The sequence below is a fragment of the Apium graveolens genome, chromosome 6 (genome assembly GCF_009905375.1).
Source record: "Apium graveolens cultivar Ventura chromosome 6, ASM990537v1, whole genome shotgun sequence".
Classification (NCBI taxonomy): Eukaryota; Viridiplantae; Streptophyta; class Magnoliopsida; order Apiales; family Apiaceae; genus Apium; species Apium graveolens.
Window position 1 is genome coordinate 94,109,688 of NC_133652.1, and position 72,089 is coordinate 94,181,776.

Sequence of the window (72,089 nt, forward strand, 5' to 3'; positions counted from 1 at the left end):
TATTTAAACACTTAAATAGATAAAGCCCGTAATAAAAACAAAACAAGTCTTTTATTAATATCAATAAAATCAAAACAGATTAAATAAAAGTTATTCCTAAATCCTAATACATGATTGGACTTAGGACATATTCCTTTCACTACTCACATAAGTGTATCAATGTAGGGTTGCCAGTGGAGCCGATCGCCAATTGATGCTGAAAGGTCCATCTATGTGGGCTACGATAATAAAGTTTCAGTTGAAGCTGTTGGAATATTTTGATTATTATTAAAAACTGGTGTTTATTTGAATTTACTTAAGACATTTGTTGTATCGTCTTTTAGACGGAATCTTATTTTTATTTTTTGTTTGGACAAATATGGCTACTAATAACTTCGGTGTGCGTGCTGCTCCTTCCGACACCGCGTCTGGACCCTTCTCACAGTTGTGGTGTAGCTGTCAACATCGGAGGGTGGTTTGAACCCTGCGGCGCCTCTGGTGTGAGAGTAAGAACTCGTTTTGGGGAAGATGAAGATAAATAGGAATGCAAGGTGGTTGTGTGTGTATATTTGTGTGTAAGAGAGCGTAACCCCTAAACCTCTTCCTCTTGGGGTATATATAGCCCAAAGGTCGGGTTTAGGGGTTGGTACCTTTAGATCAAGTGCGTTCGTTGCTGAAGGTGGAGGACGTCTGGCTCGGATGGATTTCCTACACGTGTCCAGGTAAGGACCAGCTTTAGGATGCACCAAAGGTGTGCTAATGCATGTCATGTTTATCTCAGTTGTTGGTTGTTGATAGCTGTCATTGTCACGTGCCCATATGCCCCTTCATGATGTGCTGTAGTGTATACTTGTGTCTGAGTTGGGCTGGGCCTGGGCCCTCCTCGAGCCTGGCTCTCCTGATGGCAGGGTTAAATTCTAGCTGAGATGTGATCTTCTCCTAGGTTAAGCTTGGACCCGGCTATCCATGTGAGCCTGGCTCAATCCATTTACTTGTTCCGGGTTAGGGGGTATTGGCTCTCCAACTGAGCTTGCCTCACTCTAGAGTTGGGTTGGATGCTAGCCAGGTTGCTCATACCCTATCAACTACACTTGTTCTTTTGGAAATAATAAAGCGTGTTTCTCTTTAAATTTAAATATGGTGCCACCGGTTCTTTAATTTATAATCTTTATATGTTTGATATTGTTGTTTTTAATAATAAAATTTTGCACTCAGGTGCAAGAGGTACAAAGCATAAGTTAACTGAGAACTATGCTATGTTGTGGCACAAGCGATTTGGTCGTATCTTTAAATTGAGGATTCAGAGGCTTGTAAATGATAAAATTCTTGATCCCTTAGATTTAAGTGACTTTCAAGTTTGCGTAGAATGTATTAAGGGAAAACAAACTCGAGAAAGTTAGGTGCCAATAGAGCTACAAGTGTCTTGGAACTGATTCATACCGATATATGAGGATTATTCCCTATGGCCTCTTGGAACGGTCAACGGTATTTTATCAAGCTCATAGATGATTACTCTAGGTATAGTTACCTATACTTGATACATGAGAAGTCACAAGCTTTGGACTTATTTAAAGAATATAAAGTTGAAGTTGAGCTTCAGCTAAATAGTAGTATTAAAGCTATCAGATCTGATTGTGATGGTGAATACTACGGTAGATATGATGGATCAGTTGAACACCGTTTAAGACCCTTTGCTAAATTCCTAAAGGAGTGTAGAATTGTCCCTCAGTACACTATATCATGAAAACCAAATATGAATGGTGTTGCTGAGAGGTAAAACTGTACTCTTATAGATATGCTGAGAAGTATGATAAGTCATTCATCCTTTCTTGAGTCACTTTGGGGAGATGTACTAAAGACTGCAATTTATATTCTTAACCTGGTTTTAACTAAAGCAGTGGTCGAAACCCCTTACAAACTTTGGATTGAGAAAACACTTAGTATTAAGCATCTACATCTTTGGGACTGTCCAACCGAGGAAGGCCATATAGGCCAAAGGAAAATAAACTGGACTCTAGGACAGTCAGTTGCTATTTTTTTGGGTATCCAGAACGTACTCGTGGATTTAAGTTTAATGACCCCGCTACTAGATCCGTCTTTAAGACTGATAATGCAAGGATTTTTGAGGATGTTGATTTTGGGAGGGAAGATATAGGTAAAAGTATTGTCTTTGAAGAAGATAGTCATGATACTATTTATGACTCTGCTAAGAGCAATGATCAGATTATGGTACCTATCACTGTTCAAGGACCTCTGGTTCAAGAAAACACTGAAATTCCCCATAAGGAGCCAATTGAGAAAACTCAAAAATCTCATTAATCACAAGAAGTTCCACTAAGGAGATCCACTATAGAGCAAAAGAGCACAATTATGGATAATTATGTTATTTTCATACAAGAACATGAAGATGGAATTGGAATTGTGGAAGATGATCCTGTAAATCTTCAACAAGCCATGCAGAGTCCTAATTCACAAAAGTGGATTAATGCCATGAATGAAGAGATTCAATCTATGAAAGACAATGATATTTGGAATCTTGTCGAGTTCTCTAAAGGCTCAAAACATATTGGTTGTAAATGAGTATTTGAAACCAAAAGGGATTCGAGTGGTAACAACGAAAAATATAAGACTCGTCTAGTCGCTAAAGGATTCTGATAAGTGGATTTTATATCTACTTGGAACGCTTCATTTCAGGCTTAAGTTGGTGTTTTAGACTCAATTTGTTGGTATTTTTGATGTGTTTTTGTGTTTGTGCATTTCAGGCATCAGTTAAATGAAGAAAGAATCTTTTCAAAGAAATATGCTGAAAATAGATCAGAATTGTAAGACTAGGCCATTCTAAAGTTGTAGAGAAGCTCGTTAGCTTCGTGTGGGCAGTTGAATCGCCTAATTCTGAGGAGCAGAACTCAAGATATGGCCAAAAGAAGAATTGTTAGAAATTTTCCAGAATGTCAGCGCAGCCGCCAGAACCAGCATGCCCGGCTGCTGAAAACACTATTCCAGCACGGCCGCACCCTGTAGCAGCGCGCCCGTGCCATGTAGCAGCGCGCCCCCACCCAATAAAAAGACATTTTTAACAACAAGGAGACCTGGGAGCACAATAAGAAGACCTAGAGAGCACGAGATGGCTACGGAGAATAATACTTTTATTTTCATTAATATAGTTGATACTTGGATGCTTCTTTTAATTTGTTTTTGAACCCTAGTACTCTTATATTTTTTATTATCATGCTTTCATTTGAACTCATGGTGACGATGAGTTCGGTTATGAACTAATCGTTATCATGGGGTTCTAGCGGATTTATTTATGGATTTCTTTAGTTAAATTGTTTCGATAACTTAGTGTGTGGTGATTGTATAATAACCTAGTATTGGTTGTGCTTATTCGTCTTATGTGCGTAGCTAACATATAATATAGCGTGTTAATCTCTATTGAAGCGACAGTGAATATAGAGATTTAGAACTTGCCATGCTAGCATAGGTTCATGTATTTATATGCATGATTCATAGGTAATTTTAACCATCTTACTTGCCCTATGTAATCACGATATATAACTTATTCATTAAACCTTTATGTTGTCAAATTTTATAGACATATAAGGTCTCAACATAATTGGTGTCTATTCAGCTTCTATCTCTTTTATGGATGTCTGGTAGTAGGGTATCCGTGCAACAAAAGTTGGCGTTTACTAGTTTCGTGTTATCTGATTAGTTGTCATCACCATTGCATGCTAAGGTTAAGAACAATGACTTTGAATGAAGTAGTAATAAAGTTAGAATCCCATGTTTGTCTCATATAAGTAATTCAACCTCAATTCCCTTAGTTAATGCTATTTAGTACAATTTCTTAGTTTAATGAAAACCCAATTTGTCAATTGTCTTAGCATTGAATGATAGCCATACCATTGTTGCATAAGTGCATAAATTGAACTTAACCTAAACCAGTCTATGTAGGAACGAATCTGATCTATATCTTATACTACTTGTGAACGCGTATACTTGTGTGAATTTTAGCGTGTGTTTTCGCCCTAACAAGTTTTTGGCGCCACTGCCGGGGACTCAGTGTTGTTAATTTTTAGTTTATGTACTTGTCATCCGTGATTTTTAAAGTTCAGTGACTCAGATATTTTACTTACATGGGTATTTGTTTTGTTTCAGGTACTCTAGAGCGTGTGTATGTGAACGCGTTCTCAATCTCATGTCTTTGTTGAGGAAAAAGTTGAAGAAGAAGTTTTTGTTGCAATGGGAGAACCAACAGCTAATCCGAAGGCTTTGATGAATTATTCTCAACCGAAGATCAATGACATTCAGTCTGACATTCAGTCTAGCTTTGTCAGACCAGCCATCTCGGCTAATACTTTTAAAATCAAGTCTAGCACGATTCAATGGGTGCAGAATTCAATCCAGTTTGGGGGTTCTCCAAGGGAAGATCCCAATATGCACATTAGGGATTTCATTGAGATCTGCGACACCTTCAAGTTCAACGGTGTTTCTGAAGATGCTGTGAAGCTGAGACTATTCTCATTCTCTCTGAGGGACAAGGCTAAGAGCTGGTTACACTCTCTACCAGCTGGTTCGATTACTACTTGGGAAGATCTTGCTCAAAAGTTTCTCATTAAATTCTTCCATATGACAAAGACAGCTGCAATCAGGAATGCTCTTACTCAATTTGCGCAGCAATCAGGAGAATCTTTATATGAAGCTTGGGAGCACTACAAGGAGATGCTTAGGAAGTGTCCTCATCATGGAATGCCTGATTGGATGATCATCAATTGTTTTTATAATGGTTTGGGAGCACAGTCCAGACCCATGCTCGATGTAGCATTAGGTGGAGCCCTATGGGCTAAGAGCTACGATGAAGCTTATGATCTAATTGAACTTATGGCTGCTAATGAATATCATCAGTATCCAACCCAAATATTGCCACGGAGCAAGGTAACATAAATTCTTGAAGTGGATATAGCTACAGCTATCACTGCTCAACTAAAGACGTTGTCTATGAAGATAAGTGGATACAGCTACGGCTATCACTGCTCAACTAAAGGCGTTGTCTATGAAGATCGATTCGCTGGCTAACTATGAAGTTCATCAGAGGATGAGTGTTTGTGAGCGTTGTGCAGGTTCACATGTGACGGAGCAATGCGCTATATCTAGTGAATCAGCTCAGTTTATGAGCAACTTTCGGAGATCGCAGCAACCAGTTCCAAACACTTATCATCTTAACAACTGGAATCATCCTAACTTCAGCTGGAGCAACAATCAGAATGCGGTACAACAGTCTTATCAGCAGTTTGGATCCAATCAATTCAATCCTCCTGGTTTTCAGCAAAAGTATGCACCAATACAACAACTCCAACTTCAACACTACCCGCATGGAAGTGTCAGTCAATCTTCTAATGAAAAATCCGAATTGGAGGAGTTAAGGCTTATGTGCAAAAACCAGGCTCTTATATGCCAAAGCCAGGCTGTTTCCATCAACACTCTGGAGGACCAAATAGGGAAAATTGCTAACACCTTATTGAATCGACCACCAAGAATGCTTCCTAGTGATATAGAAGCCAATCCAGGCAAAAGGGAAGTTGAAGAATAGGTGAACATCATCACCTTGAGGTCTGGAAAGGTCGCAAGCCCCAAAATTCAGCAAGACGAAGAGCCTGAAAAATTTCAAGTTTCAGAAAATGAAGTTGTGGCTAAAGAAGAAGTGTTGAAGGATGCCGAGGTGAACCAAGAAAGAAAATTATGGAACACACTCCTCCTGAGGGTAATACAGGGGAGAAGCAAGTCTATCCTCCACCTCATTTTCCTAAAAGGCTGCAGAAGCAGAAGTTGGATAAGCAATTTGCTAAGTTTCTGGAGGTGTTCAAGAAACTTCACTTCAACATACCCTTCGATGAAGCTCTTAAACAGATTGTTAGTCCCTTAATAATATAGCAAGAATTACAGAAGGGGGGTTGAATGGAATTCTTGAACCTTTTTCTCAAAATAAAAATGTTCAACTCGAATATAGATATACGTGTTTTGATTAGCACAATGCGGAATAGAAGCTTAATTGAATCAAAACATAAGTAATTAAAAACAAGAGTCTTTAAAAACTTTCTGGTGGATTTAAACAATTCCACCAGAGATATATATTATATATCGAGAGGACTCTGTATGCAAGAATGCTCACAGCTGCTTACAAATTGAACTACTGAGAATACAGGGAAATGCTAATAATTCTGCTTACAAAGATTTTTTTGTTTGTGTGTTTCTCAGCCCTCTTTTTCTATTTGCTACATTCTTGGTTTATATATCACCAAAATTACAAAGTCAAAAAGACTGAACAAATATAAGAACTATCAGTCTTAAGCTTTGCTGCTTTTCGTCCTCTATTACCCGGTTAATGGGCTTCCACAGTAGATTTGTATACATCTCGTCAGCTATGCTCAGCTTTCACTGTTCAACTGTTGTTTGAATACTTTATTAGTTGAGTACATGATCATCCGCCGGGTTGTTGATCATCTATCGGTTGCTTTGTAGGTTATCCGTCGGGTAGCAATCAAGCATATGACTTCATTTCACTTATACAGAATTACAAGACATCATTTATGTACAATTAATCAACCTATTCTGCATATCTAGTTAAAGTCAACATGACTTATATGCTACTACAGATTCTATAAAAAGGTGTATACATAACTGTGCTACAGACTTATTATTACATAAGCTACTCACTCGATGGATAATAGGTTAACATCCGTCGGGACTATAATGAGTTATCCGTCGGGACTATAATTCTTATCCGTCGAGTGCTACATAATTTCACTAAGTAAAATCTACTTAGATGTTTTGTTTATGGAATCATCAAGTACACAACATATGCACAACAATCTCCCCCAATTTATGTCTACTGGAACTGTAGTCATAAATTAAGAGGTACTAGATGATAACAAAACATCCTAAACATACATCTTTAAAGATAAGTAGATAAAACTGAAAGTGCTTCAAATAATCAAAATGTACAAGGTTTGGCTCACAGTCAATTCAAGATGCTCCTCTAGCCTGAGCAGATTTTTTTAGTTTCTTGAAGGTCTGGATCTTCTTCCAAGCTTTCTGTTATTTTCCTCAATCTGATTTTGGAGCTGCCTGTGGAATTCTAGTTCATCAGATTCTAAGAGATCTAGCTTTTCTTGCATTTCCAAGAGAGTCTCATTGCTAGAGATACTCAATTGGTATTCTAATCTGAAGAATCTTCTCACACCCTTGTCATCCATGAACTCCATCAGCCAGTAAGGCCTTAGATGCACTCTTCTCCCTGTATATGGGATGATTAGAGTCTTTGGGAGTGCATCTTTAGCTCTAACACTTCTTAGTTCTTCAATCTTCTTCAATACTAGTCTTCTTGCATTTACATTGAACCCAAAGTTTTTCTTGAAGGATGAATAAACTTTAAGCAGCACAGCTTGGCTCTCTTGAAGAATCCTGTGAAGTGGCCACTGAATCTCCCTTCCTCCTTTGTACTTGAACACTAACCTTTCAGGTAGGTTCCTGTATGCATCAATTCCCCTCACTTCATCCAGTTCATCCAGATAAAGATTTAGATCTGAAAATTCTTTGATGTCACACAAGTACAAGTAGTCTCCCCTGTTGACTTTGGGTTGAGCTTTAACTACTGATTTGGATTTGAGAGGTGATAGCTTCACTTTCTTGACTGCCCTTGACTTTGTCCTTTTTGGCTTGCTAAGGATTGGTAAACTAAAGTCAGGAATTGGTATATTATCCCAGTCTATTGGCTCATCCTTTCGCACAATAGGTTCACCATAAATATTCCTGTAGGGATCCACCACCCTTATGTCTTCAAATATCACAGAGGGCTTTGATGCTTGAGTTGTAGCTGGTGTGGATTCCTTAGGAAATTGATCTTCCAATTCCTTGTCAACAATATCCAGTTTCCTTTTTGTTCTTCTAGCCAATTCTTTCTTCCTTGGGGATTTCTTCTGTTCTTCAATTTTCTTCTTTGATTCAACAGCTTCAGATGGTTGAGAGGAAATTTGTTGAGATGAATTCACAGCCTGTAGTTTGGCCAAGATAGCAATATGCTCTTTCTTTTGTTTAGACTTCTTTGTATCTAGAGCAGCTTGCCTCTTTTCCTGCTTTAATCTGGCTTTTTCTTCTTTCTTTACTTGAGCAAATTGTGGATGTCCAGCTACCACACAAATCTCCTTTCCATTTCTGAATATCTTAGCAATTCTCCTTTTTGAAGCTGAATCAGCTGGATCTTTATAGAAGACAATAGATCTTGACAGAAGCTTCTTTTCATCAGGCTTGGGAGTCTCATACACAGTGTCCAAAGGGTTCTTCAAAGATGATTTTGGATAATTTGCCCTTGGTTTGAGAATTGTTTCATCCTTTGGAGACTTGATGCAGGAAGATTGTCCTCTTTCCAGATAATTCATCCTCATCTCATTCACACTTATTTGCTTGACTTGAGAGTGATGGATGGCTGACTTAACTGGCTCCTTGACTAGTTCAAACTTTTTCTGTATCTCCTCATCAATCTTATTCCAGTTGATCAAACTCAACTTTCCTTTTTCAGCAACTTTCAAATTTGCTGTTGCTGCTCTAATTAAATCTATACCATCTGCAACTGTTGGCTTGGAGACAGTAATTGAAGGTATAATTACTTTGCTAATTTGTACTTGAAGTTTCTCCCCCTCAGTTGGTCCTTTATCCCCCTTACTTGATTCTCTCTCCCCCTTTTTGTTATCATCAAGTTGAGGAGTTTGGCCTTGTGCTTTAGCCAGTTGCATGAGAAGATTTGTCTGAGTCTGTTGATTTTGAAAAAGGATAGCCACTGAATTCTCAATAACTTGAACTCTGTCTTCCAGCTTGGCCAGCTTCTTTTCAGAATCTGGTTCTCTCCTCAATCTTAGTAATAGATCTTGCATGGTACCATATGGCATTACTGAATCCAGCTTCTCAGAATTGTAGGTCTTCAAGTCAGCTATATCTCTTTTTAGTTCATCCACACTCAAATTCTGTCTTAATTGCTGGATCTTCATGAGATGTAGAGAGTCTAGGTGAGCTTGAAGAATAGCCTTGGTACCAGCATCTGAAGTTTCCTGAAGGGCCTTTTGAATAGTCATCACTTGCTTGACCAAAGATACACCAAATTATCCTGGTGTAGATTCCTTTGTCCATGCCCATTCAGGTAAATTTGAAATAGAACTTGGGCCTTCATCTCCCCCTAAGTTCATGCTTCCATCCAAAAAAACAGAGTCATCATCATTAGAATTTACTCCAAATTCTTCAGATGGCTCACCAGCTTGAGAAGGCATCCTATTGACAACAGCTTTATCTCTTTGAAGAGATTCTGAGGTGTGTACTAAGTTCAAAATCTGTTCTGCCTCCACATTGCCCTGAGCAGCCAACAATTGATAAGCTGACACAGGATGAGTAAAAGTGTCAGCATCCAAGGAAATGTTATCAATGACAGCTTTGTAATATTGCTGAAATTGTCTTTCCTTTTCAGCATCATCCACAATCATTGACTCACTAGCAATGGCTGGATCCACCCTTATTTCTCCTGTACCTTCCTTTCTCTCATAATCTATCTTTTGTTGCATCAAGGTCTCACCCTGGCTCCCCACCCTCACACCCTCACCTTCACCTACTAAGGTGGGACTCCTCTCACTCACTTTTGCCTGGGAGCAACCCAGCCTCTCACTCAATACACTCTCCTCTCTCAGTCCTAAGAGTGACTGTACAACCACTAAATCTTCTGCACTTGAAATAATTGAGGTTTGAAGTTGTGCAGAGATACTCGATGGATAAGTGACATCCGTCGAGTGAGTGGTAATGCTATCCGATGGATAACTGATGTTAGACTTATCCATCGGGATACAATCACTACTCGATGGATGAGCAATATCCATCGAGAGAGTAGAAATGAATGAGGTGGGAAGAGAAACTATTGTTGACTCTGTGTTGATTGAAGATATTGGGGGCACAGATGTCATAATAGAATCTGAAAGAATTGGCAAGTGAGCCAACAAATCATCTAAAAGATGATGCTCACTTGCACTAGATTTTGGATTCCCCAACAGAGTTAAAGAAGGGGAATCAGGAATTGAAGTGTTTATCATATCCACTTCCAGAGAGTTTGTTGGTGAGTATGGTGTTTCAGATGCTTCTATTATTAGAGATTTTGGTTGTGACTCCATATTTATTGGAGCCACATCAAACTGAATTTGAGAAAGTGCAGGGACTGTGTCTTTAGCACCAGTTTGCACTGTGTGTGTGCCCTGTGCATCCCCAGAGGTTTTGGATTTCTTCTTTCTTGTGTAAGTTTGGGGTGAGCTTGTGTCCCTAACCCTTTTGACCTGTGCTCTTGGATGTGAGCTTTGTTCAATAACTACATCCTTTTGGGAGGATGCAGCTAGAAGTGAGCTTTTATCCTTTTTAAGCACTGCAGTTTGTTGGGAAACTGCAGTGTGGCTAGGCTGGGATTCACTCAACTCTCCAACCTTATCCTTGGGGTTTCTTTGATGTTCACCCCGTCCCTCACCTAACTGACCCTCCTTCACACTCCCCTCTTTGGTTTTGATGGATTTTGCAACTGGTACCTTTTGAGAGATACCAGAGGGGGTTTTCTTTGATTTGGATTTAGAAATAACGGTAGTTTTGGCAGCTTTGGTAGGCAACTGTTTGGTCATTGTCACAGTTGCCATAGCTACTCCTGAACTCAAAGAGATTGAGGAGGATGGAATAGTAGTACGAATGGATGAACTTACCTCACTTACCTGAGGTGTCTGCATTACAGGAAAATAGAACATTGGCACATCCCTATGATGGTTGGCTTTCTTCAGATCTGCAATGAGTCTTCTCTCTTGAACCCAACAATCCAATTTGTTGTTTGGGTTCTCAAGCACAATCTCTTGATAAAGATGGTTAACCAATAGCATGAAAAATCTAGCATAATACACATTCTTTCCTCTTTTAGCTAACTCACCTAGTTTAAAGCCTAACTTAATCAAGACAAGGTCACTGAAGTTATAAAATTTATCTGTAACTAGCATGTATAGCATGTTAGGCATGGAAATGTTCACAGAATCAAAATTACTAATCTTTCTAGAGAAAACTTTAGTCACAACATCACACAAGAAACTCCACTCCTTCCTAAGATCCAATCTCCTAATATCACTTAGTTTAGTAGTAGGAAGTGCATAATGCATGGAATTAAGCATATTGATAATATCAGTGTCATTGTGTGGTGAAGTCACATTATTATCAGGAATTTTGAAACATGCTTTTATCACATCACTATTGATACAGAATTCATTACCTTTGATGGTTAGAGTGATGGTCTTGTCAGTAGAGTTGTAGATTGCAGTGGTCCACATCTCTTCAACAACTTCACAGAAGATTGTGGGTGATTCCAGCATGGCGTAATTTAGCTTGCAGTTCTTCACAAAGTCCATCATCTTGTGATAGTCCTCTGATTGCTGAATACCCGTATTGACCAATGCAGTGAAATTGTTCTTCTCATAAATGAACCCAGTTTGAGACATAATCTTTACTACATGTGCCATTGTTAGAGAATGAAAGCTTGAAGAGAAAGAGAATATTTGCTTGAGAGAGAATGAAATAAAAGCAGTTGAATTTGAGAATGATAAAAGAAAATAATTGGAATGAAATAAGCTTTTATACTATCTCAAAAACAACGGATAAAAATAATAAAGAAAAGTAAATTAACCAATAGAAATTGCCCAAGATAGCCATTTTAAAAAATAAACTATAAAAATTCCACCCATTATCCGTCGTGTAATGCTTACAAACTGTAAGTATACTCGATGGATAATGTCCAGGGAATTACCGGCTGAGATTTAGACAATTCGACGGATGAGGATAAACTGATATCCATCGAGTCATAAAGTATTCCAGAAAAGTGATTGACTTTTATTAGCAAATAGTATATCGACGGATGACTGAACTCGATGGATAAGGGTCATCCGTCGAGATGTAAATTTTGACTTAGCCAAAAACTCATCCAAGACTTAAAAATCAACTAAATTTCTGGCTACATAACAACTTGCAAAATAACTCAGATAAATTTAAGCGTAATTAAGCATACCTAACTCACTTACCAACCTTGAAAAGGTGGATTCATCCAGTGGCTTGGTAAAGATATCTGCAAGTTGCTTCTCACTTGGAACAAAATGTAATTCCACAGTACCATTCATCACATGTTCCCTTATGAAATGGTACTTGATGTCTATGTGCTTTGTCCTTGAATGTTGCACTGGATTTTCAGTGATGGCAATTGCACTTGTGTTATCACAGAAAATAGGAATCCTTTCAACTTACAAACCATAGTCTAGCAATTGATTTTTCGTCCACAAAATATGTGCACAGCAACTGCCAGCAGCAATATATTCAGCTTCAGCTGTAGAAGTAGAAACTGAATTTTGCTTTTTACTGAAACAGGACACAAGCTTGTTTCCTAGAAATTGACAAGTTCCTGTTGTGCTCTTTCTATCAATTCTGCAACCTGCATAATCTGCATCTGAATAACCAGTTAGATCAAAACCAGAATCTCTAGGGTACCAAATGCCAAGTTTTGGTGTTCCCTTGAGATATCTGAAAATTCTCTTAATAGCTATCAAGTGAGATTCTCTAGGGTCAGCCTGAAATCTAGCACATAAACATGTAACAAACATTATATCTGGCCTACTAGCTGTTAAGTACAGAAGTGAGCCAACCATGCCTCTATAACTTGAAATATCCACAGACTTTTCAGTAGTGTTTAATTCAAGCTTAGTTGCAGTGGCCATGGGAGTTTTTGCAGATGTGCAATCCATTAGATCAAACTTCTTTAAAAGATCAAAAATATATTTAGTTTGACTAATGAATATTCCATCACTAACTTGTTTAACTTGTAAACCAAGAAAGTAAGTTAGTTCTCCCATCATACTCATTTCATACTTACTTTGCATCAATTTGGCAAACTTTTTACAAAGTTTCTCATCTGTAGAGCCAAAAATAATATCATCTACATAAATTTGAAGAAGTATGCTAGAGCCATTAACATTTCTAAAAAATAAAGTTTTATCTACAGTACCTCTTGTGAAGTGATTTTCCAAAAGAAACTTTGATAAAGTGTCATACCAGGCTCTAGGTGCTTGCTTCAGTCCATAAAGTGTTTTCAGAAGATAATAGACATATTCTGGAAAATTTGGATCTTCAAAGCCAGGAGGTTGACTGACATATACTTCTTCCTCCAAATCTCCATTCAGAAAGACACTTTTGACATCCATTTGATAGACCTTGAAATTGGCATGTGCTGCATAGGCTAAGAAGATTCTGATGGCTTCAAGTCTTGCAACAGGAGCAAAAGTTTCATCAAAATCTATTCCTTCTTGCTGACAATAACCCTTAGCAACCAATCTAGCTTTATTCCTAATTACTATGCCATTTTCATCCATCTTGTTTCTGAATACCCACTTGGTGTCTATTGGATTCTTTCCTTTAGGCTTGGGTACCAGCTTCCATACTTTATTCCTTTCAAATTGGTTTAGCTCCTCCTGCATAGCTAAAATCCAATCAGGATCTAACAAAGCTTCTTCTACCTTCTTTGGTTCTTCCTTTGACAGAATGCTGTTGTATAGACATTCTTCCTGAGTTGCTCTCCTTATTTGAACTCTAGAAGAAACATCACCAATTATAAGTTCAAAGGGGTGATCATTTGTCCATTTCCTTTGTTGAGGTAGATTAGCTCTAGATGAAGAGACCTCAAGATTGTCTTGATGTGTGACTGAGTTTTGATTTCTAGAAACCCCCCCTGAGTTTGTGGATCTTTGATTTGAGAAAGGGGTACTTCCTATAGGTGATCTACCTTGACTTCCTGCTCCTTTTGATAACTCGACGGATGGTGAATTTTGAGTACCGACGAATGAGGCAGTTTGTCTTCCGACGGATAACATAGATTACCTCCCGACGGATAAAGCATTATGCAACTCGACAGATGTAGAGTTTTGTGCTTCATTGGTAGTGGATTTATCTGTATTATCCTTAGACACTATTTCTTGATCACTTTTATCATCACTTTCATCACTAACCATCTCCACATTGTCAAATTTGAGGCTCTCATGGTAATCTCCATCTTTTAGTCCTTCAATCTTTTTATCATCAAACACAACATGTATAGATTCCACAACAATGTTGGTTCTTAGATTGTAGACTCTATATGCTTTACCAACAGCATATCCAACAAAAATTCCTTCATCTGCTTTAGCATCAAACTTCCCATTTTGATCAGTTTGATTTCTCAGAATATAGCATTTACAGCCAAAGACATGAAGAAAGTTTAGAGTTGGCTTCTTATTCTTGAACAATTGATAAGGAGTCATGCATCTTGCTTGATTAATCAGAGAAATGTTTTGAGTGTAGGATGCAGTATTTACAGCTTCAGCCCAGAAATATGTTGGTAATTTTGATTCTTCAAGCATCATCCTTGCAGCTTCAATAAGTGATCTGTTCTTCCTTTCCACTACTCCATTCTGTTGTGGAGTCCTTGCTGCTGAAAACTCATGCAAGATCCCAATTTCCTCACAAAATGCTCTCATGACATAGTTCTTGAACTCAGTTCCATTGTCACTCTTGATTCTTCTAACTTTGAAATCAGGATGATGGTTAACTTGCCTTATGTGATTGATGATGATTTCACTAGCCTCATCTTTAGACTTTAGGAAATATGACCAAGAGAACTTTGAGAAATCATCTACAATTACTAGACAAAATCTTTTCCTTGAAATTAACAATACATTGACTGGTCCAAACAAATCCATGTGAAGCAGTTACAGAGGCTCTTCAATTGCTGAATCAAGTTTCTTCCTGAATGATGCTTTGATCTGCTTCCCTTTTTGGCAGGCATCACACAGTCCATCCTTTGAAAACTCCACTAGAGGAATGCCTCTTACTAGTTCTTTCTTTACCAGCTCATTCATGGTTTTGAAGTTCAAATGGGATAGCTTCTTGTGCCATAGCCAACTTTCATCTTGACTTGCTTTACTGAGAAGACAAGTTACAAATTCTGCTTTAGTTGAGTTGAAGTCAGCTAGGTACACATTTCCTCTTCTCACACCAGTGAGAACCACTTTGTTGTTTTGATTATTAGTCACAACACAGGCTTCTTAATTGAAGGATACTGAGTTGCCTTTGTCACAAAGCTTGCTGATACTCAACAGATTGTGTTTGAGACCATCCACTAAGGCAACCTCTTCAATGATGACATTGTCCTTTGAAATCAAGCCATATCCCACAGTATAACCTTTGATGTCATCTCCAAAAGTAATACTTGGGCCAGCTCTCTCCTTAAACTCTGTGAGCAGGGTAGAATAACCAGTCATGTGTCTTGAACAGCCACTATTCAAGTACCAAAGATTCTTTCTGTTTCCCTGCACACATAAAAATCAAATCAAGTTGATTTTGGTACCCAAGTTTCCTTGGGTCCTGCCTTGTTAGCTTTCTTCATCTGTTTCTTAGGTCTTATCTCATTTGACTTAGGAATTTCAGATTCTTCCTTAGTCAATTGGGTTGTACCTTTGAAACCACTAAATGCAACAGAATTATCATGCATGTTATGGCTAACAGGAAATGGCATGCTTGGTGTAAACATGTTATTCCAGTAAGGCATGTTAAATGGCATTTGAGGCAAACTGTATGCAGTATAATATGGATTAGGTGCAAATGGCATATTAGCAAACTGTGCATTCATATTCTGAGTAGGCATAGCATTAACAGGTATGGGAGGCATGGCATTTATGTTAGGAAATTAAGACTGAACAGACATGGGAGTAGGCATGGCAGATTTGCAATTAACAGACAAATGATTTACACTACCACACTTGACACAGATTTTTCTAAGAGCATATTTATCAGGTGTGTAGTTATTATGTTTGTTAATCCCTACTTTACCATTCCTATTGTTTTTCCTTTTAGTCTCTGTTTTTACCTCAATTTTCTCAAGTCTATCACTTAACTGTTTGACAGTCATGTGACCAACATTAGCCTTTTTCCCTTTCTTAGCTTGACTTGACTCTCCTGAAACAAAATTCTTGGAAACAGACCCATACTTCTCATTTAGCTTGATTAGTTTGGCTTTGCTAATGGGCTTGCTTACAGCCGACGGATGAGGATTTTCATCATTCGACGGATAACACTTTTTGTTATCCGACGGATAGTCCTCATCATCCGTCGAGTCTACATCTGTCAGCAAACCATCTATAAAAATAGGTTCTAGTTTCTCTTTATTCTTTTTCCAGGCTTCATCACAAAAAGACTCAATTCCTTGAACTTTGGTGATTTGAGCATGAACATCCCTGGATGTTTTCCATGCTTTAATCACCTTTTGTTCACGCTCGAGCTGCTTTTTTAAAATTTCTTCCTTTTTCAAGGACTCAGTTAATTCCTCCTTGGCAATCTTACACTCAATTTTTAGTTTCTCAAACTCAACAAACTGAGACTCAAGCACATTATTCCTCTCACTTAAAAACAAGTTGTTTTCTTTGATTTTAGCATTTTCTTTAGTGAGAGACTTAAGTGTAACACGCAAATGATACAATTCTGTAGACATGTCATTTATGGTATCATTACACCCAGCTTTAGATAAATGTGCAAGGTTTGTAGTCATTACCTGATTGCTTGAGGAACTTGTCTCTGTTTCATCAGACTTGGCCATTAGGGCTAGATTGACATAGCTGACATCTTCATCTTCATCCAAACCATCTGCTGCCCAGTCATTCTCTTGTGTAATAAAAGCCCTTTCCTTTTGTTTGAGTAGATCAAAGTATTTTTGCTTATAATCCACATACTCAAACCTTTTCTTACTGGAATCTGACTTTCTACACTCATTTGCAAAATGCCCTGCCAAGCCACATTTGAAACATTTGAATTTTGACTTATCCACCATGTTTCTATTTGGCTTGGCTGCTCCAAAGTTCTTTTTGAACTTGAGCTCGGCAAATCTCCTGGAAAGAAATGATAGGTGCTCATCAATGTCCTTCATGTCATCTTGGTTCAATGAATCTTCACTTTCTGCTGCAAGCCCCTTGCCCTTATTCTCACAGACCTTTGAAGTTGATTCTACAGCTTCCATCTTCACTTCCTTCTCCTTTTCCAAATCAGCAACTAGTGCAATGGATCCTTCTTTCTTCTTTCCCCTCTCCATCCTTTCATCCTGCTCTATCTCAAGCTCATAGGTCTTCAGGATGCCATACAGTCTCTCCAAAGTAAACTCTTTATAATCTTGTGAGTTTCTCAATGAGAATGTAATTGGTTTCCATTCCTTTGGAAGAGATCTAAGGAATTTCAGATTAGAGTCTTTAGTCTGATAGACTCTTCCATACAACTTAAGAGCATTTAGTAGTTTTTGGAATCTACTAAAAATGTCAGTGACTGACTCACTTTCCTCATTGTAAAAATGCCCATATTGCTGAATCAAGAGCTGCATCTTGTTTTCTCTAACTTGCTCAGTTCCATCACAGATTATCTGTATAGTATCCCAAACTTCCTTGGCAGTTTTGCAGTTGATAATGTTGTCAAACATGTCTGCATCAACTCCATTGAACAGAATGTTCATGGCCTTTTTATCCTTCCTGACTTGTTCAATGTCAGGATCAGACCATTCGTGCCTAGGCTTGGGAACTGATGGCTCGTTTCCTATTGCAGCTCTCATTGGAACATGAGGGCCTCTTTCTATGCAGTTCACATAGGTCTCATCTTGAGAAAGTATATGAAGATGCATCTTTACCTTCCAATGAAGGTAATTATCTTTATCAAGAAAAGGAATCTTGACTTCAACATCTTTCTTGTTCATCTTGTTGAATTGTTTTGATCTTTAAACTCTTTGTAGATTAAGAGCTTGCTCTGATACCAATTGTTAGTCCCTTAACAATATAGCAAGAATTACAGAAGGGGGGTTGAATGGAATTCTTGAACCTTTTTCTCAAAATAAAAATGTTCAACTCGAATATAGATATACGTGTTTTGATTAGCACAATGCGGAATAGAAGCTTAATTGAATCTAAACATAAGTAATTAAAAACAAGAGTCTTTAAAAACTTTCTGGTGGATTTAAACAATTCCACCAGAGATATATATTATATATCGAGAGGACTCTGTGTGCAAGAATGCTCACAGCTGCTTACAAATTGAACTACTGAGAATACAGGGAAATGATAATAATTCTGCTTACAAAGATTTCTCTGTTTGTGTGTTTCTCAGCTCTCTTTTTCTATTTGCTACATTCTAGGTTTATATATCACCGAAATTAAAAAGTCAAAAAGACTGAACAAATATAAGAACTATCAGTCTTAAGCTTTGCTACTTTTCATCCTCTATTACCCGGTTAATGGGCTTCCACAGTAGATTTGTATACTTCTCGTCGGCTGTGCTCAGCTTTCACTATTCAACTGCTGTTTGAATACTTTATTAGTTGAGTACATGATCATCCTCCGGGTTGTTGATCATCCATCGGTTGCTTTGTAGGTTATCCGTCGGGTAGCAATCAAGCATATGACTTCATTTCACTTATACAGAATTACAAGACATCATTTATGTACAATTAATCAACCTATTCTGCATATCTAGTTAAAGTCAACATGACTTATATGCTACTACAGATTCTATAAAAAAGGTGTATACATAACTGTGCTACAGACTTATTATTATATAAGCTACTCACTCGATGGATAATAGGTTAACATCCGTTGGGACTATAATGAGTTATCCGTCGGGACTATAATTCTTATCCGTCGAGTGCTACATAATTTCACTAAGTAAAATCTACTTAGATGTTTTATTTATGGAATCATCAAGTACACAACATATGCACAACACAGATGCCTAGCTATGCGAAGTTTATGAATGGTATTTTATCTCGGAAAGTGAAGCTCGATGACTTAGACACCGCTGCTCTAACGGAAGAGTACTGTTCTGCAACAAAAGTTGCCTCCAAAGCTTAAAGATCCTGGAAGTTTCACTATTCCTTGCACTATTGGAAACTTGTCGTTCGGCAAATGTTTATGTGATTTGGGAGCTAGCATCAATCTGATGCCCTTTTCTATCTTCAAGAAGCTTGGTCTTCCTGATCCGAAACCAACATACATGTCATTGTAACTAGCTAATCGTTCCATCGCTTATCCACGAGGTATAGTGGAGGATGTCTTGGTCAAGGTGGATAAACTCATCATCCCTGCTGACTTTGTAATTCTTGATTTCAAGGAAGATAAGAAGATTCTCATCATCTTGGGAAGACCATTCTTAGCTACAGGTCGGACTATGATCGATGTGCAAAAAGGAGAGCTTACGATGAAGGTTCATGATCAGAAGGTCACTTTTAATGTGTTCAAGGCAATAAAGTTACCCACAGCTAAAGAGGAGTGCTTTAAAGTAGAGTGGGTCGACTCTGTCATGAATTTAGAGCCTGAGCAATTGCCAAAGTCAGATACCTTAGAGAGATCCTTAATAGGGGAATCAGTTATTGAAGATGAAGAATGAGCAGAGCAAATGCAGGTTTTGAATGCACCTCCGTGGAAGAGGAAATTGGATATGCCATTCGATTCTCTTGGGTTAACAGAGCTGAAATTTTTTTAAGAGCATTTTGAACCATCTATTGAAGAAGCTCCCATACTTGAGCTCAACCGACTGCTAGATCACTTGAGTTATTCATTCTTAGGTGCACCCCATGATAAGGGGTTAGGATATATTTTTGATGATGTAGAGAGTGGGTGGACGGATCTTCCCGTGCCTATAGAGGGTTCTTCTCATGTGCAGTAGGTAGTTGATAGGACTGGTGTTGGTGATGAGCAGTACAGGCGAGTGACTAGCCGTATGGAGGCCATGCACGATATTCATCGTCGTTTTGCTGCAGATTTGACACAGGCTTTGGACACTATTTTCCGAGCCACTGGTATGGAGGTTGATTCGCCACCTGATTTTCCACCCGAGGAGGGTGATCTTTCCGACGACGAGGTATGCCTGAAATCCTTATTATTACCTTCATTGAGGACATTGAAAATTTTAAGTTTGGGGGTGATAATGTAAGGATTAGTTTGTGTATGTCCATATAGTTCATATAGATTCATGTTGCATGTTTAGTTGTATTTCATTCATATTTTTGCATAATTGTTCATATAGGACATGTTTGTTTGTGTTTTTATGTGAGTTCATATAGTTGCATTTGCATGCATATAACATGATCCCTTAGGTTGAGCTATTTCTTATTGATAAGTTGATGTTAATTTGAGTGTGGTGATGCCGAATAGAGGGTTGTTTAAGTCTAATGAATTGATTTGCTTGCCAGGAAAAAAAATCACAAAGTCTTATATGGTTGCTTTTGATCTAGATCATGATCATACTTTTTTGTTGTTGAGATTTAATCACTTGGTTATATTTAGAGTTTGTGATATTCTTGTAATGACGTAAAAATACTGATTTTTAAACGGGAGAAAAGCAGGATTTCATTGCTAGTTGTGAATAAGGCTAGGCGTCAAATGGTTAGTAGCCGGCTCATAATTTATGAGTAGTCTAGGGTTGAATGAGATGGAACGAAATGCACTCATTCAGAAATTGTTGAAAAAAAAGAAAGAAAGAAAAGAAAAAGTTTGTGTTTATGCATAATTGATCAAGAGTGGGCTCTTTAATACTCGAGTTACTAAGTTCTAAGGGACTTTGTGCCTAGTGACCTAAGGCTTTGATAGTCTAGGATCCGCTAACCTAACGCTCACTACAGGGGTATTATTGCATAAGTCTTTTGGGACCTCATTCATTGCACGGTCAAATAAGCATCTTTGTTATGTGTTCAATAATAGCATGAATCCTTGTATAACTCTAGTAGAAAGGAGGTGTTGTGAGTCATTATGCGTTTAATGTCTATTCTAGTTATAAATTTTTGATTGGTTTTGATGATAGATAAGTTATGATTATTGATCTAGTGTCGAGAGTATATCTGTTAAACATCCACATACGCACATTTCTGGTTTGTGAGTTGGTTTGTGGGATTTATTCGAGCTCTGTTTTGAGTCATTGCATTCTTAGAGGCATTGGCTTATTCATTTGGTTATGGTTATTCCGAGGGATCGCTTGCATTATCATTTAGTTGTATTCACGTAGTTGCATTCATGTATTAGGTTTGTTCTATAGATTTGAGTCTGTTTATGCTTGAGGACAAACATCGATTCAAGTTTGGGGGTGTGATAACTGGATTTTATATCTACTTGGAACGCTTCATTTCAGGATTAAGTTGATGTTTTGGACTCAAGTTGTTGGTATTTTTGATGTGTTTTTGTGTTTGTGCATTTCAGGCATCACTTAAATGAAGAAAGAAGATTTTCAAAGAAATATGCTGAAAAGAGATCAGAATTGGAAGCCTAGGCCATTCTAAAGTTGTAGATAATCTCGTTAACTTCGCGTGGGCAGTTGAATCGCCTAATTTTGACGAGCAGAACTTAATTCTAGTAATGAAGTTAGAATCTCATGTTTGTCTCATATAAGTAATTCAACCTCAATTCTCTTAGTTAATGCTATTTAGTATAATCTCTTAGTTTAATGAAAACCCATTTTGTTAATTGTTTTAGCATTGAATGATAGGCATACCATTGTTGCATAAGTGCATAAATTGAACTTAACATAAACCAGTCTCTGTGGGAACGAATCTAATCTATATCTTATACTACTTGCGAACGCGTATATTTGCATGAATTTTAGCGCGTATTTTTGCCCTTACGGATTCACTCAAAAGAAAGGTAACGACTACAATGAGACTTTCTCTCTGATTTCCACGAAAGACTCATTTATAATTTTTATGGCACTTATGGATCATTATGAACTAGAGTTACATCAGATGGACGTAAAGACGGCGTTTCTCAATGAAAATATTGGCGAGACAATTTATATGGTGCAACCAGAAAACTTTATCATTGGAGATCCGAAGACTATGGTTTGTAAATTAAAGAAGTCCATCTATGTTCTCAGGCAGGCTTCTCGTGAATGGTATCACAAATTTCACCATGTTATCACATCATATGGTTTTGAAGTGAACTTGGTGGAACATTATGTATATCACAAGTTCAATGAGAACAAATATATCTTTCTTCTCTTATACGTTGATGACATCTCACTTGCTACTAATGATATAAGCTTATTGCACGATATCAAGAAATTTCTCACTAGTCAATTTGAGATGAAGGACCTTGATAATGCCTCTTTTGTATTAGGAATTCAGATACATCGAGATCGCTCTCAAGGTATTCTTGGATTGTCACAAAAGAGCTATATTGAAAAAATCCCTGAAAAGTATGGCATGAAAGATTGTGCACTAATGGATACACCCGTGTCTAAGGGAGACAAATTTATCCTCAAACAGTGTCCCAAAAATGAGCTTGAGATAAGGGAAATGCAAAGGATACCATATGCATCGACAGTGGGAAGCCTAATGTATGCTCAAGTTTGTACTTGTCCTTGAAGGGTTTCGAGCACATAAACGCAACGGAAACAGTAATTAAAAAACGTGAAAAACCAGAATTTTCGAAACCCACCACAGGATCTATGTGAAAAACAGATATTTAATTCGTAGATCGGATTGTTTACATTAAGAAGCTTTACAAATTGGTTGAATAATCTCTCGCGATCTACGCTCTATCGGTATCCACATGAATGCTTGAACACAAGGATTGGGCGTGTACTAGCACAAACTCGTTTCTTCTTTCTCTCTCCACCTTCTTTCTTAGTGGTTAGGGTTTTAGTAAAAGTCTTACACACAAAATTAGCTACACAAGAGATATTATATAGAGAGTAGAAAAAAAATATAACTTTTAACTAATCAAGAGTTATTATTAATTCGAAATTCCTATTTGTATAATAATTAAGTCAAACTTAATTATTTAACAACTGAATTTCATAATTGATATTAGTAAATTTGAATATCATTATTTATCTAATTAATTAAGTCATACTTAATTAATATTATAAAAAATTTGAACTACTTTAATTTAATTTAAATCCAATTTAAATTAAATAATCATTCAAGCATTTTATGTGTGTGACCCTATAGGTTATTATTACGTTGGCAATAAATATTAAATCTAATTTAAAATTGTAAACAATGAGCGGCATCTAGTAATATATCATTTCTACCCAAGTAATAATAATCGAATCGGTGATCGATTAAACCTTTCGTGAATAATGTACAATGTAATATAATCCTTTTGACCAAATATTATAGATTAAACTAGAGACATGTAATGTGTCATCCTCATCATAGTTTAATCCAAGTTTCCTTGATCAATGAATAGACTATCATATAAAATCAACATTTGAGCGTGGCCACGCATTTCATAGTCTAGCTCACACAAGAGGCTAAAAATATCACTCCTAAAATAGGAGGGTTAAATCCCATCTAGATCATTCATATTTCACATACGATTCATAATATATCCAATGTCCACTTTTATCATTACTCGGTCAAGGATAACTTTTAATGGAATCAATGTATATTAATTCTCGTATAGAAATATAATGAGTTCAGGTCTAAGGACCATTAAATCATTATCACTGTGAGAATTATTATGACACAACAGACATGTAGAATCTCACATCGGGTCTGTCCAGCACCATGTACATTTACATCTGCCTGTGTTTTTGACTTTAGTATCACTATACCTATGATCAATGAGATGTGATTATCAATCAACAAACACACTAGTCTTAATGCATTACTATTGTCCCTTAATAATAAAACACGACTAGGGACCTTTAGGAATATTGATATTATTCTCATAATCTCATTTCTAAGTCACGTACTTAGAGATATAGAATTCAAATCATATTCCAAGAACATTTATTAATCTATCATTTATCACTGTAAATTAAGACATAATAAATTATAAAGGGAATAACCGATAGAACATAAACATTAATAATCAAATGTCTTAAACAAAAATATTATAGTGTTATCTCTAGAGCACAAACACTAACAGTCCTGACATAACATTTATTGTTGAAATGTTGGGAATATTTTAGTAATCCTGGAATGGAGCAATGGAAAGCAGTAAAATGAGTCTTACGGTATTTGAAGAAAACAAAAGACTATATGCTGACATATAGAAATCATATCATTTAGAAATTATTGGATATTCAGATTCTGACTTTGGAGGATGCAAAGATGAAGGAAATCTACTTCGGGCTATGTTTATCTACTGGGTGATGGAGCGATTTCATGGAGGTCTGCCAAACAAACGATCATAGTGTCATCCACCATGGCTACAGAATATATAACATATTTTGTCGCATTTAATCAAGCTTTATGGCTGTGAAACTTTGTCACTGGTTTGCGTGTCCTTGACGGTATTGAAAGACCATTAACGATATTTTATGATAATAAATCAGCAGTGGAGTATTCAAACAATAGGAGTACTACAAAAGCAAAACATATAGATATTAAGTTCCTAGTTGTTGAAGAAAAGATTCAGAGTAGATAGATTTCGATAGAACACATTTGGACTAACTCCATGATTGCGGATTCCGCTCACTAAAGCGTTATACCTAAGATTTTTCACGAGCATACTGCTCATATGGGTGTTACCTTATGTGATACTTTGGTTTAGTGGGAGTTTGTATTTTGGTGTTTTATGTAATAAATATTGAGTTGTTTATATTCAGCAGAATACATTTGATGAAATTTTGTTAATGTCACTTTACTTTTGTTCTATTTTCTTATTGTGGTTTAACATTGAGTTGAGAAAATTGGAATCAATCTCGTTAGAGATTGACCAATGACTAGTTGGAAATAGAAATTACACAGATCATTTTGTTTGTAATTTCCATGTCACTTATCCATGCATTCATTCATCTCGTTGAATATATTTGTATAGTGACCACGTGAGGTTTAGTCACGTAAAGTTTGTGGTAAATGTCGCCAGAATCTGATGCATATATAGTAGACGGACCGAATTGCTTTTGGTAAAATCTAAGGACGATAATGGCATAAAGTTGCGTACTAAAATTTTGTATAATTAATTATGGATCCATATGAATCCAAAGTGAGAGATTGTTATTATTATTTTAATAATAATTATTATTTTATGGACTGCATATAAATATATCAATTATTTAGCTATTTATTTTATCGGGTTAAATTAAGTGATTAAATAAAAAACTCAATTAGATTTTAATTTGTTGTATGAACCTAATAAGTGGATAAACCTAAATAAATTATAATGAAATATTTAATTAAGTGGTATAAAAAGGTTTATAATCCTCAATAAATGGGAAATTTAATTAGGTGGTATAAAAAAGTTTATAGTACTTGATAAAGGTTTATAGTCCTTAATATATAAGCATGTGTTACATGCTTATCTTCTACCAGAGTTATTAAAAAATCCTAAAAAGTACTTAAAACACGATAATCAAGAACATTATTCAGAATCAGATACAATCACAATTATTACATTATGAATATAAGTACGCTTGTACTTTCGATTTAGTCTCGTCAAATTAAATATGAATTCTACCAGTTTTATGGTGTAAAAATATATTTTCAAAATTGGGTCGGAAATGGTCTGTCACCCTCGGCTCTCTATAGTGGACTCCACTAACAACATTTGTCCTTTGTATCTGTATGTATACAATAAAGTAGAACCCACACTTCTGCAGCTGCATGACAGCCAGCCGTGATAATTGTAATTAAAAAAATTGTGTTATTTTAACTGATTTTCAAATACTCTTTTTGTCCTGTTGATTTCGATATATTTATTATTTATATGTATTTTAAAATTTTTATAAAATATAATTTCATATTTATTTATTTATTTTTTAATAAAAATTTATACATAAAATCTTTATGCATAAAAAATATAATTAAATTATACTTTAAATTCAGAAAGCTGCTAAAAAGTGATATACAGAATTTACTTGAACCAACTTAGTAGTAAATTTTACACAGTTCAATGTGATATTAATATGATAAATAATTGGGGCATCAGTTACTTCATTGCACTGTCCTTTATTACTGGCAAAACATCTGACACCGTTAATTTACAATAAGGATGTATGTAAACCTTTTATCTTTTTTTTTACAATAAAGATGTGATTTTTATTGCAAGAAACAAAGAAAGGGTGGAGTTTGTGACCAGGAATATCAATTGGCTCTGAGATTTGTGCAGATGAGTTTCAAGAAGCAACTTATGTGAAAATTGAAGCTGCCAAGCCAAACAACTTCTTATCCTTATTCCTTAACTACATATAGCTGCTTGGAGAGTGCTGTTATCTCAGTTTCTGGCTCTGTTGGTGGTGAGATTCGCAGCCACTTCTCTTGTTTTAAGTATTTTTCTGGACAATATGTAGTTTTATGCTTTTCATTTTTTACCCTTTTGTTTATCTTTCTTATTCCATAGAAATTTATGTTATGGGTTTTTGGTAATTTGGTTTATAGCTAAGAGAATAGTAGTATATTATAGGTCATGTTTAGTAATTTTATGTTTATATATGTATATTTCTGAATTTTGTTTATCAGGGCTATAGAGATGCATAATCCATTTGAATTGATTTATCTATCAGTGGCCGCTTTATAGTTCACTGGCTGCTGACAGTGTTACCAACTATCCAAAATGGTAGTCCTATAATGAACCCTGTCTGGCTGTGGCTAAGGGCTAATTTTATCATTTCTTTTACCTGGTTTCATAATTAATTAGGGATGAGCGTGGTTCGGTTTGGTTCCGTTTCGACCGAAAACCAAACTGTAACCAATTCTTTCGGTTCGAAATTTAAAAACCAAAACAGAACCAAACACCGTTGGTGTGGTTTAGGTTTTTAGTTATGGGACGGTGTGGTTTCGGTTTTAAAACCAAATTAAATTAAATATACTTTTTCCAGATTAACAAATAGCTACTGAGTACGGACATTAGAAACTAGATTGGCAAATAGTCAGAATGGGGGATAAAAACACAGAGCAAGCAACCCAGACAATTACTTATGCTATAGAATACCATTTAAAAACAATCTGAGTTACTGAGACTGGGTATGAAGTGTAAACTTGAACAATCTCATACCAGATGAATTACAGCAGTATATAATTCTATAAAATAATGAATAACAACCAGCAAGTTGTCCTTGGTTAATTCAGTAGTCAAAGCTGAAACAACAACAGAATTGTTTAACTCTAAAGCAGATAGCACCACGAAAATTATAAATCAAAATTAAAATATTATTAATCTTATTTAAATATATATATATATTAATATATATATATATATAATTAATTTAATTCGGTTCAGTTCGTTTTGTATTCAGGTTAAAAAATATTAAAACCAAACCGCAACCATATTATCGGTTCGGTTTTTATTCGGTTTGGTTATTAATTGGTTCGGTTTTTAATGGTGCGGTTTTGTTCAGTTTTGTTCGGTTTCGGTTTTTGGTTTGGTTTTGCTCATAAGAGATAAGACTTTAGTGGTGCAATGACCCAACAAAAAATTATGATTTTTTCACAAATACTGTATATTTAGCTAAATTGTTGAAAGTATTTTGATTTTCTGAGAATGATAAGGTTTGGTGATATATAGTGTAGTATATAAGATGAGGCAAATGGTAATGCCCTCTCCTCCTCTCGATCTTCATCTTCTGTTTAAGAAGAAGGTTTAGAAGAAGCCTAAGGATCAAAGTTTCATATTTACAATTTCTAGGAATATTGATGGAGCTGCAGGTAGTGATGATGGACTTGACGGTATTAAACCTGTAGAAACTATTCAAAGTAATATTTTGTTTTTCAGTGAGTCTGCCTAAGTGAAACATTTAACTATCAATGAACGGCAAATGAAGTAGATTAGCGGAAAGTATTTCAACAATTAATGTAGTTATTGCATTTAAAATGAGTGTCTTGTTCAGTTCTTAATATATTGGAAGTATATTTAGTAGACTTAATATCTAATTAATTATGTCATAGACATCTGTCCTCAGGAAATCAATTAGAAGAGCTTGATGGGTCCTGATACAGGGAGATGTAGAAGGACTGATGGAAAACTGTGGAGGTGCCGTAAAGATGTGGTTCCTGGTAACAAGTACTGTGAGGGGCACATGCACAGAGGCCGTCCAAGAAAGCGTGTGCAAGCTTCTGAAGTTACTTTACAGTCTAATTTACAAACGGGAACTTGTTCCAATTCTCATACACCCACAAGTACTTGTTCGGTAAAGACCAGTCAAAAGATCAAGTCTCATAACCTTTCTGATACAAGTGCCAAGTTTTCCACTCCCATCCCCGAGAGTCATCAAAACAAGAATCCATCTCCCAGTAGAAGCAAAGATTTAACTAACACTGCAACTACTATCACCACTTCTCTTGCCGATGATAAAAGTAAACTGACCAACACTTGTGTAAAGAATGATGAATGTTCCAGGTCATTTACCATCAATGCCTGCATTACAATTATAATAGTATCAGTGATAGTGTATATATGAATATGTTCCTATGATTACCACCACTAAATTGCAAAAACCTGACACTGTTTTTGTTTGCAGCCGAGAAAGTAGTGACCGCCTTGATGGTGGGGATTCTGGCGCTGATCACATAAAAGTTAAAAACAAGGAAGACAGCACAAATGGTGACAAGCATGGTTGTTTGGTGGCTCCAGAGCCTAACAGCTCCGTGAAGAATATTGTTTATGATGATACTGGTAAGCCTGAAATTTAAAGAGTATTTATATTCTAATGTTGCAGTAGCTTTGGAAAAATATTGAATATTTTCAAAATGAACTTAGATACCATCCATCACGGAGAGATTAAAATTTCGTCTAAAGCACCTTAGTTAATGTGTATATTAATATTTTCTACATTATAACTTGCTACCAATACTTGCATGTCTGGCCTAGGTCTATAGCTATAATAAATTAATTCCGGAACCAATTCAACTTTTGACTTGTTTCAGAATGTGATTTGAAGTTGCCATATTTTTCTTTTTTACTTCCTGTCCCAGTTGTAGTCAACAGTAACGCAGTCTGCAAAAATGGTGGTATCACAGTGGAGGAGCCACAAAGATGCAAGAGAACCGATGGCAAAAGATGGCGGTGTAGCAAAGAAGCTATGCCACAGAAGAAGTATTGTGGTAGCCACATAAATAGAGGGACAAAAAGATGCAGGTCATCGTCTGAAATTGCAATTGCTGCAACTCTTGTTACACTGAAAAATGATCATACCAACTTGAATACAGATCTTTCCATCTTACATGCTAAATGTCCAACTACAGTTATCGATGTAGAAAGTTCAACTAGTGGCAGCAAGTGATGCCACTATTCTCATGGGAACAGACGGAAGTACCAGTGTCTTCCCCTTTTGGCTATATTTCCTCGACGTAGGCCTGGGTCACAAGTTCTGTTGCAAATGTTGTTTTAATTGGACGGAGTGGAGAACTTTTTGGTGCAATATAGTATTAGCACGTGACTTCTTGGCTGTAACGGTGTGTGTGACTTGGCATTCTGAAGGGTCTAAAAGAAGATGCTATTAGAATCTTGCAAAGGCAAATTCGTAAAAAGGCTTAACTTAAAGCTCAACTCTCTGAGCTTGTAAACTATATGCTGAGCTACTTGAACCATAACTGTATGCTCTATGCTGTTCTGTCAAACAGTCACCTGAGACTTTTGTACTAGTACGATCACTTGGGCATCAAACTCAGTATCTTACATTTTGGAGTGGACTTCACATAATTGCATGATTATTGATGCTACATACCTGCATGTATATAATTATTTTCGTGAATGCTAGGGGTCGGTTACATACTACAACAATTTTTATTTTTATAATCCATCTTTTATTAATTCAACCATATATACCTAAATATTTTTTAAAATATTATTTTTGATATATTTTTTATAAAACCATCTTTTTTTAATAATCATATAATACTAGATTGATTCAATATACAACTAGCCTGAAGCTTGACAAATTCGGAAGTTGATCTTGAACAAATTGACTCTAGCGTCTAGGTATCAAAAGACCAAGGGATTTACTTGAAGTACAGAAAGCCTACACAATTGCAAAAACCACAAAATTGTATTTTACAAACATGGGTGAAATTGGAGCTGCCTCAATACTCTCGTCCTCTTCAACATTCTAGTAGCACAGGAATGTAAGACAGAAATATGATAATATCTGTAGACAGAGAAAGTAACGGAGTACAAAATACTTTCGTCTGAGCTGAAATATAAGCATCTTTTTCATTGTAGACAAACCATTAGGAGAAGTCATCGTAACCAAACAGAATGCCTGATATTCATTTTAAATCAGTAGATTACAATTAAAGTCAAGTTAAATCTGTGCTGATTGCTAAGAGTCACTCAGAACCGAAATTTGTTACACTGAGCAGCTACCACTGGGATCAGCATTCTTGACTATCCAAGGGTGTTTGATGATCTTCTGAAGAGAGAGCCTTTTAGAAGAGTCCCTCACTAGAAGCTACAGAATGTTTACAGTAGCATTATTGGCAAGGGAACAGTAAATTTTCATTCATCACTATCCTTCTCATTAACAAACAAATGAATCTAGCTGATGAAAAAACGTACCCGGCTAATGAGATCTTTTGCTTCTGTAGACACACGAGGTGAGGGAGGGAACATAAGATCGATCTTCATAATCCTGTTTACGATGTTTATATCTAATAAGATCCAACTAATAATATAAACGCACAATACGAACCAATATATGATAGATATGTACCTTCTAAATGTGTCTTTCTGTGTCTCTGCTTCAAAAGGAGGATTGCCATACAAAAACTCATAACATAGGACACCTAATGTCCAGTTATCAACTGCATAATCATGGGCTCTGTTCTCAACCATCTCTGGTGCTAAATAGTCCAATGTTCCACACATGGTGTTTCTCTTGCTTTTTGACTGTACAGACCATCCAAAATCTGCAATCTTTAGTCGACCCTGTATTTGTCATAAGAGTATTACAAACTCTTCAAGTTATACATCAGTGAGGAAAATAATAACATTGAGATCTTGACCATTCTAATAAAACTATATATTTCTTTTGAAGAAGCTTTTATGGCAAATTCAAGAAAGTCATGTAATCTGGCAAGGATAATTAACCCGTACCATAAGTGGAGCTAGTTACGGAAACATCAACTCTGTTCTTGGGGAGTGGGGCATAGTGTGTACATTTTAACCTCTCACCATACCCTACTTCCGAGTGAGAAAATACTGGGAAAGTCATACCATTTACTTTCCATATAAAAAGAAAGTAAAAATAGATAGGTGCGACTTGTGAGTATGTTAGTTGCCAGTCAACATAAATCAAATTAGATTAGATGAGATTAATTTGTAACTTCTCCAATCAGATGGTATACATTAGAATTCACAGTTGAAGATATCTGTGCAACATACCTCGTGATCTAGTAGCAAATTTTCTGGCTTGATATCCCTATGAATCACATCCTTCTGATGACAATATGCCAATGCTTGAGTAAGGCTTGCAATATACTACAATTACACAACCACCAAAGGTAAAAATAACACTTGATTAAAAGCATTTTCAACCTAAAACTGAACCAACAAAAAGGTCGTGCACAAAACTCAAAAGCCCTAGTAAAAAACATCACAATATTTACAAAGTAGAGAAGTAAGATAACATCAAGCGTCTAGAAACACTTAAATTAAACTCTGCTAAAAATTTCGAAACATACAACATCACAAAACTTAATATAATACCTAAAATGTGTCTCCAAGCAAGTGAATACAAACAATCACTTAAATCAAACGTTGCTCCAACTCCACAATGAACAAGTTAAAATCATTTCAATACAAGAATCATCAACACAATACATAACATCCATCTGAGCAAGTGACTAAACTATCATATGAACCTAACTTGGTAACAAACTAAATTTCGAATGATCAACAAAATACCTAAATGTATCCAAACAGAACATACATAACAGTCGAATCAAACTTTGCTACACAAAACTTAAATTCACCTCGAACACAACAATCATCAAAACAATAATACCTAAAATGTGTCCTGCAAGAAACTAAAATGTAGAAACATATACATAGAGAAGGGGAGGGAGGGGGAGAGAGAGAGGGGAAATTACAGTGGCAGCCTGTTTCTCAGAGAGAGAGCCAGTTCTACGAAGCTCGCCATAAAGTTCACCTCGATGAGCATACTCCAAAATCAAACAAATCCTCTCATCATCATGAAACCAACCGTAAAGTCGAAGAACATTAGGATGATTAAGACTCATCTGAATCTCCATCTCTCTCTTAAGCTGATGACTCAACCTGTACTTTTCAACCTGCTGCTTGAAAATCACCTTCAACGCCACTATATACTTGCTCTATCAACAATCACAATCACAAACCCTAATTAAAATTCCAATTCACTAAAAAAAACAGAAAAAAAGTGTTTAAATAAATATACCTTAATTTCACGGGCGAGATAGACGCGGCCGAATTTACCTTTACCGAGAGGCTTGCCGATCTCGAAATCGTCCATCGACCATTTGCGTGACGGAGATGAAGATTGTTGGTTGTGGTTTTGAGTACTTTCCGAAAAGCTCATTTCAATTTTTTCAAAATCAGGGATGACAGACTTGAGTTGAGAGGGACTTGTTATTTTTGAATCTGACTAAACCGCCTTAAAACACATCCTTTTTTAAAAAAAATAATTGTTTTCGATTTTGATGTGTCATTTTTTTCCTAAATAATTTCTTTTTTACTAAATTAAATATTTTTTTGTTATACTTACAAGTTCTAATTACTAAATTTTTGTTAACCCGAATTTCAGGGTGGGCCGAGGCATGTGCTCGGTCTGAGTGTAGCTCCGCCGCCACAGATGTATGCCTATCTCTCGAGTTACGTTGCAAATTTTATTTCAATTTGACCAAGTGAGGAGCTATATGCTAGTAGTAGTTAAATGATAATCTTCGCTGCATATTCTCTTGAATTGTACGGATGTTCTTAAGCCCATGTAGCTTGAATTGAACATTATAAATTCCGAGCAACATTGTATATTAAAGTGACTCGCTTGTATTATACCTCGCAATATATAATCAATAATTGAAATGAATAGACACCGTTTCAAAATAAAATGTCTTGGTTTACAGAAAAGCCACATGCCTCTACAATCTTTACATAGTTGGATGCATTTCAATTGATTAGTTGATTCTTTCCATAGCACAAATAATTTGATGTTCGCTTTTCACTTTGTTCTGCACTCTGTGTTTACAACCATAAGCCACTGATAATGCTGTCATATTTACATCGTTTCATATTTCACGTACATGCATACAAAAGCTTAAGTCCTATACAAGGCTAAAGCTACTATGAGCAAAAATTTGCCCATTAACTGTAAAATGCATCTTTTCGCCCATTACCATGTTTGCTTCATTGCTTTTGCACGAATAATACCTGTAATTATTTTATAACTTTATCAATGCTCTTAGTTAGATCCGTAGGTCTTGTTCCATTGTTCGAGCTCTTCCCACTTGCTTTTCTGAAGGCTAGGTCTTATAACAGTCATGGCACTCTCAAAATCTGAGTACTTTAGGCTTCTCACCTGATCAATTAAAATCACAGGAATTTTTTTTTGAATGCTGAGAAATCGAGTTCTACAACGTAGCATATAATGATGATAGATGACAATTGACGCGGTCTCAGATGAGCATGATGCAATACTTCCACTTAAGGAAGAAAAAAGGGGAAATCAAATGCATATCTACTATAATATGATTGAAAAGCAGCAAAATAAAATAAAATAGCAAAAATATTTTTAAAAAAATATTTAAAAAGCAATCAAAAGGAATACCTGGTTTGCTTTGATAGTAAGAATCTTTGATCCAAGCTCTCTGATTGGCATCATCGCAGCTTCCTGACATAAGGCTTGCAAATCACTTCCGGAATACCCTACAACAGAGCAATAACGACCAAAATAAAGCACGTGACATGCATTTGGCTAAACAAATTCAATAATTTACTACTATTGTGCTAGTCATGCAATCCATGTGGTGCACGTACGATTAAGATGTGATAAATGAAGATTCAACAAATCATGTTCTTTCTTTGATAATTGCAACACAATACGTAGTTCATTTCAAAACCATCTTACCTTCTGTCTCTCTGACAAGTCTCTCTAGGTCTCCACCTGATGCAAGAAACAAGAGCAACATTTAATAGAATTCTAGTACAGACTAGCAGAGGATTTAAAGGCAAACTTCCAATAAGGTGTCCTCTAGAGGCAAACCTCAATAGAAGCAATAATAATTATGATACCTAGAGAAAAGATCTGCACTTAAAAATATTATTTGCACACTACACTGACAAACCCAACCTATGTACTAAGAATACTCGAGAAAGGAAAACATGATCAATGGTGACTTAAGGTAATCCTATACATAGACATTGACAGTTTTATTACATCATCACGAACACTGCAAGATGAATATTTACAATGGTAAAACTTAAAAGCAACACTAAATCTGCACATCAACTTTTCATGAACATAGAACCCTTGGTTATTGCTTTCACTTTATTTTTTAACTCGCGGCTGCAAAAGGAGAAAGGGGAGGGGGTCTTCAAGTTTTTATTATAATCTCTTTAATGGCCTACTTCATCTTCATAATCTCCTTAAATTAAATACATCAAACTTGTATTATTCAATGATTGCCAGCACAACAAAAGGTCTAGTAGATAATATGGACTGATTATGGCTGCATGTCATTCTCTAGTGCAAAATAGAAATTTCATGATGATAGATTCAATATAATGTAGACATGCATGCAGCACAACTTACCGGGCAAAGAAAATGCTTGACCTTTCAGCTTGTGTTTGAAAAGAATTCTTCGAACATTTGCATCAGGCAAAGGAATGTAGATTCTTTTTACCTGGTTGAAGAATAAATACTTTTAAACAGGGTCAGAAACTGATTGCAAAAAAAAATCATTTCAACTTAACTGTAAAATGAGTGTAATATATACTTTGTAACAAGGTCCAAATCATTTAAGTGACTGTAGCAAGTACTAGGCAATAAATTGTTCATATATCCACCTCAAATGCTACACAAACATTGACATACTTACCAATCTCCTCAGCACTGCATCATCCAATTCCTGAGGTTTATTAGTTGCACCTGCACATAGGTTAACAAACTTTACTCTGACAAAAGGTAATGTACTGATAAATTAAATGAGTTCATTGTTAAATGCTGAAATCCCTAATACATGGAATGCTGCTGCATTCACATGCCTAGGTAAAAGGCCACATAGTTCCTTCTGCGAACTAATTTCCTTTATAATGAGAACAAATCCAAAGAATACTGACAAAATAAGTGGGTAAAAGGAATGATAGAAAAAGCAAAAACTAGTTAAGGAGAGTATGCTTTTAGGAGTTAAAGGAAGAAAACACAAAAATATCCGCTAAGAAGCTGTGCTTAAAACCATCTGACAGTTGACATCTTTTTTTCTTTTGATAGTTTCTGACAATTTACATCTAATGATTCGCATCTGGAACATAATAAATTGAGATACTGAATATCATGACATCAACATTAGGACGAGGCATTACTAATCGAATATGAACCTTACCAATAACAATTACTAGATCATCAGAATTTGAGGTCACCCCATCAAATTGAACTAAAAACTCCGACTTCAGTCTTCTGCTTGCTTCATTCTCACTGGATGTTCTTGTTGACATAATACTATCAATCTGTTAGGGTAAATATACAATCTTGTGTAAGTGAGAAAGCACATATATAGAATCAGGGGCAAGATATACAGTCAGAATTCAGCAGCAGACTGACACAAATAAAAGGCAATTAGGATCAGAGTAATATGGAAGGAACATAATACTATTAACCTGTCAAAGTTTCAAAACTTTCTAACAACACACTATTGACATCTTTGGCTAAACACAAATGAACAGAACCAGGGGTAATCATAATTTGGTAGCAGCAGAGGGCAGACTTATTGAGACACAGAAAAAGGATCAAAGTAACATGGAGGGAACAAGTAGTAGCAAAGAAAATCCAAGGACAGAGGTGAGCAGTGTACTGCTAAAAGCAACCACAATCAAACTTAGAGGCAGTTCCGTACTTCATCAATAAATATGACAGATGGCTTCTTGGAAATCGCAACCATGAAAAGTGTCCGAACAAGCTTTTCACCCTCTCCCACCTGTTCAAGTTCGGAAATTAGAATATTACATATCTAAAAAACAAAAGGGGCAATAGAACATGCCCATGCAATAACTGTAGTAAGGCCAAAGACATACCCACTTTGAAGTAAGTGATGATGCAGAAACATTGAAAAAGGTAGCTTCTGATTCTGATGCAACTGCCTTGGCCAACATGGTCTTCCCAGTACCGGGTGGACCAAAGAGAAGCAAACCTAACCAATAGAAACAGGAGTAAGCGACTAATTTATTCTCCAAGAACTAATGTAGAGATATGAAACTTTAAAATCGTTGAGATACCACCTCTGGATGTCCTACGAAGGCCAGTAAATATGTCTTTTCTCTTCGTAGGTAGGACCACCATTTCCAGTAAAGTTTGCTTAGCCTTTTCAAGACCAGCTGTCAACAACAAATGCCATGTAATGTAGAAGTAAATAATTTAATACACGGTAACAATAGAATTTATTTAAAAGGCTGTAGTTTGTAACCAATATCATCCCATTTGACAGAAGGGCTTCTGTCCACGATCACAGATTCTATCATTTCTACCAATTTTCCATCATAACCATTATCTTGCGCAGGTTTTGGAGCTATGCCTTTCTTTGTGTCGCTTTTAATGCTAGTATTCTGTCCACTTGGACCAGAAGAAATTCGTGAAGCTACTTTTTTAGGACTAGATGCTGTTCGTATAACTGCTCCAATTTGCGCCTGAGGTAGAAAGTGTTATGTTGCAATATATTATATCACAATTTATAACAACAAAAAATCATTTAATATTACAAGGGATTGCCCGAAGATGCATGCAACCATAAAATATGCATTAGGGATGGCAATTTGTACCGAACCGATGAATACCCGATCTGTACCGATCCAATCGGGTTTTACCGAACCCGAATATTTCAGGTTTCGGTTCGGGTTTGGGTATGATTTTTAAACCCGAACTCTTTTCGGGTCGGGTTTAGGTTTAAGGCATACCGTTTCGAACCCGACCCGAAAACCCGAAATCCATTTCGTTCCAACCCGAACCCGAACCGAAACCCGTGTTAATATATAAATAATATTTTATATCTTAAAAGTATTAATATAATTTATGATATCACATATTACTAATATTAATAGTAAAATGATTATACTTTGTACAAACTATTACGTTAAAGTCCAACATAAGTGGATTACTATCGTTAAACATGTTATCAGTAGTAGGGTTCGATACAAGTATACTCTAGGTCAAGATTGTTGCATTTTTTAACCCACAACTTCGTCCTTAGAATTCAGATCCATTTCCTACTCTGAATCATCTAATTCAATCCAAAAATTTCAATATCGTTAGATCTATGAGCCCTTTGCTCGAATAAGATCCTATTAATCCTTCAAAAAACTTGTGAAAATTAAAGTATAATTTGGTAGAGATCTACGAACCCGAACCCGAATAAAACCCGATCAGTTCGGGTTTGATAATTCGGGTTTTTTCGGGTTCGGGTTTGGCAATGACAATCGGGTCCGGGTTTGGTTTTTGCAAAACCCGTTTCGACCGACCCGATTGCCATCCCTAATATACATAATACTAATAACACAAAATTGACACGAATTAATATTTTGTTTCCTCGCTCCGCATCACTATGTATACACCATTTGATATCATGTAGCAAAAGAATACAAGCTTGCTATATAAGAAACTGAGATTGGTGTGGGACAGTGGGAGACATACGAGAATCAACAAACCTATGGGGGAAGTCTTCAGTTTTAAAGCAAGGATAAAGAGAGTATCTAAAATTACATTACTCTAAGAGGACTTACAGTTTAGAGATCTATTAAAAAAGGAGGAAGAAGTAAACTCGGTAATGTAGAATTTTTTAATGCTCCTAGCAGCATACGAGCTCATTGATAGAAATCTAATAAAATAAACATGGTTTCTTGTGCCTTTCATAAAATAAAGCCTTTTAGATAGTAATTATGGCAGCAAGTTACATGAAACAAAAGCACAGTCATAGCACTTCCATTAAGTACAAGCTGGTAACTCCATCTATCTTAAAAGTCAAAATTAGTTTGTAAAAGCTAAAGTAATGTTATGCCAGAAACCAAACAACAGTAGCGCACTGGCATTTAGAAATTGTTTAATAAAATCACGGGCAGGAATCAAGGTAATTTCGGTGCTTCCCATTTCTAAAATTTACAAAATAATGTTTAAAGGTTCTATTCAGCAAGGGAATAACACCCAAAAAAAGGCTTGTACAACAGAAATTTAATAAACTTACAATATTATAGGACCAATCCGTACCTTGTTAATTGATTTGCCACCTGATATTAAAATCAGAAAAAACATCAAATGAAAAGTTAGCATGTAATTAAAATATTACCCAAATAAGGGACCATCCAACAGTAGGGTTAAACAAAAATGGAAAATGGTAACCTGTTCGTCGGCTTAGCACGACTAGTCTTTCTGAAGCTTGCCCCTGCCACTTTGATATTTTTTCACGATAAGTTTTCACCTTCTCCTGTTCGCTATGGTAAAAACCGTAAATTAATGGGAACAAGTTGAAGCACTTAGTTGTCCAAATTATCTTAATTAGTTTGTTTTATGATTCTACACTAGCTGTCTTATGAAGCAGAACTGCAGAAGACACCTAGTCTACATAATTGTGTAGTCCTCGATGTGGAGAAGTCTAATCCTAACAAAAAAATATCTGCTAGTTTTATCCTGGTCTTTTTTTAATAAATTTCGTTGGCTTCATCTTATTCCGCGTGTTGTGTTCTTATATGTCATGAGTGGTGATGCAGGACAGATTTGTAAAACAATGATTCATGGTATACAGAAATGAAAAACAATAATTTGGGGGGATTATCCAAACTATAGTTGTCATCCCATATACTAATAAGTAATAATGCAAGTAAAAATAAGACACTTTACTCTTTATCTCACACAAACTACCTGTCAAACTTTTATGAGTTCAGGTTCTTGGAGGAAATTGGCGTGAGCATTGTTTAGGCTACAACAATGATTGTTTACTGAGAAAACGGTAATCTTATGTAAGTAAATTTGCAAAAACTGGAGTATAAAAAAACGTGAAGCTTTTAAAGTGACAAAAATGTTAGCCATTTTCCTATATTATTGCCAACTAGAACTCACTTTAGCAATAAGCACACTGCACCAACATACTATTTAAAATTAATTAGCTTCTAAAGAATTTTATTCACTTTTTATCTTTAAACCTCTCTCCACCAAAATATATAAAACTTATAGAATTAAGTATACACATTAAGATTAAACCTCTTATAACCCTAACTAAAATTCGGGTACCGAAATGACCTATTTCAACTCAACTTACTCTAAAAATCACAACAACAACTAGACTAATGAACTAAAAGATTAAACCTTTATTAACCCTAATCAAAATCAATTCGCATTTACGAGCACAAAACTTGCCTAAAACACGAAAAGATCAAAACTTTATTAACCCTAATTTGTGTACACGCAACAAATTGACCTAATTAAACTGAATTAACATTAAAAATGACACCAAAACATATACATACAAATTAAAAAAGAAGACAACATACCTGGAACTAATATACGAAGGCACGGGAGTGGAACTAGCTTCGATCAAAATACGGTGAGCGTTCTGGTAATGTAGAACGGCGTCGTCTAGTAAGCCCCATTCTTCAGCCCTAACGGCCTTATCTATCTCTAATTTGGCCAAATCGAAGTAGCCCTTAAGCTTATACGCAGCGCGCTCGTTCGAAACGACGCCGTCCATAGTTAAATTGTTATTGGTAGTATTACTAGAATTAGGAGATTGTTGTGAAGATGATGAAGAAGAAGGATCGGAGAAGAATGAATCGATCAGTTGTTTCAGAAAACTCATTGCTCATTATTTACGGATACTTACGTTATATACATTTAAATACAGTCGTCTTTTTTTTTTTACAGTATGTATATGTAGTTGATTCGGGAAGAAAGAGTTTGCAAGTTTACAAAAAGCACTAATCATATTCATAGCGTACAAAATACAAACTCATCTTTTTTTTTTATTCTCTCGGGGTTGTTTGTTTTAGAAAATTTGGGTATGGGTGATGTATTATGTTCATTCTAAACTCATACATGATATTTGGTTCATTATTTGTATTGGCCGAAACTCATATCTGAAACCCACTTGAAATTAGATTGATACCTTGGGAAGGTGGGTATGGAGAAGTGGTGTGAGGTATTAGATTTATTTTTATTATTTATCTTTATTTTTACAATTAAATATAATTTATGTACACATATTTTAAATTTGATATATTATTTAATTTTAAATAAAATAATAATAATATTTATCTAATGACAGTTTGTAAGATTTAATTTATTAAAAAAAATTAAATTATTATTTAATTCATTAAATTATATTTTACTAATCATATACTTTTTTTGTAAATTTTCATTTGTAAATTATGTAAAAATTTAATTTCAATGTACAATGTATACTTGCACATAATATTAGAATTAAAATTGAAATATCGATTATATTTAAAATAAAACAGATTCATTCCAACACTGAACCAAACCCATAATATCAGGAATCATTCATCATCCCCATACCAGTCTAACCCGATTCCTGATTCCAAACTTCAACCGACTTCTGAACCAAACGACCCCTTAAAGGGTTAAACTCACCTTCTATTAACGAAAGGTGAAATGACAAATTCGCGTGTCAACTGTAACTGAACTTGTAATTAAGTCATCGAACTCAAAAAATTTATGAACGAATATAATAGGAGAACAATGGGATAAAATTGTGAGATTAAAAAGTCTCATCGAAAAGACTAAATTACCCCTCTTTTTAATAGTTATATAAAACATCTGTTCGTGGGAATCGAACTTGAGATATTTCATTCACATATACAATCTCATACCACTACATCATATTATCACATGTGCTTTATATCATACACATAATATGTAAGTGTGCTAAATGCATATTTTATTCAACTTTAAAGATAGTTACTTAAATTCCGCAAAAAAAGATAGTTATTTGAATATTTGTACAGTTAATTTTAATGAATTAAATTCCATGTATAAAGTTAGGTATAGTACATAAATGGATTATTATCTTATTTATTATTCATTTTCTTAGTTTGAAAATATATCTCATATATTTTAACATATTTTTTATTATAAAAATAATTAAAATGGACTCATATAATTTTTCAAGAAAATATTGAAAATAAAATCGCTTATATATAAATAATCTATATTGGTTTTAAATATTTAAATAAGTTCGAATTGTAATGAGTTAATTCATTTTAGTTTATTTCGAATTTGAAATCAGAACTTGGCCCATTATTCAAAAAAATACTCGAAAAACATCGTCACATTCAGCGTTTAGTAAATTTAAATTAAAAGCTCGGCGAGAATATCTTACCAATAAAGTGAAATTTTTTAATATCTTATGTTAATATAAATTAATGTGTTTGAGGTTTTTATAGGATCAAGTCAATTGATTATTTATATTAAAATTACTAACTTCACTCATAGCACATTTTTATTTTTGGGACTTATCCCGATTTTAAAAATATTCGAAATTTGATCTGAGATCTCACAAGATTTGTTAAAACTACGATGATATATTAAATCGATTTATTTTTCATTTTTCACTTTAAAAAACTAGCTTTTAAAAAAGAATTCTTTTAGATAAGCAATATTCATTGATCAAGATAAAATTGTACAAAATTTTTGAATTATTTTCAATATTTTGAATTATTCAAATAAAAGTTATATTTATACTATATTATTGTTATGGATAAAAAACCAAGGTATTACTTGCTGTTTTAATACTAAGAATCGGGAGCTCAAGGCCTTTAATGGCTGCTCTCGTGTTTCGTGACTTAATCTGCCTTTACGAGATGCCTACGTATCTCTGTGAATTAGAGAATCAAGCCAAAAAACGTAGTTCTGATTGGTGGGGGTGAGACCCCTTATATAAATGTTGGGAGTCCTTGAATTGGACTTGGTATAGGAGACTTGGTGGGCAAGTCTCATAATTAGAATGGACTTTGGAGTCCTAGATAGTAGGAAACTGATTCCTTATCCTTCTAGGTCCCCTTGAGGCTAATCTCCAAGGATTTATATCCTTATCGGGACTCTTTTCAACATCTGATTTGTCCCTTATTAATTAATTACGAAATTAATTAATAATCAGGGCTTTTGGGCCTTTTTTATTCCATCAGGCCTGATCTGGTCCATCAGGCTTAACCTTTCTGGTCTGAGTATCATATATCTTTTTATTGGGCCTGGCAGCCCACAGTTTGTACAATTAATGCAGTATTTAATTATACAAACATAATTTATTTATCCCTATCATTTGCCCCCCAACTTTTGGGAAACATTGATTAGGTTTCGCAGAAGTTAAGTCTATTGGTTCCCTTACAGGGTCTCGTTTTTCCGTAAAGTGTGGAGCGACCTACACATTTACAACGAATTTTTCCTTTTATTCAGGAATTATCTTAATTTCCAGGAATTTTTCCCTTATTTCCGGGATTTTTCCCTTATTTTCTGGAATTTTTCCCTAATTTTCTGGGATTTTCTGGGATTTTTCCTTATTTTCTGGAATTTTCCCTAATTTTCTGGAATTTTCTGGGATTTTTCCTTATTTTCTGGAATTTTCCCTAATTTTCTGGAATTTTCTGGGATTTTTCCTTATTTTCTGGAATTTTCCCTAATTTTTCCTTATTTTCTGGAATTTTCAAATTTCCAGCCCTTTTTTCGACCAGGATCCAGGTCGAAATTTCGACCAGGATCCTAGTCGAAAAATGGGGCCAGCCTTGTCATCCTGGTCGAAGGAATTCGACTAGGATCCACGACCTGGAATTCGACCAGGATCCTAGTCGAAATTTCGACCTGGATCTAGGACCTGGAATTCGACCAGGATCCTAGTCGAAAATTCGAACTGGATCGAGGTCGAAAATTCAACCCCCTTTTTTTTATTTTATGAGCCTATCGACTAGGATTTCGACTAGGATTCTAGTCGATATTTCGACCTGAATCCTGTTCGAAAATTCTTTGGTTTTCTTGCTTCCTGGTCGAAGGATTTCGACTAGGATCCACGACCTGGAATTCGACCAGGATCCTAGTCGAACTTCGACCTGGGTTTTTAATCCCTATTTTTTGAAAGATGTTTGGTTTTATTCGACCTCATTCCTGGTCGAAACTTCGACCTCAATTCAGTTCCTTTATTCCAGCTATTTTCGGGTGTCTGCTCGAAAGATTTCGGGCAGGATTCACGACCTGGAATTCGACCTGGATTCTGGTCTTTTTTGCCCGCTATTTTCGGGTGTCTGCTCGAAAGATTTCGGGCAGGATTCACGACCTGGATTTCGACCTGGATTCTGGTCTTTTTTACCCGCTATTTTCGGGTGTCTGCTCGAAAGATTTCGGGCAGGATTCACGACCTGGATTTCGACCTGGATTCTGGTCTTTTTTACCCGCTATTTTCGGGTGTCTGCTCGAAAGATTTCGGGCAGGATTCACGACCTGGATTTCGACCTGGATTCTGGTCTTCCACTAGCCTTCTTTATTTAGCTTTAATTTAGGGTATTGTATTTTCCAAATCCTAATTGGATTTGGGCCTAGCCTTTTTTGTTGGGCCTTATTAAATTTTTCTGAGCCTCTATTATTTGGGCTTTTCCAAATCTTATTGGGCCTCTTCTATTGATCTGGGCTTAATACACCCTGTTAAGAATGCTCTAGAATTCCTTGGAATATTCTGGAATATTCTTTTTTCTGGGCTTTTTCTTATGGGCTTTTGTCCTCAATGGGCTTTTCGTCCCTTCAACTTCCTTTTCCTCTTATATAAAGGAATGAGGAAAGGCTATTACTCCTCACTTTCTCATTTCTTTGTTTTCTTCTTCATCTTCCTGCTAAGATTCTCAGAGGAATAACAGCAAGTCGGAGCTCAAAGCCTTTTTTCAGGAGTGCTTCTTCAGGTAAGATTCCTCCCTTTGCTTTTCATTATTTTTCCATTGTGTGCCATTTTAAGATAGCCTATTTACGTGCCTCATACTTTTTTTCAGATGGCTGACAAAAGAATGACTCGTTTGGCCAAGATGAACGGGGCTAGAAAGTCCAATGATTTTCCTATTCGATCGAGGTATACTTCCTTAATCGACATGATCAACACTCGAGGGGACGAGTATCCGTCTGATGCGCATCTGGACGCGCACGATCATATCAGTGCTTTACGGGATCCCAAGGAGCTGGAAAAGTTGAGCAGCTGCTTCAAAATCAAGGAGCCTTTTAAGCTGGTTCTTGCGGGTCCGGCCGACAGGGCCTGTCAGTGGAAGAAGGACGCGCTATGCGTCTATAGGGATACTCTGAGGGCAGGTATTAGACTCCCTTTTCATCCATTCATTACTTTGCTACTGGCTGATGTGGGCATCAGCCCTTGCCAACTTCCCCCTAATTCCTGGAGGTTGATTCTGTGTTATCTGTCCCAATGCGCCAAGCACAACGTCCCCACATCTGTTGCTGTCTTCAGGAAGATTTTCCAATTTAAAAACAGCCCAGATAAAAGTCCGGGTTGGGTTTCTATCAACCAGCGCCCCACTATCCCCCATATCGTAAATGGGAAGTCCATCCCTGACAACAACTTGGGGTGGAAGAAAGATTTTTTGTTTGTTATTTGGGAAGGTGGAGATTGGGGCTCCCTGTTTCGATCATCCTTTGGGCTGGCCGTGGACGGGAGCCCGAATGACATAACTTTGTCTGAGGAGGAAGCTAGAGGTTTCAACCTCCTTACGCAAGACAACGGCACTTCCCATTGTTGGGACCTTATCCGGGAGACCGTCCTGGTAGAACGCGGCCTTTCGCCCGTTAATAAGAAAAGTAAGTTCCCTTTCTTATCTCCTTTATTTCCTGCACTTTTATTTCATTGATTTTCAACCGACTTTGTTTCTCGCAGTGGCTGAGAAGATTGAGGAGGCTACCAAGCCGAAGGACCTGGAGACAACCAGGATGAAGAGGGCCGGGAAGATCTTTAAGGACCCTCGACTGGGTGACCGCTTCCCGGAGTTCCTTCTTCAGGCGACGGAGCCAGATGAGGAAGGCCCCAGCCAAGTTCTGCGCACCAAGCAGAGGCCAGGTGCCTACTTTCAACCTGCTTGGGGGATCCGGGGCAAGGACTCAATTGTGGGCAGCACGGCCCTGTCCAAGGAATGGTCTAAGCATTCCATTTCCCCGGTGGATTATCAAGATTTTGTCCTCCAACAGGACTTGGAGGGGAATGAGCTGTTTGGAGCCCAAGCTCTGGCGACGGTATGTACTTTACTTATGCTTTTTACAATTCTCTTTTCTTTCTTTTCTAAACCTTTGCTGTTTTCTCCTGCAGGCTAACGCCCATTTTCAAGGGGCTATTCACCAAGCCAAGGCTTGGAAGGTTGGCCTGGAAGATGCCAACAAGAAGTTGGAGGAGGCCAATCAAAAAATTGAGGCCCTTGAAGCTCAATTGGCCTCTTCCACTTCTGACCTGGAGACGGCCCGGGCTGAGAACGTCATCTTGAAGGCGCAGAAGGAAAAAGCCTTTGATGGCTGGATGGACACTCAAGAATTCAAAGACTTGATGGTAGAGCATGACGCCCTTCTTCATCCTGTTAGCTATAAGGAAGGCTGGGACGCTGCTGTGGAGGCCATCCAGGATGAGTTTCCCGAGGTCCTTGAGCAGTTGCCCTTTCCTTGCCCAGTACGGGTTCCAGAGCTTGGAGGTGTTACTGAAAAGCTTGCTGGTATGATCAAGGATGGAGAGGAGGAAGATTCCCCCGAGGAGGAATTCGAGCCTGTTGCTAAGAAGGCCAGGGTGGAAGAATCTCCCAAAGCAGCGCCTCAACAGCCATCATCTTCTGCCGAGGGAACTTCTACAGGGACTTCGGAGGGGACGACCGAGACGTCCGAAGAAACGACTGAAACTTCCGAAGAGACTTCGGATAGTGGTTCTGAGGAATCTCATCCTTCCAAGGCCTAGCTTTTTGTATATCTTCTTTTTGAACTTTATTTGTATCAGAACTTGTTACCCTTCGGGGTTATGTTTTATACGTTGCTTTTCTTGCCTTTTTCTGTTTTATCTTTACCATCTTAATATGCATTTGAACCTTAAACATCCTTAGATAGAAATAATTTCAAACTCTTTAATATGAAGTCTGGTTTTCCAAAACCTTACATAGCATGGGTTCGACCCTAATCAACAATAACTAGACAATGTAAATTCTACTGGAATATAAAATCCTATGCAAGCAAAGCTTCAAGGTGCTTTTAAACCTACTTGTCAATGACAAGTGAGAATCATACTTCTCCAATCTTACACATAGTAAACCTTCAGGTTTTGTGCATGCCAGGTCCTCGGGACTTCAAAACCTTCCATAGTTTCCAGCTTGTAGGTTCCTCTACCCTGAACGCTCTTGACTCTGTACGGCCCTTCCCAATTTGGGGCAAGCTTTCCTTTCTGTCCAACACCAGAAGCCTCTATTTTTCTCAAGACTAGATCTCCTTGTTTAAAAAATCTCTCTTTAACCCTTAGGTTGTAATAGAATGAAGCCTTTTTCTGATATTCTACTATCTTTGCATGTGCCTCATCTCGCACTTCATCAATTAAATCCAGGGCTAACCTCTGCCCTTCCTCATTTTCTACAGCATTGAAAGTCTGAATCCTTGGAGAGGAATGCGATATCTCCACGGGAACTACTGCTTCTGCCCCATATGCCAACATGAAAGGAGTTGCTCCTGTCGTGACTCTACAGGTGGTCCTATAGGCCCATAATATTGGAAGTATCTCATCCACCCAATTATTTCTTGACTTCTCGATCCTCTTTTTTAGTCCATCCAGGATTATCCGATTTGCTACCTCTGCTTGCCCATTGGCTTGCGGGTGAGCCACAGAGGTGAATCGTAACTCAATTTCATTTTCTTCACAATACTTCTTGAATTCCTCATTGTTGAATTGTGTTCCATTGTCAGTGACGAGGATACGGGGAATTCCATATCGGCACATAATGTTTTCCCACAGGAATTGTGCAACCTGCTTAGTTGTGATTTGGGCCAAGGGTTTGGCTTCGATCCACTTGGTGAAATAATCAATGGCTACAATCAGAAATTTCCTTTGTGCCGTGGCCATAGGAAAAGGCCCTAGAATATCCATTCCCCACATGGCAAAGGGAATAGGCGAGTTGATAGAGGTCAGCATCTCGGGGGGTTGTCTAACAACTGGTGCATGCTTCTGACAGCGATCACACTTCTTCACATATTCTTTGGCATCAGCCATCATTTCTGGCCAATAGAAGCCTAAACGAGTTATCTTATGAGCCAAGGCCCTGCCCCCCAAGTGTTGCCCACAAATACCTCCATGCACTTCTTCAAGAGCTAAGCGTGCCTCATCGGGCCTGAGACACCTCAGGTAAGGAACCACGAAAGATCTTTTATATAGAATCCCCTCTATCAAAGAGTACCTTAGTGCTCGAACAGTTAACTTCCGTGCCTCAATTGCATCGCTTGGCAACCAACCGGTTTGAATGTGAGCCTTGATGGGATCAATCCATGACGTCCCCAAGCCTACGGGAGCCACAAGCTTAACATCTATGCTTCGTGTTTTCAAAACACGGAAGTACACACTTCCTGAACTTTCTTCAATCTCAGATGAAGCAAACTTTGATAGCGCATCTGCTTTAGCATTTTCTTCCCTTGGAATGTGTTCAACATGGCATTCATTAAATTGGGTCATCACAGCCCTTACTAGGCGAACATACTTAGCCATCGTATCATCCCTTGCCTCAAATTCTCCCTTTACCTGGGATATGATCAGCTTCGAGTCTCCACGGACCTTTAAGTTTTTGACTCTAAGTGTCCCAGCTAGACCAAGGCCAGCAATCAGGGCTTCATACTCTGCCTCATTGTTTGTGGTTGGGAAGTCTAGCTTCATGGCATACTCAATTAAGAATCCATCAGGGCTTTGCAAAACCAACCCTGCTCCACTGGAATTTGTTTTTGATGCTCCATCAAAATAGAGAACCCAATATTCTTTCTCCTTGTCCCCATTGTCGACTCCCTTGTCTTGAGGTATGGTATCTTCCTGCCCCCCGACTTCTTGGTTGGGTATGGTACATTCCACCAGGAAGTCAGCTAGTGCCTGGGCTTTTATGGCCGTACGTGGCTTATACTTGAGATCGAACTCTCCCAACTCTATTGCCCACTTAATCAGTCTCCCACTTGCCTTGGGACTGTGAATGATATTTCTCAGTGGCTGATTTGTTAGCACTTCAATTTGGTGAGCTTGAAAATAAGGACGCAGCTTTCTTGAAGCCATTACCAAGGCTAAAGCGAATTTCTCAATGGCTGAATAATTCAACTCAGCACCATGCAAAATTTTGCTGACATAGTATACGGGTTTCTGGACTTTCAGTTCCTCCTTAACCAACACGGCGCTCAAGGCGCTCTCTGAAACAGCCAAGTACAAAAATAAAACTTCATTCAGAACTGGCTTGGCCAACAACGGGGCCTGGCCCATATACTTCTTTAACTCTTCAAATGCCTTCTGATTTTCCTCATTCCATACAAAGTCTTTGATGTTCTTTAGTGACTTGAAAAATGACAAGCACTTGTCTCCTGACTTGGAGATGAATCGTCCTAACGCAGCAACCCTTCCTGTGAGCTTCTGAACATCCTTGACAGTTTTGGGGGGTTCCATGTCCAGGATCGCCTTTATTTTATCGGGATTTGCCTCAATTCCCCTCTTCGAGACCATCAATCCCAAGAACTTTCCAGATCCTACGCCGAAAGCACACTTCGTCGGATTCAACATCATCTTGTGGTACCTCAGGACCTCAAAAGCTTCCCTTAAATGGGCTATATGATCAGTCTTTACTAGACTCTTGACTAACATGTCATCAACATAGACTTCCATAGTCTTACCAATAAGATCCTTAAAAATTCTATTCACCAACCTTTGATAGGTGGCTCCTGCATTCTTGAGACCAAACGCCATAACAAGATAACAATAAACACCAAAGTCAGTGATAAATGATACCTTTGGAATGTCATTCTTATGCATTTTGATCTGGTTGTATCCGCTAAACCCATCCATGAAACTCAGCATCTCATGTCCAGCGGTGGCATCAATCAAAGTATCAATTCTGGGCAGCGGAAAACAGTCTTTGGGGCATGCATCATTCAGATCGGTGAAGTCTATACACATCCTCCACTTTCCATTAGCCTTCTTCACCATTACAGGGTTTGCTAACCACTCCGGAAATTGAATCTCCTCAATGAAACCAGCCTCTAAGAGCTTTTCCACTTCCTGCTTTATAGCCTCTTGTCTTTCCGGGGCAAAATTTCTTTTCTTTTGTTTCACTGTCTTCCGGCTTGGATCCACGTTTAACTTGTGAGTAATTAACTCCGGGTCTATGCCTGGCATATCAGCTGCTGACCATGCAAACACATCACTATTTTCTTGTAAAAATTTCACTAACTTCCCTCTAAGGGGCTCCTCTAATGTGGCTCCAATGAAAGTCATCCTCTCAGGATTCTTGGGATCTAAAGGAACCGAAACCAATTCTTCTGCTGGCCTTCCTCTATTCTCATCATTTTCTCGAACATCCATATCTTCAATAGGAAGAACCTGCCCCCCGACTCCATCTGCCCTCAAAGAGGCCACATAACAGCTTCTAGCCATTTTTTGATCTCCTCTCTCTTCTCCAATCCCGTTTCGGGTGGGAAACTTCATGACTGAATGGTAGGAAGAGGGGACTGCCTTGAAGGCATGTATCCCTGTCCTCCCCATGATAGCATTATAAGTTGAACTAGCCTTTACCACCACGAAATCCAGCATCTGAGTCGCTTGCCTTGGCTCCGTACCTATGGTGGTTGGCAATTTAATTATCCCTTCCACAGGACATTCTACTCCAGCAAATCCATATATCGGCATGTCGGTTGGTGTCAACTGGGAGTCGTTATACCCCATCCTTAGAAAGGTGTCGTGAAGCAAGATATCCACAGAAGCACCATTATCCACAAGGACCCTCTTAACCGGGCTATTTCCTATTATCGGCGTTATGACCAGCGGGTCGTCATGAGGAAACTTCACACCCTCTAGGTCGGAATCATCAAAAGCCAATGTTACTTCTGTCCTGGCCCTCTTCGGGGCTTCTCCGACAATATGCATAACCTCTCTAGTATATGCCTTTCTGGAATTTTTGGACAATCCAGCAGCAGTTGGACCTCCAAAGATCGTGTTTATCACAGGCCCTCGAGGTCTCGGCCCTCCATAAATGGTGTTTATAACTGGTCCTCTAGGTTGGGGATTCCGCCCCTGATCATCTTGGTCCCTCCTACCATCTTCAAAGTTCTTCCTTCCATTATTATTTCTGTCCCCTCCATCTCCAGTATACTTGTTCAATCTTCCTTTTCGAATCAAAAACTCAATTTCATCTTTCAACTGCCTACACTCATCGGTGTCATGGCCAACATCTTTGTGAAACCTGCAATACTTGCCCTTATCTAGCTTGGCGGGATCAGCCTTCAAGGGCTTAGGCCAGCGAATATCTCTATCTTTCTCAATCTCCATCAAAATCTGACTTCTGGGAGCATTCAGCTTAGCGTATTCAGTGAACTTTTGCCCAGGTCCTCCCTTCTTGGGGGTTGAATCAGGGTTTTGTTCGGTTCTAGGATATTTGTCCTTAGCGATATACTCCAAATCAGTTTTTCGTTTCTTGCCTCCAGTGGGCTCATTACTTACTACGGTCTTCCTCATACTTTCTTCAACCTTGATATACTTCCCTGCCCTCTCTTGGAGCTGCAACATGCTCTCAGGGGGTCGTTTGGCCAAAGACATCTTAAAAAACTCATCCCTAGTTCCTTGTTGTAGTGCTATCATGGCTACCTTATCATCAAGGTCTGGGACTTTTAAAGCCTCCTTTGTAAAACGATTCAGGTAATCTCTTAAGGATTCCTTAGCTCCCTGCACAAGACTCATAAGAGATGCTGAACTTTTCTCATGGACTCTTCCACTGATGAATTGCTTAATAAAAGCCTGACTTAATTCTCTGAATGATCCAATAGAATTCGGGGGTAGGCGACTGTACCATCTTTGAGCCATACCCGACAGGGTTTGAGGAAAGGCCCGACATTTTATAGCATCATTCACGGGTTGCAGCAGCAGTGCATTAGAGAATGTCCTAACATGATTAGCGGGGTCTCCCGTGCCATCATAGGCTTTGATAGTGGGCATCTTGAATTTCCTTGAGATATGGGCATTCATTATCTCTTCTGTGAAGGGTGGAGTTGGATCATCAGGATCTCCAAGGGGAAGGAGATTGCTTGGATCAGTTCTTGGGACAGCAGCCCTTCTTCTTACCGGACCATCCAGGTCTATGATGGGAGGAGGATTTATCCCCCTAGGTGGTATGTGGGTTCTGGTGGCTTGGTGAGCCTCCAAGTCACGCCTCAGCCTTTGGATTTCAGCCTCATGAGCCCTGATCTTTTCCTGCACTTCTTGGGGATTCGCCCCTGGGGTGCTTTGGGGGCGTTGCCTTCCATCGGCCATTGGCTCTTTTCCAGGACGCCTCCTCCTCGGGGCCACTTCATCATCCGAAGATTCGGAGTCTCTCTCAGTGTATGGACCAGAAAATTCCCGATCCTCAGGGATAGGATCCAAACCTCGTATATAGGGGGGCGACCGCCCTCGTGCTTCACTTCGCCCAGCATATCCGCTTCCTCCAACCTCAGGGTGAAGGGGCATCCCATAAGGGGGGTTAGTAGTAACAACAGTTGAATATTCATACCCGACGGGTCGAGAATTCACAGGTATATGTACTTGTTGAACTTGAGGATTCGTACCTTGAATAGTCGGGGGAGTTGTCCCTTGTGGCTGAGGTTGAGTTGCCCCTGTCTGGGCTTCCCCCTGAGTAGGTGCATAAGTTGAATGGGAAGGAACCTCCACGGTTGATGAAATCACCTGGGTTGTCCCTGATGGTGTTCCCTCCTCTAGAGTGCTGGTTGTTCTCCGTGTTCTCGCCATGGTTGTTGTTCCGTGTATTCCCACAGATGGCGCCAAATGTTATGGATAAAAAACCAAGGTATTACTTGTTGTTTTAATACTAAGAATCGGGAGCTCAAGGCCTTTAATGGCTGCTCTCGTGTTTCGTGACTTAATCTGCCTTTACGAGATGCCTACGTATCTCTGTGAATTAGAGAATCAAGCCAAAAAACGTAGTTCTGATTGGTGGGGGTGAGACCCCTTATATAAATGTTGGGAGTCCTTGAATTGGACTTGGTATAGGAGACTTGGTGGGCAAGTCTCATAATTAGAATGGACTTTGGAGTCCTAGATAGTAGGAAACTGATTCCTTATCCTTCTAGGTCCCCTTGAGGCTAATCTCCAAGGATTTATATCCTTATCGGGACTCTTTTCAACATCTGATTTGTCCCTTATTAATTAATTACGAAATTAATTAATAATCAGGGCTTTTGGGCCTTTTTTATTCCATCAGGCCTGATCTGGTCCATCAGGCTTAACCTTTCTGGTCTGAGTATCATATATCTTTTTATTGGGCCTGGCAGCCCACAGTTTGTACAATTAATGCAGTATTTAATTATACAAACATAATTTATTTATCCCTATCAATTATAGCATTTGATTCAATGCATTTTATACTATTTAAAATAAATATATATTGTTCAATATTTTGAAGGAATTATCCAGTTGAACTAATATTTATAAAACTTTATCGAATTGAAAAATATTTAATTTTAGGAGAATAGTATACAATGTTATCAAATTATTATATGAAGAAATATTAGAGTTGTAATGAAAAAAATTTAAAAGAGGTTTAAATGACGATATAATTACAATTTTTCCTTCGAATTCTTGAAAAAATATCATGAATATCAATAATAAGTCTTTACAATATATAATTTTTTTTATGTTACAACCATGAATGATACTCGGTTGCGTAAAAAATAGATATGGTTTGTTTGTTAGTGATAATTTGAAATACCATATATAAGTTATCGCAATTTACTTATTACATAATTTTATTTTTTGAATAATTATAGATGCATGTTATTTAAGTAATCAATTATCTCACTAGATGTTAATAATGTTTATACATGTACATAAATCAGATATTTTGAAACCATCGTAATTTACTAAGAAATGTAACATACGATAATTTACATGCTGACACACACATACAACTTAATCTTACTTTGTTAACAGTAGTGTAAATAAAAAACTAACATTTTTCCATACATACATACATACATACGTTATTCTCAAAACCATATTGATCTTGTTTTTAAGAAAGGAGATGCTGATGACTGGAGGATGACTTGTTTCTATGGGTACCCAGAGCGAACCAGACGAAAAAACTCATGGGAATTAATTAAAACTCTAGCCAAAGTGTCTGACTTACCTTGGAGCATTCTTGGAGACTTTAATGACCTATTGTATGATACTGATAAGGAGGGTCTTCATCCTCACCCTCAATCGCTGAATGAGGGTTTCAGAGATGCTTTAGATGAAAGTCTTCTCTCAGAAATCGATCTAAAATGGGGGATGCTTACATGGGAAAAGAGTCGAGGTACTGCTAATTGGGTCAGGGAAAGGCTTGATAGAGCATTCTCTACTATGGAGTAATGGGCTAAATTTCCGCTTTGTCACTTGTCAGTGCATACCGTGTCTGTATCAGACCATGACCCTATAACATTGAACTTACTAAATGTTGCTGTCTCTCGGAAAGAATTCAGATTCAAGTTTGAGAACACATGGTTAAAAGAGCCCACATTCATCAAGGTGTTACTAATCATTGGGAGACGATACCTAAGGCTCATCTGCTGCCTAAGCTAATGGAATTCTCGAGGTACATGGCGAAATGGGGGCGTGTTTTCATTAATAAATTTAGGGAGAAAGTGAAGACTCAAAAGAAGCTATTTGACTCTCTTCGTGATAAGACGGATGATGTTAGTGTGAAACAATTTCTAGTCGTAAAGGAGAAGATGAATGAAATTCTACTGCACGAAGAAGTATATTGGAAACAGAGGGCTAAAATCTTTTGGCTCAAGGAAGGTGATAAAAATACAAAAAAAATTCACGCCTCTGCTTCTACTAGGAGAAAGTCGACTCATTTAAATATTCTGGAGACAGACGAGGGGCATAAGGTGGAGAGTTTGACGGAAATGGGAGAAGTTGTCAAGAGCTATTTTGAAGGAATTTTCAAGGAGCCAGAAAACCGCGTGCTGCCATCATCTACCGAATGTCCAAGAATGCTAACTCAAGCTCAGAATAAGAGACTAACGGAAGAGGTTTCTTTTGAAGAGTTTACGAATGCAATAAAGCAGATGCACCCAGACAAGGCTTCGGGGCCAGATGGACTCAACCCGGCCTTTTATCAGAATTTTTGGAAGTTAATGGGTAGAGAGGTGTTTGAATGCTGTAAATCTTGGTTACAAGAAGGCAAATTTCCAGCAGATTTGAACAATACGAATGTTGTACTAATTCCTAAAATCGAGCAAGCACATCGAATGAAGGACCTAAGGCCAATAGCACTGTGTAATGTACTCTACAAAATCATTGCGAAAGTGTTATCTAATCAACTTCGAGTACTTCTGCCTTGTCTTATATCAGAGAATCAGTCAGCATTTGTAGCCAGAAGAAGCATCACTGAAAATGTGGTGGTTGCATTCGAAATAATTCATAACATGAGGAGAAAAGAGGAATCCAGGAGAGAGAAGTAGCGTTGAAACTGAACATCAGTAAAGCTTATGATAGGGTAAGCTGGCAGTACCTAAAGCAGAGGATGATAGACATGGGGTTCAGTACGAAGTGGATTGATTGGGTAATGCTTTGTGTTTCGACGGTGTCTCATGATGTGTGCTTGAATGGCTCTATATTTGGTCCTATTTATCCTCGGAGAGGGCTTAGACAGGGGGACCCCTTATCCCCTATTTGTTTTTGCTTTGTGTTGGGGGTTTGTCGAATGCCATGGACGAAGCTCAAGCTGCTGGATTGATACACGGTTGTCGAATAAGCCCCACAACACCTGAAGTCGCTCATTTGTTATTCACAGATGATAGCTTCCTCTTCTTCCGTGCATCTGTTGAGGAAGTTAGCAGAGTAAAAAACATCCTAAAAAGATATGAAGAAGTGTCGGGTCAAGCCGTGAACTTTCAAAAGTCCGACATTCTTTTCAATGCTAAGGTCAGAAGAGATAATCAAGGGGAATTTGCGAATTTGTTGGGTATTCATAATGACATATCTACTAGCAAATATTTGGGGCTTCCTGCAATGGTAGGAAAATCGAAAAAAAGGATGTTCGGATTCATTAAAGATAGGGTGCATAAAAGAATTCAAGGGTGGAGAGCCAAACCCATGTCAAAGGCTGGCAAAGTAGTTTTACTCAAGACGGTATCTCAGGCTATTCTATCGTTCTGTATGTCCTGTTTTATTTTACCTAAGTCTCTATGCCAAAAAATTGAAAGGATGTTTAATCAGTACTGGTGGGTATCGAATACAACACAGAGGCGAGGCATAAAATGGCACGCTTGGGATAAGATGAGTGCGTCTAAAGACAAGGGAGGTCTAGGATTTAGAAGCATACAAAGCTACAACTTAGCTTTTGTGGGTAAACATGTTTGGAAGTGCATCAATAATCCAAATCTGCTGGTTTCTCGTGTACTTAAGGCGAAATATTTCCCGGACACTCACATATTGAGAGTTGCTAAAGGTCAAGGATCTAGTTATATCTGGACTGGGATATGGCAAGCTAGGGAGGCCCTAAAGGATGGGTTTAGGTGGGTCGTTGGTGATGTGAATGATATAGTAGTTGTGGATGATCCTTGGCTGAAGGTGAAAGAAAACTTTCGAGTTGATAACCTTCATATTTATGAAGGGAGAAATGAACTTGTTTCATCTTTATTCTATCCTGACACTAAAATTTGGGATGTGAATAAAGTTAGGGACTTGTTTAGTATAACATATGTAAATGCTATTCTAGCAATTAATGTGCCCCAACGAGAAGTGGGGGATAGAGTAGCGTGGGCCAGGTCTAAGAACGGTGTGTATGATGTCAAGACTGGCTACCAGTATTGGTATAATCAACATGGCAGTGAGAATTTTGTGCCTCAATCAGGGGGATGGAGACGGCTTTGGAGAGTTAACATACCTCTGTTAGACACAAAAAAACGCGCTAATAATTCATGCAAGTATACGCGTTCGCAAGTAATATAGAATAATTTCTAGTTCGTTCCCACAGAGACTCAGACTAATTATGTTCAATTAACACTTACTCACCAATGTATGATTACTTCTCAATGTCAAGACAATAACACGTAGATTTGATTAACTAATTATTAACTATGATTAACTACGAGAACTAAACACTTAATTGACACTTGAATTAATAATATTAAACACACATAAGATCATAACTTCATTACTACCTCCTTCAATAGTTATTGTTATTACCCTTAGCATGTAACATTGATGATATTAATCGAACAACACGAAACTGATAAAAGCCAACTTTCGTTGTACTAATACCATTCTACCAAACATCCACAATTAAGATAGAAGTTGAATAAGCATCAATTATGTTGAGACCCTATATGTCTACAGAATTTGACAACATAACAATTTAAGCACAAGTTATTCCTTATAATTACACAGGGCAAGTAAAACGGTTAGAGTTACCCATTAAGCATGCATACACATACATGAACCTATGCTTTCATGGCAAGTTCTAAATCACAAGATCCACTGTCGCTTCACAAGAGATTAACACCCTATCTTATATGTTCACGACGCACATAAGACGAATAAGCGCAACCTATACTAGATATCATACAATCATCACACACTAAGGTATTAAACAACTAACTAAAGAATTCCATAGTAAATCCGTTATGACCCCATGATCACGATTAGCCCATGATAGAACTCATCGTCACCATGGGTTCATATGAGAACATGATAATAACACACAAGAATAACTAATAAAAATACTTATTAAAATCAGAGTACGTCACAAGAGTAATAAGGTTCAAAGTAAAGAAAACTAGCATCCACTGATACAACGAATAAAAGATTCACAAGAAAACTATACTTCCTCTTCTTCGTTGCGATGTGCTAAAACGGTCTTCCTCCTTCTCTCCTTGCTCCTTGATTGATACTGCAATTATATTATGAAACGTCTCTGAAAACTACTTATATAGAAGCCCCACAAGTCCCAGCTATCTCAGAAGTCAGAAGTCCAACAGAATCAGGAGTCTAAAAATTAGTATTTAATTTTACGCCCCTGAGCGGCTGCCCAACAATCCTGAGCGGGCGCCCAGCTTCCTGAGCGGCCGCCCAGCCAGGCTGAGTGGGCGCCCAGCACCTTACTGGAAAAATGCTTATTTTGCTCCTGTTTTCTGCTGCGTTCTGCTCCTAACTTCCCACTTGCAATGCCAAGCACTCCCTTAGGCTTATTCCTGATGAAATCTCCCCTCAAACACAAGTAATACCCTGAAATGCACAAACACTAGAAAAACGCATCAAATACACAAAATAATTGATTTTAAGACATCAATTCAAGCCATTATAAGACGTTCTAAGTGGTATAAAATGCCACTTATCACACCCCCAAACTTAAATCGATGCTTGTCCTCAAGCGTCACAGACTCAAAAACAAAACAAAAACATGTATGAATGCAATCTATATGAAATGCAGTGATCCCCTTCACAATGACTAAACCAACCAACTCATGACATCTCAACAAATGCAATTAGGCGAATAAAGATCAATCAAATCATGTAAACTAACATACAACCAGAAACGTGGTGTGTGCGGATGCTTAACAGATATGCTTCGAAACTAGATCAATTATCATAACTCGACTATCCTCAAGACAATCACATGATTATATGAAGAATAAATTCTAGGTACAAAATGACTTAAACACTTCAAGATTACTGGAGCTTATTACGGAATCATGCCTTTATTCAACACAACAACAAATGCTTATTTGACCGTGCAATGAGTGAGGTCCATAAAAGACTTATGTAATGGTATCCATTTAGCGAGCGTTAGGTTAGCGGATCCCAGGTTATAAAAGCCTTAGGTCACTAGGCACAAAGTCCCCTAAGAACTTAATAACTCGAATACCAAAGAGCCCACTCGTGATCAATTATGCATTAACCTTTTTTTCTCTTTTTTCTATTTTTCTCTTTTTTTCTATTTTTTTTCTATTTTTTATTCAAATTTCTGAGCAAGTGCATTTCGCTCCATCTTGCTCAACCCTAGACTACTCGCATAAAAATACGAGCCGGCTACTAGCCATTTGACGCCTAGCCACAATTAGCAATGAATTTCAATTTTTACTCCAATTTTTTTTCTTTTCATGCCTTTTATCATTAAGAACCTATCATAAATTCTAAACATAATCAATAGATTTACCTCAAAAACCATCAAACCATGACAACAATCTAGTCCTTAAACATACTCTAAGACTTAGTGAAATTACAAGTGTTTCTAGCATGCATGTCAACCTACAAGACTCAACATCACTCAAACGCTATCACTACACTCACATCAATATCACAAATCAATTGGTAAAGCAACACAAAAGGGATCATGGTATATGCATGAGCTAAATGACATGATAAATAAAGTTATAAAATAAAATAAATAAAAACTATATGGCAAAAGTATGCAATTATATGAACTAAACTATCATGAATATGCAACTACATGACACACACACAAAAATATTCCTTAACTACCACCCCCAAACTTAAAATCTTCACTGTCCCCAGTGAAGGTAGTAGAAAGGAACACATGGTATACCTACTCGGAGAAATCATTATCATCACCCTCAGAGGGTGGATTATCAGGAGGCGGATAAACAGAGTCCTCACCAAAAACAGGCCACTGGATGTCAGCTCCAAGGTCTCTGAAAGCAGTCTTAAGTGCAAGGGTGAGCTCCTGAGCGAACCTACTCTGCAACTCATATATCGCATCCATCCTCCTCGATAGCCTCCTATACTGGATATCAGTCATCCCAGCACCCTCCTGAGCTCTAGAAGAGCCTGCCTCATCATGACCCGGCCTAGCCATGGTAGCACCAGCTGCTGGACGTCCTCCTAGAAGACGATAACCCAACCCATGCTCCTCGGGCTCTCCACCCGTCCACTCCTGCATCGCATTCAGAGTCGCTGAATCAATAGGAGCGAACGACATCTGCAACTGCTCGTGAGAAGGCCAATGAACTCCCACTGCTCGGCATAGCTTCATGACAGTAAATGCATAAGGGATGTTCATGTGCTTCGCTCCCCTGAAAAACTTCAAAATCCCTTGGTATATGAACTCACCAAGGTCCACATAATACTCCTCATTCAAAATACCCCATAACAACCTTGCTCGCTCAACTGTAACCTCATGTGCATGTGAAGTAGGCAGAATATTAGCACAAATAAAGGCATTCCATGCACGGGCATACCTATTCATCGCAATCGCCGGAAAAGAACGATACTTGTTAGTTCCCGTCTTGAACTTCCACACCGTACCCGGCTGATAGAGAGTAGTACAAATCAAATCCAAATCAAAATCCTCGGAGGTCTTCTCATTCAAATTCTCCTCCGTGGGCTTCCGCTGTCGCTGTCCAATCACACGGCGAATCGCCTCCGGATGATAATCCACAGTAAGCCCACGAACAACAGTAAACCCATTCTTTTCAGCCTTTGCGTTCGCATAAAACTCGTGAACCACGCTCATCGGAACCGCCTCCGGTGACTCACAAAAAGAAATCCACCCCTTTTCAGCAATCATCGGTAACAACTCACCATCCCTCCCTGATGGTAAGAATCCCCTCCTTCAAAATCAGCTTAGCCAGAAGCCTAGTATACTCCTCTTCAGCAGCCCTATCAAACAAATGAGGTCTCGCAGCAGTTCCCCTCGAAGAATCGGCAGTAGGAACGGTGTTGCTGCTATTAATAGTTCGGGATCTCTTGGGTGCCATTGAAACTGAGAAAAAGTGTTTAAGAGTTGTGTTTTGAGTGTAGGAGAGAGTTTTAAAGTTGAAAATATGTGGGAGTGTATATGGAGAAGTTGTATATATATATAGGGTATGATTTAGGGTTAAAAATTGAATAGGAGTGGGGTTGTGAGGAAAAAACGTGGGTTATGGGAAAAGAAATCGTGGGTTGTGGGTTGTATTTTTGTTTTTGAATTTTTCCGATTTTTTTGGATTTTTTAGAAGGAATTTTTTTTTTCCAACAGTCGGGGGCTGAGCGGCCGCTCAGCAAAGCTGTGCGGGCGCCCAACATCCTGAGCGGCCGCCCAGCAAAGCTGAGCGGCCGCCCAGAGGGTTTTTGGAAAATATTTTTTCTTGCCCAATTTTTCTGATTTTTTTGTGGTTTTGGATAGGTTACTAACTTCTAAGTCCTATAGTCACAAATCTTGGGTTGCCTCCCAAGAAGCGCTTCTTTTACGTCATTAGCTTGACGTAGAGTACCTTGCTCAAGTTGACAATAAAACAGCACTAACCACTTCCCGGTTTTCCGTGTCCCCATAGAAATGCTTCAAACATTGACCATTAACCTTGAATGCTTGGCCCGGATCATTCTCAAAAATCTCCACCGCTCCATGTGGAAACACAGTTTTGACAATAAAAGGTCCGGACCACCTTGATTTTAACTTTCCAGGAAAAAGTCGGAGACGAGAGTTGAATAAAAGAACTTGTTGCCCCGGCAAGAATGACTTAGGAGATAGCTTCCTGTCTTGCCACCTTTTCACTTTTTCCTTGTACATTTTGTTGTTCTCGTACGCTTGAAGTCAAAATTCATCAAGTTCATTTAACTGAAGCATTCGCTTCTTCCCAGCTACATCTAGATCAAGGTTCAACTTCTTCAACGCCTAATAAGCCCTATGCTCAAACTCCGCAGGTAAATGATATCCCTTACCATAAACAAGTTGAAATGGGGACATCCCAAGTGGAGTCTTGTATGCTGTTCTATAACCCCAAACAGCTTCATCGAGCTTTAAAGACCAATTCTTCCTTGACGGAAAAACAACTTTCTCTAGAATGCGCTTGATCTCTCTATTAGACACTTCAGCTTGACCATTCGTTTGCGGATGATAGGCAGTAGCAACACGATTATTCACATTGTAGCGCTGCATTATAGAATGAACTTACGGTTGCAAAAATACGACCCCTCATCACTTATGATTACTTATGGCGTTCCAAACCTTGTGAAAATCTGCTTATGAAGAAAATTCAACACTACTTTTGCATCATTCGTCGGTAGAGCCTTGACTTCTACCCATTTTGAGACATAATCGACTGCCAGCAAGATGTACTGATTATTACAGGACGAGACAAATGGTCCCATGAAATCGATTCCCCAAACATCAAATACCTCGACTTCAAGCATCACATTTAACGGCATCTCATCCTTCCTCGTAAGATTTCCCACTCTTTGGCAAAGATCACACCTTAAAACGAACTGATGTGCATCCTTAAACAAAGTAGACCAGAAAAAACCTGCTTGCAGAATACGAGTTGCTGTCTTTTCACCACCATAATGTCCACCATAAACTGTGGAATGGCAGTCTCGTAATATCCCCTCCGTCTCATAGAATGGGATACATCTCCTGATGATCTGGTCAGCTCCTTGTCTAAACAAATATGGTTCATCCCATATGTACCACTTCACCTCATGCAAAAACTTCTTCTTTTGAGCTGCATTCATATTATGAGACATTATATTGCTGACAAGATAGTTCACAATATCTGTGAACCATGGCTCTTCCTCCTGAACTGCGAACAACTGCTCATCCGGAAAAGATTCGTTGATCAATGTCTTATCATGTGAAGTGGAATCGAGATTCTCCAATCTAGAGAGATGGTCAGCTACTTGATTCTCAGTACCTTTTCGATCATTGATCTTTAACTCAAATTCCTGTAGCAAGAGAACCCAACGAATAAGTCTAGGTTCGAATCCTTCTTTGAGACCAAATAGCGAATGACAGCATGATCAGTGAATACTGTCACATTTGTCCCAAGCAGATAAGATTGAAATTTTTTGAAACCAAAGACTATAGCCAAGAGCTCCTTCTCAGTAGTGGTATAGTTCATTTGAGCTCTATTTAGAGTCTTACTAGCATAGTAGACCACATGAAAAAGATTATTCTTGCGCTGCTCAAGAACTGCTCTCACCGCATAATCACTCGCATCACACATCATCTCAAAAGGCTATGTCCAATCAGGTGCCGTAATAACTGGTGCAGTTATCAAACTCTTTTTGAGAGTCTCGAATGCCGCCAAACATTCATCATCAAATTTGAAAGGCACATCCTTCTCGAGCAAGTTGCACAATGGCTTAGATATCTTCGAGAAGTCCTTAATAAAATGCCGATAAAAACCCGTATGACCAAGAAAACTACGGATTCCTTTCACAGAAATAGGTGGTGGAAGATTTTCAATGATTCCCACCTTGGCTTTGTCCGCCTCAAGACCCTTGCTAGAGACTTTATGCCCAAGAATAATGCCTTCACACACTATAAAGTGATATTTTTCCCAATTGAGCACCAAATTAGTTTCCACACACCTTTTGAGCATCGCACGAAGATTATTCAAACATTCATCATACGAATGTCCAAAGACGGAGAAGTCGTCCATGGACACTTCGACATTATTTTCAATCATATCAGAGAATATAGCCATCATACATCTCTGAAAAGTGGCAGGTGCGCCACATAAGCCAAATAATACTCTGCGGAAAGCAAACGTGCCAAATTGACAAGTGAAGGTAGTCTTTTCTTAATCTTCTGGTGCAATGCAAATCTGATTATACCCCGAATAGCCATCCAGAAGATAATAATACTCATGACTAGCCAACCTGTCAAGCATCTAATCAATAAATGGAAGAGGGAAGTGATCCTTTCTCGTGGCTTTGTTCAACTTTATGTAATCCATGCATACCCTCCATCCTGTGACTGTTCGAGTGGGGATGAGCTCGTTCTTTTCATTTGCTACCAAAGTAATACCTCCTTTCTTAGGTACACATTGCACGGGGCTCACCCAAGAACTATCAGAAATAGGATATATGATTTCTGCATCCAGCCACTTCAGAATTTCTTTCTTCACCACTTCTTTCATGATAAGATTAAGTCGTCGATGTTGCTCAACAGTCGTCTTACTACTTTCTTCTAGCAGAATTTTATGCATGCAGTACGAAGGGCTGATCCCTTTGATATCTGCTATAGTCCATCCGATAGCCGATTTGAATTCTCTCAAGATCCTCAAGAGCTTGTCCTCCTCACTACCTGAAAGGTCAGATGCAATAATAACAGGTAAGGTAGATGCATCACCTAAAAAAGCATACCTCAAGTGTTCAGGCAATGGTTTAAGCTCCAAAGTAGGTGCTTCCTCAATAGATGGTTTGAGCTTTCCTTCAACATTCTTGAGATCAGAAGTACCAAGAGATTCAAATGGCATGTCTAGCTTTCGCCTCCAAGGAGAAGCATTTAGATATTGTAGTTGCTCATTGTCATCCTCATCATCACTGTCAAAGTCCCCCACCAAGGCTTTCTCTAAGGCATCAGACATTAGCATATGATCAAGTTCTAAAGTTACCGCAACATCAATCAAATCCACATTTAAGCACTCCTCGTCTTCTATAGGGAATTTCATCGCCTTGAATACATTGAATGTCATATCCTGATCCTGCACCCTCATAGTAAGTTCACCTTTCTGCACATCTATCAAGGTACGGCCTGTAGCCAAGAAAGGACTTCCCAAGATTATGGGAATCTTCTTATCTTCCTCGAAATCCAAAATGATAAAGTTTGCAGGGAAGAAGAGCTTATCCACCTTTACTAACACGTCGTCCACTATACCTCGTGGATATGTAATAGAACGATCATCCAATTGTAGAGATATGTAGGTGGGCTTTGGATCAGGCAAATTCAACTTTTTGAAGATAGACAACGGCATCAGATTGATGCTTGCTCCCAAATCGCACAGGCATTTGTCAAAAGACAACTTGCCAATGGTGCAAGGAATGGTGAAACTACCTGGATCTTTTAGCTTTGAAGGTAATTTTTGTTACAGCACAGCACTGCACTCTTCTGTTAGAGCAACGGTCTCAAGGTCATCCAGTTTCACCTTCCTTGAAAGAATACTCTTCATGAATTTCGCATAACTAGGCATTTGCTCCAGAGCCTCAGCGAAAGGTATATTGATGTGAAGTTTCTTGAACACCTCCAAAAATGTACCGAACTGCTTATCCAGCTTTTGTTGTTGCAATCTCTTAGGGAAAGGTGGTGGAGGATAGAGCTGTTTCTCCCCTGTATTACCCTCAGGCAAAGTGTGTTCAACAGTAGTCTTCCTTGGTTCTGCCACTTTCTCCTTTTGCTTCTCTTCTTCATCAACAACTTCAGCTTCTCCGTCTTTCGCTTTTTCAGCATCAGCAACTTTTTCAGACCTTAAGGTAATAGCTTTGACTTGCTCTTTAGCTTCCTTCCTGCCTGGCACTTCAGTATCGCTGGGAAGTGTGCCAGGTTGACGGTTGAGCACTGCATTGGCTATTTGACCGATTTGATTTTCCAAGGTCTTGATATAAATAGCCTAACTTTTGCACAACAACTTGAGTTCCTCGAAATCAGCACTAGAAGGTGGAGCAACACCTCCTTGTTGAGGATATGATTGCCTTTGAGCATAATGTTGTGGTTGCTGGAATCCAGGTGGATTAAACTGTTTACTTACGCCTTGCTGATATGGTTGCTGAATAGCATTCTACTTATTGCTCCAGCTGAAATTGGGATGATTTCTGTTGTTAGGATGATAAGTAGCTGGCACAGGCTGCTGCGGTCACTGATAATTGTTCACATACTGAACATATTCATTAACAAGAGAACACTGATCTGTAGTATGAGAACCTGCACAAAGCTCACAGACCATAGCTATCTGATTAACTCCATAGGTGGCTAAAGAATCGACCTTCAAAGACAGCGCTTGGAGCTGAGCTGTATCAACTTCCAGAATACCTGCTACCTTTCCAGGTATCATCTTTTGAGTTGGGTTTTGATGCTCATTTACAGCCACAGTTTCATAGTATGTTGATGCCAAGTAGTGATGGACCCAACTGGTTCAGAATGTAACCAGTCCTTAGCTTTATCCCTCCAAGAGAATGGGAAATGCCTCAGCTTGATAGCCTCATCAGTCACACCATTATATTTGAAAGTACTACAGATCTCGACAAAATTCCTGATGTGCATGTTGGGGTCTTCAGTCGCAACACCTCCGAAAGAAACAGAATTCTGCACCATCTGAATAGTGCCCCGCTTGATTTCAAAAGTGTTAGCCTGAATAGCCGGATGAAGGATGCTTGACTGAATGTCATCAATTTTAGGTCGAGAAAAATCCATAAGAGCTGGATCTGCCGGAACTATACGATCACCCATGATTACTGGTTCTTTCTGCTTACTCTCTTTATCTGAATCTTCAAAATCTATCTTCTCCGGAATATCAAGAACTGAGTCTGTCTCCTTAACCGTATCTAAAGTCCTCTTGCGAGTACGAGAACGTGTTTGCATAAACGCTCGCTAAAGTACCTGAAACACAACCGGAAACAATAAGTAACACGTCTTAATCAATGAGTACTAATGACCACTGATGGTAAGTACATAAACTAAACAAATACGCCGAGTCACCGGCAGCGGCACCAAAAACTTGTTAGACACAAAACACGCGCTAATAATTCACGCAAGTATACGCGTTCACAAGTAATATATAATAATTTCTAGTTCATTCCCACATAGACTCAGACTAATTATGTTCAATTAACACTTACTCACCAATGTATGATTACTTCTCAATGTCAAGACAATAACACGTAGATTTGATTAACTAATTATTAACTATGATTAACTACGAGAACTAAACACTTAATTGACACTTGAATTAACAATATTAAATACACATGAGATCATAACTTCATTACTACCTCCTTCAATAGTTATTGTTATCACCCTTAGCATGTAACAGTGATGATATTAATCGAACAATACGAAACTGATAAGAGCCAACTTTTATTGTACTAATACCATTCTACCAAACATCCACAATTAAGATAGAAGTTGAATAGGCATCAATTATGTTGAGACCCTATATGTCTACAGAATTTGACAACATAACAATTTAAGCACAAGTTATTCCTCATGATTACACAGGGCAAGTAAAACGGTTAGAGTTACCCACTAATCATGCATACACATACATGAACCTATGCTAGCATGGCAAGTTCTAAATCTCAAGATCCACTGTCGCTTCACAAGAGATTAACACCCTATCTTATATGTTCGTGACGCACATAAGACGAATAAGCGCAACCTATACTAGATATCATACAATCATCACACACTAAGGTATTAAACAACTAACTAAAGAATTCCATAGTAAATCCGTTACGACCCCATGATCACAATTAGCCCATGATAGAACTCATCGTTACCATGGGTTCATATGAGAACATGATAATAACACACAAGAATAACTAATAAAAATACTTATTAAAATCAGAGTACGTCACAAGAGTAATAAGGTTCAAAGTGAAGAAAACTAGCATCCAGTGATAAAACGAATAAAAGATTCACAAGAAAACTATGCTTCCTCTTCTTCGTTGCGATGTGCTAAAACGGTCTTCTTCCTTCTCTCCTTGCTCCTTGATTGATACCACGATTATATTATGAAACGTCTCTGAAAACTACTTATATAGAAGCCCCACAAGTCCCAGCTATCTCAGAAGTCAGAAGTCCAACAGAATCAGGAGTCTAAAAATCAGTATTTAATTTTAAGCCCCTGAGCGGCCGCCCAGCCAGGCTGAGCGGGCGCCCAACACCTTACTGGAAAAATGCTTATTTTGCTCCCGTTTTCTACTACGTTCTGCTCCTAACTTCCCACTTGCAATGCCAAGCACTCCCTTAGGCTTATTCCTGTTGAAATCTCCCCTCAAATACAAGTAATACCCTGAAATGCACAAATACTAGAAAAACGCATCAAATATACAAAATACTTGATTTCAAGACATCAATTCAAGCCATTATAAGACGTTCTAAGTGGTATAAAATGCCACTTATCAACCTCAAAAAATAAAAATACTGGTCTGGCGCATTTGCAGAAATAACCTTCCTGTACGATGGCGTCTTAGGAACAAAGGTATTATTGTTCCTATTACCTGTCCCAATTGTATTACTGATGTAGAGCACCTCTTGCATATTTTCTTGGATTGTCGATTTGCAAAAGGCTGTTAGACGGCTGCAGGATTGGAGCTTGATACTAGCACCATCTATTCTCTTCCCGAATGGCTTTTGCAAAAGTGTGCAGAGAGTTCTTATGAAGAGTTGAGTAGAATGTGTATCACGTTATGGGGGATTTGGTACTGGAGAAACAAGAAAGTTTGGGGGGAGGAGACGATTAACCCGGCGATAGCTATGGAAGGTAGCTTTCATACTGTGGAGGAATGGAAGAAAGCACGAAGCAAGGAAATGACCGCTGTAAACCCTAATTCAGATGTCACCGAAAAGGAGAAGGCTAAATGGGTCAAACCAAAAGAAGGCATTGTAAAACTTAATATAGACGCTTCTTTCTTCAAAGATATTGCGACTTGTACCATAGGAATGATCCTCCCTGACCACATAGGTTCGTTTGTGGAAGGCAGGTCAATCACACTGAATTCTCCGGGAAATGTTTTAGAGGCAGAGACTATGGGCATCAGAGAAGCTCTCTCATGGGTGAAGGATCGTCAAGACGAAAGAGTGACAATCGAGTCAGACTCCCTCCTAGCTGTTCAAGCAATTGCAGGGGATGGTATCAACCTCCTGGAAGTTGGCCATATTTCCGAGCATTGCAAGTCCATGCTACACAGTATGCCATGGGTTAATATTCAATATATTCAAAAACAAGCAAATGGGATGGCTCACGGATTGGCTAGAATTCCTAGTTTGATAAATTGTTTTTTTGTGTTTACGTCTCCTCCTACACATTTGTTGGAGACTTATTTGCGTGATATTTCTAATTAATGAAGAAGCTCATTTGGTTCAAAACAAAAACTAACATTTTTCATTAAAATCAACTTTTATATTAACAGTAGTGTAAATTTTACATTATTGTATATTATAATTACAAGTCATTCTAATTTCAATTATGCATTTTTTATCTTTTAAATTGAGTAAGTTAATTGTAAGTTAGTAGTGAACTCAGTAATAAGATGGACCAGTGCATATAGTTTATTTAAATAAAATTTAAAATTTTTGGTCAACTCTGTATTCAACATATATGTTAATTTTTAGCTTTTTCTTTGTAAACATACTAACGACATTTTACAGATTAAGTTTAATCGTTTATTTTAAACGTACACTCACTACCTTCTTATATTGATTCATCAATTACAAATTATACAACACAAACAAGAATATATATATTTTGCTTAATGGGCTATATTAGAAACGTTGTGTAATTTAGTAATGTCTTGTATGAAAATAATACACATTGATAAACAATCAACTTGTATTTGATATAGATTAGATATTGTACAATATTTACAAATAAAAAATAACTAAGAACATTATAGTTGTATGATGCATAAAAAAATTCTAGAAAATGACCCGTGCCTCGCACGGGTTATTATGCTAGTTCATATATAATAGGAGAACATGTACATAAAATTGGTGAGACTTTTTATTTTCAGTTAAATGATAAGTTTGGCAGTATGTTTAATATACTTAAAAAAAATTTGTTAATAAGAATTAAACCTGAGTCTAGCCTATAACATGCACACTTCAATATCACTGTGTTAACATGTTTTTTTTTGTGTTAGCAATCATACACTTAATAAGTATTTGTCGCGTTAAAGTTATACAATAACATTTTTAATCTTATTTTTCTTTTTATATTTGCTGATTCAATTACTTGTATATTTCAAAAAAATCTAAATTACTACTAAAATAATAGTATTAATCGATATTTTAGATATAAAATAATTATTTTACAAAAAGGGATAGATGAGTTAACACATAACATGTATTTAATTAACGATGTTATACTTTTTAAAGTAAACGTTATATTAAAATTTACGATATTACATATAAGAAATGGTTAATAAAATTTATTGATCAAGTATAAATTATAAAAAAATAAAATTTATAATATCTAATGATCATGTATACACTTATACGGAAAATAAAATCTATAATACGTAATTGTTCAATATTGATACGATATTGTTGTTAAATACTCTTATATTAAAATCACCAATATAAGAGTATCTCTAACAGGATGTACCTGTTAGCTAAAAAGTCTATGAGAAAGTATTGTATATGCATATTAGCTAAAAAAAGTACCCCTCCAATCCTAACACACAATATTTTTACATATCCTCTATCCCGTCTTATATATTTGTTGATCATGTATCCATTAGCTAAAAAATCCACCTCAGCTTTTTCTTAATTTAAACAGCTTTCTACCTAATTTAGACCTAAACATGATTACACATTGATAAATACATATATTTATATTATTTAAAACATATGTTTTCAAGCTCTTATTTTATAAGGGAACCCAAGTAATAAGATCTCAGATATGATCCCTTAAACGATGAACGAAAACGAAAAATAAGTGAATCGTATAACAGATCAACGGTTATTAGCCAAGTAATTAAGGGATTAATCAAAAAGGTAGTGGATGATGATGTCATCACATGACACAAGCTTGCTTGCATAAGCATGAGAGAGGAGTTTTGTTTGTTAGTGATTTTGGGCCATACAAAATTAACCATGGTAAAAAGGTTAAAACAAATTTCAAGACAAAAAGAAGAATCAACCAAGCAAATAACATAAATCAAAAAGAGAAGAGTTGACTTTCCAAGAAGAAGCTCTCGGCCAAAACAAACTCAGCAACTTCAAACTGCCATATCTCCTTCAATACTCACTCAAATGTTGTGTTCTATAGCCGTTGGAAATGTATTGAGATATCCTACAACTCTTGTTCATAAGTCTCGTCCAAATAAGCATGGTAAGACCGTCATATTTACAGTTCTTTCAATCGGACTTTTAGAAACTTCAAAGCCTAACTTTGTGTTCTTGATTTCTTTGGAAAGATCAAGCTTGTAGGAGGCTCCCTAAGGCTTCCTAGCAACTTAACACCTCCCAAGGAAGGTATAAACTTAAAACCCTAGCCTTTACTTTGATTATTAGTGAGTTTGATGGTTGGTTTTCTAAATGAGAAGCATGATCTTTGATTATTAGTAGTTTGATTTGAATTTGGAGTGATTTGGTGAATGAATCTTGTTATAGTTAATAGAACTTGATTGTGGTTGGTTGAGATGAAGAATCTGGAGAATAAGGAATGGTATAGTATTATTTAGTTGAGGTTTTGATGTGTTAATAATTGTGGGTTGTTTGGTGAGGTTTTGGTGTAGTGAGAAACATGGAAAACTCGTAAACATAACCGTCGTAATGCCCATTTTCCTTAGACCGTTGTACATGAATCTCGGACCAGATAACTCACTGACCAATCTGTAACATTTCTATGATTAGCTAGAGCATGTCGTAAGCTTCATTTTGATATGTGGTTCGCTTGGTTCCGATGTACGGTTTAGGAGAAACGACCGTTTTAAGTAATGACATTTCGCGGACGAACCTTTACTCCTCGCTTTACTTTAAGACCTTGTTTAAGGCCCTTAAAAGACTAATTGGATTACGAAACAATTATGTAAGGTGGGTTAGGCATTTGTAGAGTATTCACGAAAGAGTCGCCTTAAAATTCATAACGGTTAATTTATTAAAATTAGTGGAGCCGAGGGTACGCGTGCGATTAACGCAAATAGTTAAGTGTATAAGCGACCGTTAGGGTATGAATGAGTTTTGACTAGTTTCTTAAGCGACCGCGGTCTAATTCTAGCTTATGTTGTTATTCATAGGTTACCGGACCCACTATAAGCTTAAGTCTACCCCGGAACACTCAGGCAAGTTTTCTACCCGTTATACTGTTGTTGTGATGTAAATATATTGATGCATTATCTTGAGATAAGTGCATGGTTATTATTAGCAAATCTTGCGATATATTGGAACATGTTGATATGGTATATATATGCCTGTTGTGAAATCTTGATATTTTATTATCAATTCAAATGCTTATAAACTGCATAATACCCATGCTAGAGATAAGCAGTAGTTGCGTATACCCTTAGTATAGGGGACCCGAAGGTGAACATTTTTCTAAACCGGGAGTCGATGTTCCCGAGTATAATATATATATATAGTTTTATATCACTATTAATCGAATAAGGTATATTCGATGGTGTGAATAATAATCAAACTTATTTCGATTATTCAAATAAAGATCATACTTTCGTATAAGTATATCTTTTGTTATTTATTATTCATTTCAAGTATGAGTTTTAAAACTTCAACTTCAAATATTTTCATAAAGATTATTCTTATGGGAATATTATTTAAATAATAATATTCAGATATTTTCTAATATATCGGGACTGATTTATTTTATTAAATCAGCATTACTCCAGACATTCTTAAAAATGTTTTCGAGTCTTCAAAATGATTTTAAAAGTTAGAGCGGATCCCAAAACTCGTTTACAAATTTATGATCTTCCTTTTGAAGGGGATTTAAATACTCGCTTAAAAATCTAAGGGATCCCGCTCTGTGGTGTATTTTATATTCGCAACGAGGTTGCTGTTTTGAGAAAATATTTTGATTAATTGCCCAACGTTCGGGAAGTAAGTCCATCTATTTGAGTCGGCATAAGCAACATGGGCTTGGTGGGCGTCCATGAAAGTGTAAGTGGCTCAGTGGGAGTCCATCAATGCGTAAGTGGTTGAGTGGCAGCCCACCATAAGGTCCTAATGTGGCCAGGG

The 72,089-nt window shown here is 37.5% G+C and overlaps 3 protein-coding genes and 1 non-coding gene across 5 annotated transcripts; 1 reads left to right on the plus strand and 3 right to left on the minus strand.

The window, feature by feature from the left end:
* Positions 1-4,623: 4,623 nt before the first annotated feature.
* Positions 4,624-4,730, minus strand: LOC141670122 (small nucleolar RNA R71). The gene has a single exon (XR_012554367.1). It is a non-coding gene; the product is annotated as a small nucleolar RNA R71 (small nucleolar RNA).
* Positions 4,731-26,028: 21,298 nt separating this feature from the next.
* LOC141667896 (growth-regulating factor 9-like) lies at positions 26,029-29,727 on the plus strand. Of its 2 annotated transcripts, none has more exons than XM_074474536.1 (4): positions 26,029-26,304; positions 27,967-28,403; positions 28,525-28,679; positions 28,979-29,727. In XM_074474536.1, the coding sequence occupies exons 2-4, from the start codon at positions 27,988-27,990 to the stop codon at positions 29,284-29,286; spliced, it is 879 nt and encodes a 292-aa protein (XP_074330637.1). In that variant the 5' UTR covers positions 26,029-26,304; positions 27,967-27,987; the 3' UTR covers positions 29,287-29,727. The 2 variants fall into 2 exon arrangements, with proteins under 2 accessions (XP_074330637.1, XP_074330636.1); XM_074474535.1 differs by having other exon boundaries at positions 26,030-26,304; positions 27,953-28,403.
* Positions 29,728-29,958: 231 nt separating this feature from the next.
* LOC141667209 (serine/threonine-protein kinase Aurora-3) lies at positions 29,959-32,640 on the minus strand. The gene is made up of 6 exons (XM_074473611.1): positions 32,419-32,640; positions 32,093-32,335; positions 31,386-31,481; positions 30,715-30,929; positions 30,561-30,633; positions 29,959-30,453 (listed from the first exon to the last, which is right to left on the minus strand). Exons 1-6 carry the CDS (start codon positions 32,557-32,559, stop codon positions 30,352-30,354), a joined length of 870 nt encoding a protein of 289 aa, XP_074329712.1. The 5' UTR covers positions 32,560-32,640; the 3' UTR covers positions 29,959-30,351.
* A 500-nt stretch (positions 32,641-33,140) lies between these two features.
* LOC141666653 (uncharacterized) lies at positions 33,141-40,139 on the minus strand. The gene is made up of 13 exons (XM_074472772.1): positions 39,726-40,139; positions 38,578-38,669; positions 38,446-38,465; positions 36,656-36,875; positions 36,471-36,566; positions 36,267-36,382; positions 36,089-36,169; positions 35,579-35,702; positions 35,075-35,124; positions 34,789-34,879; positions 34,105-34,140; positions 33,805-33,902; positions 33,141-33,555 (listed from the first exon to the last, which is right to left on the minus strand). The coding sequence occupies exons 1-13, from the start codon at positions 40,028-40,030 to the stop codon at positions 33,439-33,441; spliced, it is 1,446 nt and encodes a 481-aa protein (XP_074328873.1). The 5' UTR covers positions 40,031-40,139; the 3' UTR covers positions 33,141-33,438.
* Positions 40,140-72,089: the final 31,950 nt, after the last annotated feature.

Bases quoted from the DNA above. Each gene is read 5' to 3' on its own strand.
- LOC141667896 (XM_074474536.1), top strand. From the start codon at position 27,988: ATGGGTCCTGATACAGGGAGATGTAGAAGGACTGATGGAAAACTGTGG. The intron at 28,404-28,524 runs GTCATTTACCAT...TTTTGTTTGCAG, and splicing joins AAGAATGATGAATGTTCCAG to CCGAGAAAGTAGTGACCGCC. The intron at 28,680-28,978 runs GTAAGCCTGAAA...TTCCTGTCCCAG, and splicing joins TATTGTTTATGATGATACTG to TTGTAGTCAACAGTAACGCA.
- LOC141667209 (XM_074473611.1), bottom strand. From the start codon at position 32,559: ATGAGCTTTTCGGAAAGTACTCAAAACCACAACCAACAATCTTCATCT. The intron at 31,482-32,092 runs GTAATTTCCCCT...GTGTAATTGTAG, and splicing joins CTGAGAAACAGGCTGCCACT to TATATTGCAAGCCTTACTCA. The intron at 30,454-30,560 runs GTACGTTTTTTC...AACATTCTGTAG, and splicing joins CAAAAGATCTCATTAGCCGG to CTTCTAGTGAGGGACTCTTC.
- LOC141666653 (XM_074472772.1), bottom strand. From the start codon at position 40,030: ATGAGTTTTCTGAAACAACTGATCGATTCATTCTTCTCCGATCCTTCT. The intron at 38,670-39,725 runs GTATGTTGTCTT...TTTTTACCATAG, and splicing joins CCTTCGTATATTAGTTCCAG to CGAACAGGAGAAGGTGAAAA. The intron at 36,567-36,655 runs GTTACAAACTAC...TGTTGTTGACAG, and splicing joins TGTCAAATGGGATGATATTG to CTGGTCTTGAAAAGGCTAAG.